Source organism: Giraffa tippelskirchi, chromosome 9 (genome assembly GCF_054371585.1).
Source record: "Giraffa tippelskirchi isolate mGirTip1 chromosome 9, T2T-mGirTip1v1.2.pri, whole genome shotgun sequence".
In the NCBI taxonomy this organism is placed as follows: Eukaryota; Metazoa; Chordata; class Mammalia; order Artiodactyla; family Giraffidae; genus Giraffa; species Giraffa tippelskirchi.
Window position 1 is genome coordinate 138999919 of NC_137283.1, and position 65677 is coordinate 139065595.

Genomic DNA, 65677 nt, shown 5'->3' on the forward strand with positions numbered 1-65677 from the left:
AGCCTTGCTTGGAAAATTTTGAGCATTACTTCTCTAGCATGTGAGATGAGTGCAGTTGCACAATAGTTTGAACATTCTTTGGCATTGCCCTTCTTTGGGATTGGAATGAAAACTGACCTTTTGCAGTCCTATGTTATAGCTCAGTGAGTTACAAAGTGAAAGCATTGATAAGCATCACTCAGTTCAGGAAATGGAACAGTTCTAACCTGATAGAAACTCCTCTCCTACCCTTTCTCTTCTTCCCCAAATCAGTTCAGTTGCTCAGTCGTGTCCGACTCTTTGCGACCCCATGAATTGCAGCACGCCAGGCCTCTCTGTCCATCACCAACTCCCGGAGTCTACCCAAACCCATGTCCATCGAGTCGGTTATGCCATCCAACCATTTCATCCTCTGTCGTCCCCTTCTCCTCCCGCCCCCAATCCCACCCAGCATTAGGGTCTTTTCCAATGAGTCAACCCTTCGCATGAGGTGCCCAAAGTATTGGAGTTTCAGCTTCAACATCAGACCTTCCAATGAACACCCAGGATTGATCTCTTTTAGGACGGATTGATTGGATCTCCTTGCAGTCCAATGGACTCTCAAGAATCTTCTCCAACACCACAGCTCAAAAGCATCAATTCTTTGGCGCTCAGCTTTCTTCACCGTCCAACTCTCACATCCATACATGACCACTGGAAAAACCATAGCCTTGACTAGACGGACTTTTGTTGGCAAAGTAATGTCTCTGCTTTTAAATATGCTATCTAGGTTGGCCATAACCTTCCTTCCAAGGAGTAAGCGTCTTTTAATTTCATGGCTGCAGTCACCATCTGCAGTGATTCTGGAGCCCAAAAAAATAAAGTCTGACACTGTTTCCACTGTTTCCCCATCTATTTCCCATGGAGTGATGGGACCAGATGCCATGATCTTAGTTTTCTGAACGTTGAGCTTTAAGCCAACTTTTTCACTCTCCTCTTTCACCTTCATCAAGAGGCTCTTTAGTTCTTCTTCACTTTCTGCCATAAGGGTGGTGTCATCCGCATATCTGAGGTTATTGATGTTTCTCCTGGCAATCTTGATTCCAGCTTGTGTTTCTTCCAGCCCAGTGTTTCTCATGATGTACTCTGTATATAAGTTAAATAAGCAGGGTGACAATATACAGCCTTGACGTACTCCTTTTCCTATTTGGAACCAGTCTGTTGTTCCATGTCCAGTTCTAACTGTTGCTTCCTGACCTGCATACAGGTTTCTCAAGAGACAGGTCAGATGGTCTGGTATTCCCATCTCTTTCAGAATTTTCCACAGTTTATTGTGATCCACACAGTCAAAGGCTTTGGCATAGTCAATAAAGCAGAAATAGATGTTTTTCTGGAACTCTCTTGCTTTTTCGATGATCTAGTGGATATTGGCAATTTGATCTCTGGTTCCTCTGCCTTTTCTAAAACCAGCTTGAACATCTGGAAGTTCACGTTCCAATCCCAAAGAAAGGCAATGCCAAAGAATGCTCAAACTACCGCACAATTGCACTCATCTCACATGCTAGTAAAGTAATGCTCAAAATTCTCCAAGCCAGGCTTCAGCAATACATGAACCGTGAACTTCCAGATGTTCCCCAAATTACACAGGATTTATTCTGTCTTCTCTCACTCAGCACTAGGCTATGAGAGTTATCTGTGTTACTGCCTGTAGCTGTACTGTCATGCTGAGAAGTTATTTATTGGATGACTATGCCATGATTTATTTATTCATTCTATTTTGATGGCATTTAGATTGTTTCTGGTTCAGGACTATTAGCAATAGTACTGTTTTGAACATTCTTGTATGTGTCTCTTGCTTGGGTGCACATATTTCTGCCAAATACATACCCAGAAGTGTAATTGCTGGATAAGACAGACCTAACAACTTCTGTAACTTAAGTAACTTACTGCCAAAATTGATTTCTGAAGTAGTTGAAGAATTTACACAATTCATACCCCCATCAGGATAATGAGAGTCCTTTTTCCACATTCTTTCTCATATTTGATATTTTCAGGCTTCATAATTTTTGCCATTTTATAAGATGTGTAGAGTTATGTGATTGTGGTTTTCATCTCCATTTTTCTGATGATTAATGATGTTAAGAACTTTTTGGCAAGTTTATTAGCCACTTGGATAATAGATACTAGTTCTTGTGTCATGGATCTGCTTAAGTTCTTTTCAATTTTTTTTTCTGTTAAATTGTGTCTTTTAAATTTGTTTTTAATTGTTTTGAAGGAATTTGTTACATCTTCTAAATATGACACCTTTTGCTGTTATATATGTTGCAATTATTTTCTCTCCTGTTGTGGCTTGCCTTTTCACTCTTGAGAGTAACAAAATAAATTCTTAAAGATAATCAAATCTAATTTACCAATTCATTCTTTTATGGTTATTGTTTTTGTCCTGTCCTCTTTAAAAACTGTTATGCAAGGTCATGACAATATTCTTCTAAGTTATCTCCTGAAATCTTTTTTTGTTTAATTTTTCACATTTCAAATTATTATCCACCTGGAATTGATTTTTATATATGATATGAAGTAAGAATTCAAGTTAATTGTTTAAGAGTCCAGCTGACCCAGCACTATTTACTGAAAAATCATCCTTTTCTTAGAACTCTTCATAAACTGTGGTCTATGAATGGGTTTGTTTATAGACCATACTCTTGTTCTATTAGTCTATTTGTCTGTTACTGTGCTAATTCCACACTATTTTAATTATCTTTTTGCTAGTAAAGCAAGTCCTTCTATTTTGTTCTTATTCAAGTACCCTGGGTATTTTTTTTTTCCTTTGGATTTCCAAATAAATTTTAGAATCACTTTCCAACTCCACAAAACAATCGGTAGAGACTTTTTAAAAAAACTTTTTTTTATTAAGTCATAACATATGCAAAATAAGGTGCAAAAAATTCACCTAAATTGTTCATGGATACACAACTATATTACCAAGTACAGATCAAGTTAGAATATTTCTAGCACTCGAGAAAATTCCCACATGCTCTTCTCACATCCCTCTAACATAGTCACTATTGTGACTTCCATTACTATTTTATTAGGTTTAAAAAAATTATTTGGTTGGATGCATTGAGTCTTAGTTGTGGCACACAAGATCGTCATTGTGGAGTGCAGGCTCTGGAGAGCGGTGCATGGGCTTAGTTGCCCTGAGGTACATGGGATCTTAGTTCCCTGACCAGGGATTGGACCCTTGTCCCCCACATTGAATGCAGATTCTTAACCACTGGACCACCAGGGAAGTCCCAACATTTGATTAGTTTTTACTCTTCTTGCCCTTCCTATTAATGGAACCAGATAGTATGCACTTTTTTTGCATATGTCTTTTGTTCCACATAATGTCTTTGAGGTTCATTCATGTTATAACATGTATCTGTAATTGTAATCCTTTTTTTTTTAGCCAGGAAGTATTCCATGATAAACTTTTAATATCTGCATTTGTTCGTTTCTGTGCCAAAAGTGAAAGGTTTCTAGGGCAGAGATCAGAATTACTATTACTGTTGTTTGTCATTTAGTTGCTAAGTCGTGTCCAACTCTTTGTCGACCCCATGGTCTGTAGCCTGCCAGACTCCTCTGTCCATGGGATTTCTCAGGTAAGAATACTGGAGTGGGTTGCTGTTTCCTTCTCCAGGGGATCTTCCTGACCCAGGGATCGAACCTGTGTCTCCTGCACTGGCAGGCAGATTCTTCACCGCTGAGCCACCAGGGATCCATGCTCTATTCTTCTCTCTCTTCTGAGGTGGTGTGATGAGAGCCAGGTAGATATCCTATGCATGAGCAAGAGGAGAGGTAGTCCTAGATTATGAGTCTGGAGGTTCAAATAGATTATACATGGCTTAATGACTTCGCTTTCACTAACTGCTGCCTACCTTTCTGAAAAAGGAAAAAAAAAAAACCTTATCTTCCCAATGTGAACTAACACTTGGGAAAGTAAACAAATTGTCTCAGGAAGGTAAAGGGGGAAAGTCCCTACTCTGGCCTGCAATCATTTGGCTCTGGGGGAAATAAGTTTTATTATCCTTTGAATGGGAACATATGGCTCCAGGTCTAACACTCTTGTAATGTGAGGAGCACTGTGAGTCTGGGGAAGAAGAAATGTTCTATGGTGCGCCAATTTCGTTTGAAGACAAACTGTCCAGAAATGTGAAAATATTCATGGGGCATTGTTTCCCTGACATTCCATTGTATGAATACTTCATCTGATTTATCCATCCTCCTGTTGATGGACATTTGGGTTATGTCTTATTATGGAATTGTAGGAGTTTTTAATGTATTCTGGATATAAGCTCTTTGTCAGGCATATTTGTTGCAAATATTTTCTTCCAGTTCATGAAACCTTTTAATTTTTAAAATGATGTCTGCAAGAGCAAAAGTTTCAAATTTTGTTAGTCTAGTTTTTCATTTTTTTTCTCTTTATCATTGTGTTTTGGTGTTTTATCTAAGAAATTTTTGTGTATTTAAACAAAGATTTTGTAATTAAATACATTGTAAGTTATTTTTTTGTGCTTAATATGAGGAAAAACTAGAGATTAATTCTTTTCCCCATAAGATGTTCTGTTTTGCTAGAAAGATTTTCAGTGCACACTGAACTGTTTTAGCCATTTTCCTGAAAATCTATTGACCATATATGTATTGGTCTATTTCTGAATCTCTATTCTCCCCGTTGATATTTGTCAATTTTTTTCACCAATACTACATTAAAAAAGCAAAATAATTAACCTTTTTAGGGGCTTCTCTGGTGGCTCAGTGGTAAAGAATCCACCTGCTAATGTAGGAGATACGGACTTGATCCCTTATCTTGCAAGATTCCACATGATGCAAAGCAACTGAGCTCGCATGTGGCACAGCTACTGAAGCCTGAGCCCTCTAGAGCCCACCAGGCTCCTTTGTCCATGGAATTTTCCAGGTAAGAATACTGCATTAGGTAACCATGCCCTTTTCCAAGGGATCTTCCTACCCCAGGGACTGAACCTGGATCTCCTGTGTTACAGGCAAACTCTTTACCATCTGGCCATGAGGGAGGCTATGTACATACCTTTAAAAAAATACTTAATTGCTGAAAAATGCTAACCACCATGTGAGTCTTCAGTGAGTCATAATCCTTTTGCTGGTAGAAGGTCTTTTCTCAGTCTTGATGGCTGTTGACTGATCAGGGTGGTGGTTGTTGAAGGTTGGGGTGGTTGTGACAATTTCTTAAAATAAGACCACAGTGAAGTTTGCTGCATTGATTGACTTTTCCTTTCATGAATGATTTCTCTGTTGCATACAATGCTGTTTGGTCGCATTTTACCCTTAGTAGAACGATGGTTGGTGGAGCAGTCAGAATACATATGTTTATCGATTAAATTTTATATGGGTGCAACTCGTGGCTCCCCAAAACAATTACAGTGATAATATCAAATATCACTGATCACAGATCACCATAACAAATATAATAACGATGAGCCAGTTTGATATTGTTAGAATTACCAAAATTTGACACAGAGACAAGAAGTGAGCAAATGGAATTGAAAAAATGGCTTGCTCAAAGCAAGGTTGCCACACAGCTTCAATTTGTAAAAATGCAATATTTTCAAAGCACGATAAAGTGAAGCTTAGTAAAACAAGGTATAGAGTCCAGCATTTATAGACATTTGATATATGACGAAGGGGATATATATTCTTTTTCATATTCTTTTCCATTATAGTTTATTACAAGACAGTTCCCTATGCCATATATACAGTAGGGGCTTGTTGTTCATCTATTTTATATGTAACAGTTTGATAGTGTGTATCTACTAATCCCAGTCTCCTAATTTATCCCTCCCCCATCCTCTTTCTCCTTTTGTAATCATAAGTTTGTTTTCTATGTCTGTGAGTCTGTTTTCACTTTGTAAATAAGTTCATTTGTATCATATTTTATACTCTACCTATATGTGATACCATATGATATTTGTCTCAAAGAACAGTTTTAACTAAAGGATTTATAATATTTTTGGGGTCATCTTTTCTATTTTGAGGTTGAAAAAAGGTTGGAAACCGCACTCTTAATAGAAACAATGACTTCTGGAAGGGTTTATAAAAAAGCCACAGAAGTTACTTCAGTCAGTCCCATAAAGAATGGTGGTAATAAAGAAGATGAAAATCCTTGCAAATGTCGAATGACCTTTCATTCATGATCATCAAAAAAGTTCTCAGTGCAACAACTGTTGGTATAATAATTCAGCTGGTAGTTGCATCTGCCAGGCATGCTAATTAGCCAGACTATGCAAAACGAAACTAAAGATTCTTTTCTGGTATGGAAAGTCAAAAGCACAAACCTCTATCCTCCAAATCAAGATTTAGACTGGCTTTTCTTGGTTGTAGTATAGTACCCTCTGCTGGGTAGTTTAAGGAATTTAAATCTGAAGACTTGAAAATTCTAGATTAGCACAGAGGTCATTTCAGAGTTTTTATTTCAAAAGGGCCTAGAATAGTCAAGATAATCTTGAAGAAGAACAAAACTGAACAACTTACACAAAGATATTGTGACTTATGATAAAAAAAAAACACCAATAAGAGAACGAAACAGTAAGTACAGGGCAGAAGATACTAGCAGTAAATACATACATCAAAAGAATGCAGAAAATATTAATAACACCTGCAGATGACTGCGAAAAAGACAGACAGTCCACTGTAAAGTGGGCAAAAGTTTTAACAGGTTCTTCACAAAAGTGAAAGTGAAAGTTGCTCAGTTGTGTCAGACTCTTTGTGACCCCAGGGACTATACAGTCCATGGAATTCTCCAGGCCAGAATACTGGAGTGGGTAGCCTTTCCCTTCTCTAGGGGATCTTCCCAACCCAGGGATCGAACCTAGGTCTCCCATATTGCAGGCAGATTCTTTACCAGGTGAACACAAGGGAAACCCAAGAATACTAGAGTGGGTAGCCTATCCCTTCTCCAGCAGATCCAGGAATCGAACCGGTGTGTCCTGCATTGCAGACAGATTCTTTACCAACTGAGCTATCAGGGAAGCCAAAAGAAGATATCAAAATAAATAATAGACTTCTCAGCATCACAGGTCATCAGGGAAAGGCATGAGATTCTTCTAGGAGCTCAAACCCCACTGTGAACTGAGCTTGCGAGGGATCTTGGTTGCAAGCTCCTTTTGAGGATCATACCCAAATCATCCCCCACCCCCAGTTTGTGGGAAAATTGTCTTTCAGGAATCAATCCCTGATGCCAAAAAGGTTGGGGACCTCTGCTGTTGTGCATGCTCCTGAGCAGGGAGGGAAGTGCAGTTTGTGTGTCTGTGCTGTTTCTTGGTACCCCTGTCAAGGAGAGCACTCACCATGCCTATGACCACAGTATTCTTGTGGAGCCCCAGTGCCTGGGAGTTTAATGAAGCTCAAAGGAATACACGGTAAGTGGGGGATGCTGACAGTCCTGAGAAGCCCCAGTTCTGCTAGAACCAGATCTTGCATTGAAAAGAAAGAACACAATGCTGTTTTAAGAAACATAGAAACAAAGAATTCTATCATATTCTTAATTACTCATGTTATTTTTACAAATGTCAAAACTCAAACATGTAAAAATTAAGCAAGCTGTACCCTTTAAGATAAGTGTAAGTGAAATGAAAGTCTCTCAGTTGTGTCCGACTTTTTGCAACCCATGAACTATACAGTCCATGGAATTTTCCAGGCCAAAATACCGGAGTGGGTAGCCGTTCCCTTGCCCAGGAGATCTTCCCAACCCAGAGATCAAACCCAGGTCTCCTGCATTGCAGGAGGATTCTTTACCAGCTGAGCCACCAGGGAAGCCCAGATAAGTGTAAATTATACCTCAAAAAGAGGAAATAAAAAGAAAAAATTATCTTTCCCGAAGTATCTTTATCATACTTTGTCAAATACTATAATGAACATAAAATGCTTTCTCCACTCTGTGTGTGTGTGTGTGTGTGTGTGTGTGTGTGTGTGTATGTGTGTGTAAAACACCCTTAGCTACCGCTGGGAGCCCTCGGAGGTCTGAGTTATATTGTGCCTGTTAAATGCACTTTAAGTGGGAGACTGAATGAAGCATGTGACTCTCCACTTTGCTGACTCTTTGCCTCTTCCTTGAAATAATGATTTTAAATAGTGGCATTTGTTATTATATGACAGTGTTTTACTTTGGGTCTGAATTGGCTTTGAATTAGGATTCAAAGATTGACAGTAATTAACTTTTGTACTCTCCTGTATAAAATACAAAAGTTGAGCTTAGGCTCAGAGGTTCTTTTCATCTTTAAAAATAGAATTAAAATTATTTCATATATAATTACTTTTATCAACACTGACACCATTTTTAATTTTCTCTGTGGATAGATTTTGCACAATGGCTCCTTTTTATTATTTGCCTTTTTCTATGTTTGGACTGTACTTCCCTTGATATATACATGATCTGACCCTTCAATTTATGCTTCAGCTAAAACATCCTCAGAGAGACCTTGTATGACCACAATGCAAAAATAGCAGCAATTCTTCTGTCAAAATCTATGTGCTTATCTTGTTTCATTTTTCTTTTCAGCATTTACCATGACCAGACATTATGGGATCACCATACGTGTGTGTGTATATGTTTGTGTACATTACTGTCTGTCTTCTCCAAGAGGGAGAGGATTCCTCTTGTACTCATGGCTTGGCAAATAGTAGGTGCACAAAAAAAATTTGTTGAATGAATGACAAAGCTTATTTATTTTCAAAATAAAGAAAAAAAATGTAATCTTAGAATTTTACATTTCCTCAAGGGTTGAACATTTATTCATTTTTATGATGCAGTTTAAGACATTGCAACTGTAGGGAGAGATGAGTGCTGATTCTGAAAGTAAAAAAACCTAGAATATGTGGGAGGATAAATATTATTGGTTAGAACCTGGTTGGTCTGAAATCATAACCTTTTTGGAATCTCAGAGTGTTGGGAGGCTTGGAAAGACAAAAGCAGAAGTCAGCCTCTGGAGTAAAGAGTGAACCCCATCTTTCACACTCAGTCTGGACCGCACATCGGATATTCAGCCGGCCAGCCACTGGATGTCGCTGTTTCCCACGCGCTTGAGTCTGCGTGGCACGCTGGTCTTTGTGTATGAATATGCAATGTCCTAGTTTATGACCCTGACAGAGGGCGCGGACTCACCTGTACAGGCCTCCTCAATATGGGATCACTTACTGCTCCTACATAAAATTTATTTTCGGTTCTGAGCAGCACAGAAATGTTTAGAAGAGATGAGTGATCTCAAGTGCCCCTCTCAGCTGTAGTCTCAGCCTCAATACAGTGCTTGGAGAAGGACCACAGCTGCCATTTATGTTTCAGTCAAGAGTCAGGACTCCTCCAGGGGCCCAAGTTTGAAAACAAGGCCTGGAAATCATTTGGGTTTCATAGCTGGTTTACATTCCAGTCAAAGATAGCACCAATATTGTCCCACTGAAAAAATTAAGAAATTAAAAACAAGGCTTAGTGATCAGTTTGGTGCTTCCCTGGTGGCTCAGCAGTAAAGAATCTCTTTGCAATGCAGGAGATGCAGGTTTTATCCCTGGGTGGGGAAGCTCCCATGGACAGAGGAGCCTGGTGGCCTATGGTTCATGGGGTTGCAAAGAATTGGACACAATTGAAGCAACTGAGCATGCACGCACAACCGGTTTATGTCAAAACAAGACAATTGCTTTCATTCTGAAAATACTTAACAGTATAAGGTTACGGTTTGAGTCAGAAGTACATCTTTAGTCAGTCCCAATCAGATTTTCATTCCAGAGGCATTACTTGTTTGCCTCCCACACTTACTGATCCATTCAAGTAGAATAAAGAAGGCAAGTTGTTGTGGGCTCTTTACTCATTGCTTCTCTCCCACTCCCTTTGAGCCTATGCTCAAGTTTATCATTCATGTCATGGTATGAATATAGGAACTCCCATTAGGAGTATTTCCTCTGAAGCATTTATTCAACTATTTAACCCATATTTATTGAGTGCCACCTTCTAAGTACTGAGCACTGTTTTAGGAGCTGGAGACACAGCAGTGACACAACAAGGAAAGTCCCTGTTATAGTAGAGCCCACATTCTAGTGTTCAAATGGAGATTAAAATCTTCATCCAAAAGGAAATCACCTGACTGTTTCTACAGACATCAACCAAACAAGTGGAGGTGCATCTTCCTTCTCATCACTGAGAAGGTGGTTTGATAGCTCACTGAGTAACCAAGGTTCTAGTGAGAGCCACTACATCCCCATGGATCATTCCAACAGCCTTTGAAAGCCTACTTGAACTCCAGTCACTTCTGCAGTGAAGTCAGTCCCCCTGGAAAGGGCTCTGAAATAGAGATTTATGGGCAGTGTTTAATTGGTAAGAGCTTCAAGGATCAATACTGGTCAGGGAGCTAGGGAAACACTGTTGGTGCAGTGAGGTTAAACTGTGATGTAGTATTTGCAACAGGGGCTTCAGCCAATCTAGTGAGGGGCCTTGGAGCTGAGAGGAGTTGTCCTAATCGAAAGAAGAGACTGTTGGGTCTTGTAAGTAAATCACTGTGGATGGTAACTGCAGTTATGAAATTAAAAGACTCTTGCTCTTTGGAAGGAAAGCTATGACAAACCTAGACAGTGTATTAAAAAGCAGAAACATCACTTTGCCAACAAAGGTCCATATAGTCAATGCTATGGTTTTTCCAGTAGTCATGTGCAGATGTGAGAGTTGTACCATAAAGAAGGCTGAGTGCTGAAGAACTGATGCCTTCGAACTTTGGTTTGAAGAAGGCTCTTAAGAGTCCCTTGACATCAAGAAGATTAAACCAGTTAATCCAAAAGGAAATCAACCCTGAATATTCATTGGGAGGACTGAAGCTGAAGCTCAACACTTTGGCCACCTGATGCAAAGAACCAACTCATTAGAAAAGACCATGATACTGGGAAGGATTGAAGACAGGAGGAGAGGGGGACGACAGAGGATGAGATGGTTGAATAACATCACCAACTCAATGGACAAGAATTGAGCAAACTCCAGGAGACAGTGGAGGACAGAGAAGCCTGGGGTGCTACAGTCCATGGGGTCACAAAGAACTGCACATGACTTAGTGACTGAAAAACAACAAGTGATCATGTGTGTATTAATTGCAGTAATAAAATGAAAACTAAACAAAGACCCCCTGAAAAAAAATATTTTCAAGGTAGTATTTCTATTATGAATTACTTTACTATTTTTAAAGTTGCTAAACTATTTTACGTTAACTTTGAAAAACAAGAACTTAATAACTGTCTTGCAAGTTTATGTGTATATTATCTGTAGGTTTCTGCAAACAGTAATTGCAAACAAGAATAGATTTTTTAAATGAATCATTTCACAGCTCTCACAATCCTCCTTAATCCTATATTATGTGCTCCATACTTAAAAAAAAATTTTTTTTAATCCATTTTTGGCTGTGCTGGGTCTTTGTTGCTGTGTGTGGGCTTTCTCTAGTAGTAGCAAGTGGGGGCTACTCTTTGTTGTGGTGCACAGACCTCTTGCTCTGGTGGCCTCTCTGGTTGCAGAGCACCGGCATTAGGTGCTCGGGCTTCAGTAGTTTCAGGACACAGTTGTGACTTGCTGGCCCTAGAGTGTGTAGGTTTCAGTAGTTGTGATGCACGGGCTTAGTTGCTCCAAGGCATGTGGAATCTTCCTGGCCCAGGGATCGAACCTGTCTTGCCTGTGTGGACAGGCAGATTTTTAACCACTGGGCCACCAGGAAGTCTTATAATTCTTAATGAGGTATTATTTATTTCTGGTCTCCTGTAGACTGAACCATATTAGTAAAACATGAAACAAATGTCACCTAGGTAGCCATGATATTCTTTTGTCTATTTGTCTAATAACCTCTAAAAACCTTAGATTATTATATTTTGGTCTTAGAATCTGTTCACTGTTTTGACCTTTTTCCTCATATGATTTCAGCTATTCCAATATTCATTCTAGAGTGATTAGTACAGGACTAGAAGTAAAATAACCTGCATTCTAGAATGAGCTTGTTTTCTCATATGTGAAACAAAATTAATGCTTATATCATAATTTGCTGAGATGGATTAAGGAAAGCTATGGAGAAGTGCACTGAAAACCATAATATAATTTAAAAATATTATTACTAAAAAGAGAAAAATATAAGAAGAAAGAAACATGGAAGACATTCATTGGCTGTGCACTGTGTTCCAGGTGCTTAACACAGGTTACTTCACAACTGTGCTGAGGTAGGTATTTTTATCCCTGTTTTGGAGATCAGGAAACTGAGGCAGAGAGAGGTTAAATAACTGTTTAACGTCGTTGACTCGTAAGTGTCTGAGTCATGATTCACACCAGCATTTTGGACTCTAGACTATGCCTTGATTTCACTGCACCAAAGCTGACTCTCAATTAATTTTGTATAATCCACAGGGATCAGTTTACTACAGTCAACCCTCAGTATCCATGAGGGGATTGGTCAGGACCCTCCTGGATATTGAAATCATGATGCTCAAGGGACTTCCCTGGCAGTCCAGTGGTTAAGAATCTGGGCTTCCACTGCAGGGGCTCAAGTTTGATCTTTGGTCAGGGAACTAAGATCCTGCATGCCTCAAAGTATAGCCAAAAATAAACAAACAGATTATGATGCTCAATTGCCTTATATAAAATGGCATGGTATTTACATGTAAGCTATGCACACCTCCTGAATATTTTAAATCATTTCTAGATTACTATGATACCTAATACAAAATATATGCTATGCAAAATGTTGCCAGTGTGGCAAACTCAAGTATTGCTTTTTGGAATTTCTAGACTTTTTTCCCAAATATTTTCCATCAGCAGTTGGTTAAATTCTGTGGATTCAGAAACTGTGGTCAATCATATTGTGAATTTTCCCAGTTACTCCCCATCCTATCTCTTTCCTGGTCATCTCTGGTAGTGTCCCCTAGCATCTTAGGGAGGCATGCCAGCTTAGTCGCTCAGTCTGACTCTTTGAGACCCTTTGGACTATAGCCTGCCAGGCTCCTCTGTCCATGGGATTTTTCAGGCAAGAATACTGGAGTGGGTTGACGTTTTCCCCCTCCAGGGGATCTTCCCGACCCAGGGATGGAATCTGCACCTCCTGTGTTTCATCAGTTGCAGGCAGATACTTTACCAGCTGAGCCATCGGGGAAGCCCTCTTAAGGAGGCAATGGATTATAATCAAAACTTCTTGTTTTTGGCAGTTCAGTTTACCTTATTTCCCATGTTTGTTTTAGATTAAGAAATCTGAACATCATGAGGATGCATGCTATCATGGCAACTTACAAATCTAACACAAATCTAAACATCCTAAAAATGCATGCTATCATAGCAACTTATGCATAGTTTTATATATCTAATGTCAGTTCTTAAAAGGAAGAAATTACTCTGAGGATGCATCTCACAGGTCAGTTCCAGAAGGTCAGGAGGTGCAAATGAGCTGAGCTGTTGATTCAGTTGAGGCGGTTTTGATGAGCACATGCTTGCATGTGGGTCTATAATGTGGTTCATCTCCATAAAATTCCAAGCTTTATGGGTCTGAAAGCATTAACTCATGTCTTAGGAACATCCCACATAGATTATTATAATTCTTGGTGTGTTGCCTGACCATCTGCTTACCTACAGGAATTACAATCAGATGGAATGGCTCCATTCAAATCTAGCTCGGAAAAGAAATATGAGAATACCTGAGTCCTTTTTTGCTGTGTTGAAGCAGCACTATTTTTTTATACTCTGCCCAGCATAATAATAAAAGTATGTTAATTTGTGATTTTTCTTGCTTCAAATTGATCCGAGCAGGAAAACAGTTATAGTTTCCCTGCTCTGTGGTTCTGTGAGAATATGTCAGTGATCTCACGTAGCAAGCCTGTGGGTTAATGATACTTAAATGCTTGCTGCCTTGTATCCTGTCAGGACATTTCCTCAATTTCAGTTTGCAGATTTAGCTAAATCACAGGAAAAATACATTGTAGCTCTGTTGGGTCACCTAGTTATGGTTTGAATGAAAGAGAGGGAAAGTGACCAGATTCCCTTTATTTTTCCTTCTCCCCTGATAATCAGATATTAATTTTTAAATCACCTTGTTAACTGAAAGCTAACTGATAGGAAACACCCAGTGTGGTCCAGTAAAGAGCTTGTATGTCCTTAAGAATGTCATGATTATTAAGACCATAATGTGGTTTCTGTGAAAATCATAATGTCAAATATTAATTTCTTAATTGCCTATGAACAACACAAAAATACCAGATTTCAACTTTGCTCATCTCATTTCTCTCTTCATATAACCTCATATGACCACGTGACTCTATCCAGGTATAAAATCCAGAAGGAGTCCATTGCATATAAGAACTGCATATTTTTCCTTCTCTGAAAATATGAGTGTATGATTGTAAAGACTGATTAGAATACAGTACACACAGAAATAGTGTCACTATATAACTCCTATGTGGGTTAATGATCTCCTAATTATCTTCTATTTCATGACCACACATTACATCCTAAACCTATGGGGCCACTAGAAGACAAGGCATCCACAGTCACTCTGGGAAAACAGCCGAACCTCAGAAAGATCCCTCCTTTCTTTCTCTCTTCCCTTCCTCCCTCCACTCTTCCCCTCCTTCCCTCCTTGCTTCCTCTCCCAACTTCCACACATATTTTATTGCTTCATTCTAAGTGCTGGCACTGTACTGGTCTGAGGACACACAGATGAGCATAGACATTGCACTTTCCCCTAGGAAGATCCCATTCTAGTGAATGAGATGAACATTAAACATAATTTCACCATGAACTTGGGGATTGCTCTCTTGGTAAGTCCTGTGTCTAAAAATTCCTGGATGCTGTGGGGGAAAATATGGAAGTACAACTTTTTATTAGTATTTTTCTTTCTTTTTTTTCAATTGAAATACAAGTGACATGGAACATTGTAGTTTCAGGTATGTAATGTAATGAGTCGATATTTGTACATATTGCAAAAGGACCACAATAAGACTAGATAACAGTCATACCATGCACAGTGTTTTCTGAAGTGAGATTATCCCCATTGCTGTTTTGCTGTCAGCAAGAAGCATTTGGCAACTCAACAGGTCAAATTTTTTCTACTCTCCTTTCTGCTTCTTGATCAGTTTCAACAACGGCCTTTTGGTATCTTGAGTGAATGCAGTTTTACAGGAAAATAGTTATAGTTCTAATGCCTCTGCTTAGTCAAAAACCATTATATTCCCTGCCACCCAAAATGACATTAAAAAAATCACTTTTTAGGTTTTTATTCTAGTTCTCTCAGACATATTCCTATAGTGTCCTGCTTAGGTGCATGTAATTTTTCAAGTGCAGCTAACTTCCAACTAAAGACAGAGGACTGATTTTTATGGAAGCCCAAAGAACTTTGAAGAGTTTTGTCCTTAAAACAATGGTGACAGGTGACCAGGGTGGGCTGCAGGGAGAACTGGAGAAGAGAATCATGGTGCTCATAAAAGGTCCAAAAAAGTAGGGAATGAGTTGAACAAACGTCAAGGCCCAGACTTGTGTGTGATTCTGTTACTCTATAAAGTTTGGCTTTGAAGTGTAGCTATAGAATTTATTATCAATTAGTTTATCTCCCGCTTGTTTTGTTTATAGAAGTTTTCCCAAAATGTGTCTGTGAATACTTATTCCATGGAGTGTTAACAAATGTTACATGGAAAAAAGCCACAAAATACACAAAATTATCCATGGTCAAAAAAGGTTCTTTACTGCGAGACTTCTCAGAAATTTAAAAATCTAAGGCACATTGTGAATCACCAAGAGAGGAATAATAAGCAATATATATTCAACTTTATTTGATAATGAAACTCTTTTTTTTTATAGAACATCTTATAACTATTGCTTGGAATGAAGTTTGGGAAACACAGGATTAGAATTACTTTCTAAATTAATTAATCCTCTTAAGGATAACAATGAATGGTGAGGAAAATGTTTCATCATGTAAAAAAAATCAGAGAATAAAATGACTCTGGGATTAAAGTATTCCTATGACAATTCACAAAATGGCTAATTCATATGGGCAAAATAATTGAGAATTGACAGTTACTACAATATTATTTAATTTCACAATAGAATATGAAAATGAACACCAGTGTAGTTTACATATATATGTGAAATTTGGCAATAACAATCTGTTCCTAGGTACTTTAAAGTCAATTATGTAGAGCTTCCCAGGTGGTTCGATGTGTAAAGAATCTGCCTGCAATGCAGGAGATGCAGGTTTGATCCCTGGGTTGGGAAGATCCCCTGGAAGAGGGCATGGAGAATTGCTTGGACAGAGGAGTCTGGAGGGCTACAGTCCATGGGGTCACAAAGAGTTGGAAACGACTGAAGCACTTGAGCACACACTCATGTAGAGTTAGAATAATTTTTATTTCATTTCTTTTAGTCTACCAGAGTTGATTTTTCAAGTTTCACCCATTTGATGTAAACATCAATAATTTGTAGCATTTCCATCCTTATTTTACTAGAAATGAAATTTCTGGTTAGGATATGGCTTCACTGGAGATAAATAAAAGTGAAATCTAACTGAATGCTGCATGATTTCATAACTCTGTAAAAACATATCGACCGCTTTGAATTGCTCTATGAGGATCACTTCCTGTTTGTTTCAATATCAGTTTTCCTAATTACTCTAGCTCCTGTGTTCAGTGGGACCTTGTGGTGTCTCTTTGGGATTCTAACACATGTTGTATAACTCAATGCCCGATTCCATTTCCTGATTTCTTGATAGAAGTAAAAATTACAGCTATGCTTTTTGTTCCTCTGGCATCTGAAAAAGAAATTTGCTCTCTTTTCTGAAATTAGATTGTTTAATCTATATTTTTCTTTGAAAATCATCCTTTATGTTATTGGCCATATAGCAAACTATTTTACTTAACAGGTAAAGTAGAAACATATTTCAGATGGGTGGGACTGTCTTTATTTGAAATTAAAAAGGGGGAGGGTTGTCGAGAACAAGATGGCGGAGGAGTAGGTGTACATGGCATACATCTCTCTCCACAGATACATAAGGAACACACCTTCAGACACAGAAGTGCATGCAGAACACCAGCTGAGAGTGGACAGGAGTACCTTACCAGTGGAAAAGAATGTATAGAACCACGCAAAACTCGGTGTGATGAAGGAAGTAGGGGGAAAAACAGGAGTGTTAGTAGGACTAGACCTGCCCTTGGCGGGTGGGGGAACTGAAGCAGGGGTCCAATCCCCACATTGGGACAATTGTCTGAATCAGAGTTGAAACATTTAAAGTTGAGAGTGAAACAGCTGACCTGTGGCAGTCTCAATGGAATGAAAATCAGACAGTCCTTGCCACAGCCATACATACCCTGGACAGGAACGCTGGTCCCCTGGAAGGCACAATGGTTGGAAGCTGGAGTTTAGGGAACAATGCCAGGGTGAGGGCTGCTGTTGACTGTGGAGAGACGGATTGAGGGGATGTGAGGGAGGAGATCGTGCTGGGAAATGCTGATGGAGGAAACCCAAGCAGCCACGGAAGCAAGGCAATACTGCAGAGTCACATGTAGCATGTGGAGCCATCACCATAGCCTCTCTCTTCCACATGTCAGCATCAGCAGCTGAACAATAGAGAGGCTGGCCCGTCAAACGCCTGATGCACTGAACTACAGAGTAGGACCCCACCCAGGGGGGTCCCCTCTATGTGCCTGATGCACTGAACAACAGAGAAGGACCCCAGGCCAGGGAGCCTCTAAGTGCCTGAACGGATATAGCTACAGAGAAAGACTGGCCAAAGAGGCCTTCTGATCGCCAGGTACAAGAGGCCTGAGAAAAGACTCTGATAGGGCCATAACTCCTGCTGTGGAGGCAGTCCGTGTCCCTGCATGCTTAGCACTGCCAGGGTCCCTGCAAACCAAGCAGCTGTGCAACCTTCATGCTCACTCTCAGTGGGGCAGAGCTGCCACAGGCAAAAAAAGTCTTGCCTCTAAGCACACAGGGTCGCTTCAGTCATGTATGACTCTTTGCGACCCTGTAGACTGTGGCCTGCCATGCTTCTCTGTCAGGGAGGGGGGTTCTTCAGGCAAGAATACTGGAATGTATTAGCCAATACTGGTTACCATACCCTTCTAGAGCATTATATTTCCTGCTGCCCTAGCCGCCAACCCCTGAGTACCTGGTGCTGCCAGAACCCCTGTGATCCAAGCAGCTGCACCACCTCCACACCTGGTCCTCACAGAGGCAGACCCAAGTCCTCCAGGGCAGCCTCAGGAGCAAACCCCAGTGGACGACCCACATGTAGAGGTGGAAATAAAACCACAATTGAAACCCAAGGGAAGTGTGACTAAGGAAGAAGACACAAAACTTTCCTATCAGCTGTACAAGCTACAGATAAAATCCACACAATCAACTAGGCAGACTTTGTGTCTATGGAATATATAAAAGGCCATTGAGATCTCCCACAAAAGAAAATGCACTAGTTCTGACAGCTGTGAACATTGGAGGCAAGAACACACAGGAGTAGGACCAGATTAGAATCTGAGCTGTCCCCACAGCAGGTCCAGAGATCAGCACAGTGTTGGAGGGCATCCTAGGGAGGTGAGGTGGACTCTGATTCCCAGTGAGGGAAAGGCCTCTGAAAGCAGTGATTCAAGAAAATCATTTATTATTCGTATTTTTTTACTTGTTCTGTAGATTCTTTTGTATTTTTTTTCTTTTTCTCTTCCCTCCCCCCACCCCCATTGTAGTTGTCAATTTTATTGACACTAAGAAATCCAATTAAGCTTTTGAGCTTTTTATTTCTCAGTCACATTTTTTATTGTTGTTATAAACCTGTGCCTCTACATTGGACTTCTGCAGTTCTGTGGAGTTTTCCTTTTTTCTTTTTATGTTTTTTTTTCTTTTCTTTTTTTTATAATTTTAATTTTTTAAATCTATTATATTTTTTCTACATTTATTCCTTTGTTTGCCTTTCCTACTGTTCTTTTCCCCTTGCAGTTAATCTTTATATAAATCTTCTTCATCTACCTCTATTTAACTGCATATCTGTTCTTTCTTTTCTTTCTTTCCTTTCCTCTCAACATATTTGTTAGTTATGTTTTTATTGCTTTATTCCCTACTTTGCACCTTGCTTTAGTTTTGCTTTCCAGTTTTGTTTTTTTGTGCTTTAGTTAGCTTTGCTCTTAACTGGTAAATATAATTTTTTATTTCCTTTGTTTGCTGGGTCAATCTACTGTGCTTTATTTTTGTTGCACTGTTTTGACTTTGTTCATGGGTGTGTATAAATATGTGTGTGTGTGTGTGTGTGTGTGTATTCCATTATTTTAATTATTATTTGCCTGATTTTGTAACTGCCATTTGTTTAGGGTTCATCTTTGGTTTCTTGCTTTTGGATATTTGTTTTAATCTCACTTAATGCCATAACAAATCACTTGTGGAATCTTCATTCATGACCAGGGATCAAGCCCTGAGCCTTTGGAGTGGGAGCTCTGACTCCAAGACCCTAGACTACCACAGAACTAATCCTAGGGATTATCAAATAGTGAGAACTCACACAAAGGAAGTCACTTGAATACAAGACCTGGCAACATCCAACCACCTGTAGCACCCTGTGCAAACAAATAAACAAAACAAAAACTCAGCACAAATTTCAGCCTATACAAAGCTTATGCAAACCACTGGACCAACCTTAGGAGAGCAGAAACTAAAAGAAAGAAAGAATTCAACCTTCTTCAAGGAAAGAATTCAACTTTTCCTGAAGCCTGGGAAAAGGAGACCTTAAACACAATAAGTTAAAAAAAATAATGAAAAGGCAGAGAAATAATACACAAATGAAGGAACAAACTAGAAACACAGAAGTCCAAATAAAATAAGAGGAACTAGGCAATATACCTGAAAAAAGAATTCATAATAATGATAGTAAACAAACAAAGTAAAAAAACAAAATGAAGAAAATGCAAGAATCAATCAACAAAGACTTAGAAGAATTAAAGAATAAACATACAGAGACAAACAACACAATTACTGAAATTAAAAATACTCTAGAAGAAATCAATAGCATATTATCTGAAGCAGAAGAATGAATCAGTGAGCTGAAAGATAAAGTGGTGGAAATAATTTATGAAGAGCAGAATAAAGCAAAAAGAATGAAAAGAATTGAGGACAATCTCGGAGACCTCTGGGACAATATCAAATTCACCAACATTAGAATTATAGGGGTCCCAGAAGAAGAGAAAAAGATAGAGTATGAGAAAATTTTTGAAGAGATTATAGTTGAAAATTTCCCCAATATGGAAAAGGAAATAGTCAATCAAGTCCAAGAGGCACAAAGAGTCCCATACAGGATAAACCCAAGAAGAAACATGCCAAGACACATACTAATCAAACTAACAAAGACTAAACACAAAGAAAGAATATTAAAAGCAGCAAGGGAGAAGCAACAAGTAACATACAAGGGAAACCCTGTATGCTTAACAGCTGGTCTTTCAGCAGGAACTCTGCAGGCCAGGAGGGAATGGCAGGATATATTTAAAGTACTGAAAGGGAAAAATCTACTACCAAGATTACCATACCCAGCAAGGATCTCATTCAGAATTGATGGAGAAATGAACAGCTTTTCAGACAAGCAGAAGTTAAGAGAATTCAGTACCACCAAATCAGCTTTTCAACAAATGTTAAAGAGACTTATATAGTCAAGAAATACAAGAGCAGAAAAAAGATCTATGAATTCAACCCCAAACAATTAAGAAAATGGCAATAGGAACAAATATATCAATAATTACTTTAAATGCAAATGGACTAAATGCTCCAACCAAAAGACACAGACTGGCTGAATGGATCAAAAACAAGACCCATATATATGCTCTCTACAAAAAACCCATTTCAGATCTAAAGACACATATAGACTGAAAGTGAGAGAATGGAAAATATATTACTTGCAAAAGGGAAGCAAAAGAAAGCTGGAGTAGCAATCCTCATATCAGACAAAATAGACCTTAAAATAAAGATTACAAGAGATAAGGAAGAACACTCCATAATGATCAAAGGATCAATCCAAGAGGAAGACATAACAATTGTACCTATCTGTGCACCCAACATAGGAGCACCTCAATACATAAGACAAACACCAACAGACATAAAAGCAGAAATTGACAGTAACACAAAAATAGTAGGAGACTTCAACACCCCACTCACACCAATGGACAGATCATCAAAACAGAAAATTAATAAGGAAACACAAGTCTTACATGATACATTAGATGAGAAGGATCTCATTGATACCTTAAGAACATTCCATAAAAATGCAGAAGAATACATCTTCTTCTCAAGTGCACATGGAACATTCTCCAGGAGAGACCACGTCATGCATCACAAATCAAACCTCAGTAAATTAAAAAACAATTGAAATAGTATCAAGCATCTTCTCTGACCACAATTCTATGAGACTAGATATCAATTACAAGGAAAAAACTGTAAAAACACAAACACATGGAGACTAAAAATACATTTCTAAATAACCAACAGGTTACTGAAGAAATCAAAAGGGAAATAAAAAAATTTCTAGAAACAAATGACAATGAAAATACAACAACTCAAAATCTATGGGATGCAGCAAAAGCAGTTCTAAGAGGGAAGTTTAGAGCAATACAACACTACCACAAGAAACAAGAAAAATATAGAATAGACAACCTAACTTTACACCTAAAGCAACTGGAAAAAGAAGAAGAAAAAAAAACCCAAAATTAGTAGAAGGAAAGAAATCATAAAGATCCGAGCAGAAATAAATGAAAAAGCAATGAAAGAAACAATAGTAAAGATTAATAAAACTAAAAGCTGGTTTTTTGAGAAGACACAATCGACAAACCTTTAGCCAGACTCATCAAGAAAAAAAAGAGAGAAGAATCAACTCAACAAAATTAGAAACGAAAAAGGAGAAGTTACAATGGACAATGCAGAAATACAAAGGATTATAAGAGACTATTATGAACAACTACATGGCAATAAAATGGATAACCTGGAAGAAATGGACAGATTCTTAGAAAAGTTCAGTCTTCCAAGAATGAATGATGACGAAATAGAAATTAGGAACAACCCAATTACAAGCACTGAAATTGAAGCTGTGATCAAAAATCTTCCAAATAAAACCAGAAGCTCAGGACCAGATGGCTTCACAGGAGAATTCTATCAAACATTCAGAGAAGAACTAATGCCTATCCCTCTAAAACTCTTTCAAAAATAGCACAAGAAAGAACACTTCCAAACTCATTCTATGAGGCCACCATCTCCCTGATACCAAACCCAGACAAAGACAACACAAAAAAAGAAAACTATAGACCAATATCACTGATGAACATAGATGCAAAGAATCCGCAAAGAAATTTTAGCAAACAGAATTCAGCAACACATCAAAAAGCTCATACATACACTATGATCAAGTTGGGTTTATTCCAGGGGTGCAAGGATTCTTCAATATATGCAAAACAATCAATGTAATGCACCATATTAACAAATTAAAAGATAAGAAACATGATAATCTCAATAGATACAGAAAAAGCTTTTGACAAAATTCAGCACCCATTTATGATTAGAATTCTTCAAAAAATGGGCATAGAAGGAACCTACCTCAATATAGTAAAGGCCATATATGATAAGCCTACAGCAAACATTATTCTCAATGGTGAAAAACTGAAAGCACTCCGCTTAAGATCAAGAACAAAACAAGGGTGTCCACTTTCACCACTATTATTCAACATAGTTCTGGAAGTCCTAGCTACAGTAATCAGAGAAGAAAAAGAAATAAAAGGAATCCAGATCAGAAAAGAAGAAGTAAAACTCTCACTGCTTGCAGACGGCATGATACTGTAAATGGAAAACCATGAAGGTAGTATCAGAAAATTACTAGACCTAATCAGTGAATTTAGCAAAGTTGCAGGATACAAAATCAATACACAGAAATCACTTGCATTTCTATATACTAACAATGAAAAATAAGAAAAAGAAATTAAGAAATCAATCCCATTCACCACTGCAACAAAAAGAATTCAATATCTAGGAACAAACTTACCTATGGAGACAAAAGAACTATACACTGAAAATTATAAGACACTGATGAAAGCAATCCAAGATGACATAAACAGATGGAGAGATATTCCATGTTCCTGGGTTGGAAGAATCAATATTGTGAAAGTGACTATTCTGCCAAATGCAATCTACAGATTCAATGCAATCCCTATCAAATTGCCAGTGGCATTTTCCACACAACTAGAAGAAAAAATTTGACAATTCATATGGAAACACAAAAGAGCCTGAATAGCCAAAGCAATCTTGAGAAAGAAGAATGAAGCTGGAGGAATCAACTTTCCTGGCTTCAGATTGTACTACAAAGCTGCAGTCATCAAGACAGTATGGTGCTGGCACAAAAACAGAAATATAGACCAATGGAACAAGATAGAAAGCCCAGAAATAAACCCATGCACCTATGGGTACCTTATTTTTGACAAAGGAGGCAAGAATATACAGTAGGGCAAAGACAGCCTCTTCAATAAATGGTGCTGGGAAAACTGGACAGCTACATGTAAAAGAATGAAATTAGAACACTTTCTATCACCATAAACAAAGATAAACTCAAAATGGATTAAAGACCTAAATGTGAGACCAGAAACTATAAAACTTTCAGAGGAAAACATAGGCAGAACAGTCGATGACACAAATCAAAGCAAGATCCTCTATGACCCACCTCCTAGGGTGATGGAAATAAGAACAAAAGTGAACAAGTGGGACCTGATTCAACTTAAAAGCTTTTGCACAGCAAAGGAAACTATAAGCAAGGTGAAAAGACAACCCTCAGAATGGGAGAAAATACTGGCAAATGAAACAACTGACAAAGGATTCATTTCCAAAATATACAAGCAGCTCATACAACTCAAGACCAGAAAAACAAACAACCCAATCAAAAAGTGGGAAAAAGACTTAAACAGACATTTCTCCAAAGAAGACATACAGATGGCTAACAAACACATGAAAAAGATGCTCAACATCTCTCATTAGTAGAGAAATGTAAATCAAAACTGCAATGGGATATCACCTCATACTCGTCAGAATGGCCATCATCAAAAAGTCTAGAAACAATAAATGCTGGAGAGGATGTAGAGAAAAGGGAATGCTCTTGCACTGTTGGTGGGAATGTAAATTGATACACCCACTATGGAAGATGGTATGGAGAAAAAACTAGGAATAAGACCACGGTATGACCCAGTAATCCCACCCCCAGGCATATAGCCTGAGGAAATCAAAATTGAAAGAGACACATGTATGCCATTGTTCTTTGTAGCACTATTTACAATAGCATGAAAATAACCTAGATTTCCATCAACAGATGAATGGATAAAGAAGTTGTGGTATATACACAATGGAATATTACTCAGCCACAAAAAAGAAATGCATTTAAGTCCATTCTAATGAGGTGGATGAACCTACAATCTATTATACAGAGTGAAGTAAGTCAGAAAGAGAAAGATAAATGTCATATTCTAATGCATATATACAGAATCTAGAAAAATAGTACTTAATAATTCATTTACAGGGCAACAATGGAGAAACAGACATAGAGAATAGACTTATGGACATGGGGGAAGGGAGGAGAGGATGAGATGTATGGAAAGAGTAACATGGAAACTTACATTACCATATAAAGAGATAGCCAACGGGAATTTGCTATATGGCTCAGGAAACTCAAACAGGGGTCTGTATCAACCTAGAGGGGTGGGATGGGGGAGGGAGATGGGAGGGAGGTTCAGAAGAGAGGGGATATAAGGGGATATATGTATACCTATGGCCAATTCATGTTGAGGTTTGACAGAAAACAGCAAAATTCTGTAAAGCAATTATCCTTCAATAAAAATAAGTAAATTAAAAACAAGGGGGAGGGGAATGCTCCCAGCTCATACTCTAGAGTAAAGGTTGGATTTTTCTAAGGCAGTAGAATTGAGGGTAATGGGTTTTGATTTAGATATCTCAATTTAAATTTATACAACATGTGTTTAAATAGAAATCTTGTTTTTTAAATTAAAATGCCATCCATTGCTGCCCTGCACATAAATTCATCAGCACCATCTGTCTAGATTCCATATATGTGTTTGTATACAATATTTATCTCCCTCTTTCTGACTTGCTTCACTCTGTATAATAAGCTCTAGGTTCATCCAGCTCATTAGAACTGATTCAAATGCATTCCTTTTTATGGCTGAGTAATATTCTATTATATATTTGTACCACAGCTTCTGTAAAGCTATTATCCTTCAATTAAAAACAGAAAAATTAAAATGTCCTAAAATCTTGGTCATAAAGTACTCCAGAATAGTAAGTTGTTAAAAAGCATTTGCAAAGAATGCAGCATTGTCTCAACATTAAATAATGATGGAAGCCAAGTGGATTTTATGATTACCTTTGTTCTAGGATGTCCTTAGATATGATAATCTGATTGTTAATCAACACTTCCTCCTTGTCAGATTGGATTTCACAGTCAGTTTGAAAGTGGGATTTCATCTTTTAATCTATTTATTTAAAAAATTGTCTATTATTTATTATTTATTTAAAAAATTGTCTATAGCTCAGTTGGTAAAGAATCCACCTGCAATGCAGGAGATCCTGGTTCGATTCCTGGGTCGGGAAGATCCCCTGGAGAAGGGATAGGCTACCCACTCCAGTATTCTTGGGCTTCCCTTGTGGCCCAGCTAGTAAAGAATCTTCCTACAATGCGGGAGATCTGGGTTTGATCCCTGGGTTGGGAAGATCCCCTGGAGAAGGGAAAGGCTATGCATTCCAGTATTCTGGCCTGGAGAATTCCATGGACTGTATAGTCCATGGGATCACAAAGAGTCAGACACAACTGAGCGACTTTCACATACACATTATTAGAGTATAATAATGATTATAATATACTGAATTTTAAGATGTAAAGAAAGTCAGGCATTTATTCAACAATTATGGATCATTATATATCTTACATACCATATTCTATGCATGGATCCGCATGCTGTCTAGAGACTTAGTATAATTAATTCACTGCAAAAAAAAATTTGGAAAAATCAACAATAATTCAAAAACTTGTTAAAATTCTTGTATCAAATTCATAAAACCAAAGCAGTTTGGACTTAAGAGGATAATGAATCCAAACTTAAAACTGGGTCATACATGGCCTTGGACCTGTAAAGTGTGAGAACCAGCTCGCAAGAGTTGATTGTCCTCATCTCTTCCCAGCTCCTAGTTTAGTAATGTCAACTTGAAATAGGCCATTACAAAAATAATTACACCATACAAATTGGGAAGATCTACAAATTGGGGACTTTTGTCCCCAGAAAACTGGTCTTGAGACATTTACCCATACACCACTGAATGTATGTTACTTGGTATCTGAAGTAATTTATAACCAGATCTGTACTTATTCTAGTAAAAAAAACAGAAGAGGATAAAGTTAGAAATCAATAGCAGAAGTAAAAGTGGTAAATTCCAAAAATTGTGGAAATTAAAAAACATGCTCTTAAACAAGCAATGGGTTAAAGAAGTAATCACAAAGGAAATTATAAAATACTTAGAGATGAATAAAAATGAAAATACAACATACCAAAACTTATGAAACACAGCAAAAGCTATGAGTGCTAAGGAGAAATCTTACAGCTATGATTGCTGACATTAAAAAACAAGAAAGATCTCAATTCAACAACATAACTTTACAACTTAAAGAGCTAGAAAAAGAAGAGCAAACTAGAACACATCCCAGTACAATGACAACCACTTTCCCAACGATGAAACAGAAGCACGGGATATATGTTACTCAGGGACCTCTCCTGCAGTTGCTGTTTGAGACCTGAGAAGCTGGGTTTAAGTTGAAGAGGGCACTTTGAAATATGGCCACAGGAGGTCAGTAGTGTGCTGTGGGTCCACCAAGTAGCAAAAAAAAAAAAAAAAAAAAATTGAGCCCTCTCTGCTCTCTTTAATCCATAAATTCCTTACTCTAAACTAGGAGTATCTATTCCTTTCATACTTTCAGATAGATTGATAGATTAGCTTTAAGAAATAATGTTTTCAGCTTATAAAATAGCATAGGCACTAACATCTTCTTAAAGATTCATGTACTGTGATACCAGTGTGTTTGAAGAAATGGTGTTTCATTAAACCTGTGTTTGATTAAGGGTGTTACCACCTATGTCACATTTAGATCACCACTTTTCAAGGAAAATACACGCTGTATATGTATAACCTAATCACTCTCCTGTACACCTGAAACTAACACAACATTGTAAATCAATTATAGTCCAATAAAAAAATACACTCAAATACATTTATCATTAGAATTAGAGTATGCATAATTTCAGATTTCTTTGATATTTGGGACAGCAGTTCAGTACCTTGGATCTCATCCTTATGGATAACTGATCTTATCTGAGCCTCAACTTCTTTTAAAATGGGGATAATACAGTTACTGTCATAGCTGAATGAGACTATGTAGGAGAAGTACCCATCATTAAGCCCTAAGATTTGTGGTTTTGAATACCCAGAGCCGTTTATGTTTGGGGAGAATGCAAAGGTGGATGCAAGACAGGGCTTGCCCTACCCCAGTGGAAGCTACAGGGAGGCAGATCTATTTTCTACTCTTGATTCCTGACTGTTAGTGCATGGGAGGTGGCCAAAGGGTGGCCGTGAGGCTGGGGGCATGGCAGCAAAGACCCAGGATGAGCAGAGTTCAGAAGGATGTGGGCTGGGCTTTGCTGACCTTGTGTATGTGTGTGCTCAGCAGTGTCTGACTCTTTGTGACCCCATGCACTGTAGCCCTCCAGGCTCCTCTGTCTATGGGATTCTCTAGGCAAGAATACTGGGATGGGTTCCATTTTCTCCTCCAGGGGATCTTCCTGACTCAGGGATCGAACCTGTGTCTCCTGCATCTCCTATATTGGCAGGTGGATTCTTTACCACTAAACCACCTGGGAAGCCCTTAGTTTCTGCCTAAACACAGTTCTCCCAACAGTTTTGGGAACTAATTTATATCCTTGGAACAATATCCTGTTTACTTCAAATTAGTCAGAAAATCTGCTGCTGTTTGCAACCAAAAGCACTGAATAGTGTTAGTTTCAACTTTAATTTGAGAGTAAATATGCAAAATTACTAGTTAAAGAAGGATTCTGATTGGTGGATTGTTGAGTTTTTCCTGAGTTTTATTCCACAAAATAATTGATAATTTTGAAAGAAAAGCTAAATAACTCAAAAGACGCCTGTTTTTTTGATATTACAATATAAAATATATTTTCTAGCCACAGAAAGCAGAGTTTCAGCCATGCTGTAGTTGTCAGCCAAGAAGATTGTCTAAGAAATAGAGTCACAGATGTAGAAAACAAACATTTGTTTGCCAAGGGGAAAGGTTGGAGGGCGGTGGGGGGAGAGGGATAAATTGGGAAATTGGGATTGACATATACACACTACTGTGTCTAAAATAGATAACTGATAAGGACCTACAATATAGCACGGTGAACTCTACACAGTTTCTGTAATGGCATATATGGGAAAAGAATATAAAAAACGAGTGGATATGTTTATTATATAACTGATTCACTTTGCCACACGCTTGAAACTAATATGACATTGTAAATCAATTATATGCCAATAAAAATTGATTAGGTAGAAAAAAATAAAAAAGAAGATTGTCTGGGGATGGCTGCAGATGCTTATCATCCTGGGCTGCCTGGATGAGTTAGCTGGGTCCTGGGTAGCTTATCTTTCTTCCAGCTCAAGATGGTGTACCCCAGCTCTGTTTCCCAGGGAATCAGCAACTTCCTCTCATTTCCCCTACCCCCACTAGACCTTGAAGAGACTGAATGGAAATACCTCTGAAATCCATTAATAAGAGGGCAACAGAAACATTGTGTACACTTGTGTGTAGTAGACGCGCCTCAGTATTAAAACACAGATTCCTGGGCATAAGTCACATAAGGATACAGAAAGGCCACTAGCCATTGTACCGGAAGGTGTTTTCCCTTCAAATGAAGCTGAGGGTCGTTTGTTCAGTTTTTGAAGTTAAACGTCATGTAGTTTTGAAATTTTCATTGTGATTTGAAGCCAGTAACCAAAAACAAGTCAACAAAACAAAATAAACCCCAAACTACTACTCTTTATCTGCCCAAACAGTTCTTATTCTCTCACATCACACTTACCAGGACAGTTTTCTTGACAGGAGAACTTCTGTTTCCTTTCTTTCTTCCTTCCTCTCTCTCTTTCTTTCCTTCTTTCTGGTGACAATATATGATGTTTCATTTTAAAGCACTCTTTAAAGAAGAGAGGTGAAATTTTCCCTCTCTGTCCTTGGCTGCCCACCCCCTCCATGCTTGTCTTGGGAATGAAGAGGTCAGAGAGAATGATCTCATAAATGTCTGATGATTTTAAAATAGGTTTGCTCTCCCTTAAGAGGGGAAGACATTTGTATCACCTGTATTCTAGGTTGATGATAAAACTATCTTATAAAATGGTTACTTATGCTGGGTTTCAACTGTTTACTATGCTGGAAACAAGGGCTTGCAGGGAGGTCCAAGGGGAAGAAATTGGTGATGAAGAAGGCCTTGACTTACAGCTTTTATTAGCAGTAAAATCTGAAGCCTTGAAAAATCTCAATAGTGCCCAATTACATAAAACCAAGTTAATATTTCTGGCATCATCAATATTTAAAAGCCACTTGGTGGACCATGTTGGGACACCTATGTTTTGAAGTTTGTAAGGAAACAACTGTGGTCACATTTATAGTATTCCATTGGATAATGTGCTTCCAATTCAAGATGTCCAATTTCTCAGTGGTTATGTTTACAGATGTGTTTGCATCCAGTTCAGTTCAGTTCAGTTGCTCAGTCATGTCTGCCTCTCTGCAACCCCATGGACTGCAGCATGCTAGGCTTCCCTGTCCATCACCAATTCCTGGAGCTTGCTCAAACTCATGTCCATTGATACAGTACATCCAGAGTGCCCCCTAAAAGTTAAAATGAAATGAAATCTTGGAAGAAAGGAGGCAACTGATTTTCCTCACCTCCTTCTCTTTTTAAAAACCTTCTCTTTGAATTTAATGTTTTCGCATGATGAATATTTCCCTCTAATACTTAAATATTTTCAAAATTACTTTGAAGTCTTCAGTAACTCCTTTCTGTATCAGAGACACACTTTGCAGCAGCCCCTTCTCTTACTCACTGTAATGTTCTAACCTCCATACTGACATACATCTCAAATATGATCAGAGGGATGCTATCTTTCAAAAATAAACCAAAGAGAAATGTAGTTAGCAAAATCTAATTAAGAGAATGCATTTAACATTGTGATATAGTAGAAACAAACAAATTTCTTTTTCTTGCCTCACTGATATTTCCAAGTTACTTGAAGCCATTTTCAGACACCTCTGTTTGCTGCAAGCATAGGTCCATTCCATAATATACTTCAGAGTCCAGGTTTAGGATTTCAGATCTGTAATTTATAGGCATATGTGCCTCCAGATACCAGAAAACTTTGAAGTTAGATACAATCATAAAAAAGAAGGCGTATCATTCTACCACAAATTTTTTTGGTTTTTTTTTTGAACTCTTTTTTTTTTTTTTTTGCAAGTCAAGTATTACTGTTAGTATGATGGCTCTTTTTTATATTGCCTTAATTTTGAATACTCCTAAGATCTTAAACCATTCTCCTTCCTACAAGAGACATTCTTAGCAATTTCTTTCCATACCTACCCCATAGTACAAAAATGCAACACTGAAAACAATTGAAAACAAATTTTTTTTGAAAACAACTTTTAATATGGAATACTGTTGAATTTTATGATGAGTCTTATTGAATTCCAGTTTTTGAGCAGAATGTGTTGGGAAAAGCATGGTCTATGGATTCTGACCCATCTTTGTTCAAACTGTAGTTCAGTTAGATACCCCTGCACTTGACCTCAGTGAGCCTTGCTTTACTCTTTCATGAAGTGGGTAAAACAATGCCAACTTTACAGAGTTCTTTCAAGGATTAAATGAGAATGACTATAATAGCTAATATTCATAAAGGAATTTCTGCATGCTAAAAACAGTGGGGGAGGAAAACCTTTTCTTCTGTCCTCTTAGGTTCTGTGTCTGGGCACCTGTGAATGTAACTGAGACAGACAGATTAACAAGAGAGAAGGAATTCACTTTTATTAATATTTTACGTGTACAGGAATTCACAGGAAAGAAGTGAAACTCAAAGGAGGGGTTAGACTTGGGAGATTATGTAACATTTTGACAAACAAAAGAGGGTTTGGATTTCAAGGGACTGTAAATTGTGGGGAAGATCAGTCCTGGGTGTTCATTGGAAGGACTGATGTTGAAGCTGAAACTCCAATACTTTGGCCACCTCACGCGATGAGTTGACTCATTGGAAAAGACCCTAATGCTGGGTAGGATTGGGGGCAGGAGGAGAAGGGGACGACAGAGGATGAGATGGCTGGATGGCATCACCGACTCGATGGACATGGGTTTGGGTAGACTCAGGGAGTTGGTGATGGACAGGGAGGCCTGGCGTGCTGCGATTCATGGGGTCGCAAAGAGTCGGACATGACTGAGCGACTGAACTGAACTGAACTGAACTGAACTAGGAAATATATGGGGGAACTAGTGGAAGACACAGGTTATTTTAGTAACGTTTGTTTATGCAGAGTCATCTTGGTGTTGACTGCCTCTCATAATAAAGGTCACTTTCCTCATTTTGGAATAGGAGGGTGGGGAGAACTTAAGCTACCTTCACAAAGGGAAATTTATGCCTGCATGCAGGCAAGTAAAGGGAAGGCAGAGAAGTCTTCCTTCTTCTGTTGAGTCTTAATTTCCTTTAGCTCAAAATAATGTTTATGCCAAATTGGCATATTTGTGGATGACATATCCTGATTCCTTTCAGCACTGTGCAGAGAGTTTGATGCAGATCAAATGTCCATGGAAAAGGTGCCACATTAATTAGGGCAGAGAAATATGAGTATCCCTTCCTATGTCATTACAAATTCTCCTGAGAGTGACTTGATTAGAACATAATAGTCTAAAGGACGTGTCCTAATGTACTTTGCCATTTCCCTATTGTTGAAGAGCATTCAGATGGTTTCCACTCTTTGTTTTGCTATTAAACACTGCAGTGATTATCATCACTGTGCCTGACTTTGTATCTGCATTTTGAAGTTTTCACCGTTAGTATGAGGCCCCAAAATAAAATTAATGCGTCAAAGGATTTGAACGCTTTGAAGCCAGTTTGCTTTCCAGATTGATTGCCCTATTTATTGATCTCATTCCATCCTTGCTACTATAATTTAATCTTTTTCTAATGCTCTTTCCAATTTTCTTTTTCTAGTTGACAGAGTGCGGAATGGTACTTTGTTTCAACTGAAGTTTTTAACATTACTAATGAATTGAGCAATAAAACCTGTGTTTTCTCTGTTGAGAACTGTTTATTTATGTCTTTTTCCTATGTATCTATTGTTTTGGTGTTTTAGTCATTGATCCCAGGACTTCTTCACATGTTAAAATTATTAACTCTTCATTATCTGTTACAAAAAAAAAAAATCACACCATGCTGTTTGACTTTTAATTCAATTTGTGCTAAATTTGATGATTGAGAAAATTTAAAGTTTCATGGGGTAAAATCTATCAATCTGTTTCTATTGTAACTTATTCCCTTGTTTTTATGATCTAAAAGTCTTTACCTTCCAGAGATCAGAAAAAAATAGTTAAAGTGTATTCTTTTAAGTTTACTTTTGGTTTAAGTTTTTTCCATTTAATTCTTTGGTCAGTCTAGAATTTGTTTTGATGCATGGTATAAGGGGAAGATCAGAGTATTCTTTGGTCTATACCATAAGACGAGAATCCCAGGGACGGTGGAGCCTGTTGGGCTGCCGTCTGTGGGGTCGCACAGAGTCGGATACGACTGAAGCGACTTAGCAGCAGCATACCATAAGACTGGGCCCACAGAACTTGGGTCGCATTAAAAATAAATGAACAAGACATCTAAAATAAGACACGCAAAGCCAAGTAATCAATTAATGGATTTTTTTCTTGGAAAAACACTGTCTTTACAAAAGAAAGAAACTTAGAAAATTTTTTGTAACCTTAGGTTTAACTTAAGATTTAAAAGCACAAGAAAGTCTCTTTTTTTTAATCTTAATTATTGGAGGCATGCAAAACATTGTGCTACATAGCTTTAGTCATGTTCGAGTCTTGGCGAGCCTAGAGCCTGCCAGGCTCTTCTGTCCATTGGATTCTCCAGGCAAGAACACTGGGGTGGGTTGCTAGTTTCTTCTCCAGCAAAACATTACTTTTACCTTTTTCCTTTTACCTTGTTCAAAATCCATTTGAAAAAACTCAAGGAGATAGTGAAGGACAGGGGAGCCTGGCATGCGGCTGTCCATGGGGTCACAAAGAGTTGGATACGACTTAGCAAATGAACAACAACAAAGAAAATCTGTGTCTTGGTATGTAAAAACTCTGAAACTTCCATATCTATATCTATATCTAGTCTTTATTATCCACAGACATGCATACATTCCTCGTTTGGCCACTACTCACCTTCTAAGGACTTGCTGGGTTAATTCTCTGCTGCCACACTGTAAGTTAGGACCTCAGGAGGGTATCCTGATTGAGATTGAAGCATATACATAAATAAATCCCCAGCCACTGCTTGATTTGAATAGATATATGGGAGTTGGGGATGGAATTGACCAGATGCTGGACCATATGATAAACACAGAGGGTCATGGTGTGGTATAAAAACTGGGCATTTATATGGTACAGCTGGCTGTGCATAATCTTCTACTAATTTATAAGGCAGGAGCATCTGGTCTCTAGCTGCTGCTCTTTCCAATTTTCTAACGGCCTTCTCCTTGAGTCTCTTGTTTAATTGAGCAGCTCCCCCCGCCCAACAAACAAGCTGCAGGAAAGAAGGGGGGCGGTCACACCAGGGAAAAACAACGTGGTCCTGAATCTGCCTTTCAGAGAAGAAAGCCAGAAATAACTCCAGGAAGATTCTTGGTCTCATTCTATATAAAACTTCTTTCTTGGATAGTAGCATTTTGAACATGGTCTTTTACATGGAGCATCTTGGTTGCTATCATTGGGCAGGGTCTTCCACTATAAGGAGAAGTTTCTCTTTGTCCCTTAACCTATTAGAGAAGAATTTAGGTCAAGTTAAAGCCTCACATTGCTTTCAACCAGAATTAGTATTAGTTTCTGTTTAATTTGAATCGACTAGCATTACTGGGGACCCTGCAGGCAAAATTGGGAAGCAGGATCTATAACTCACTCCTCGCCCTACCCCTTTCCTCAAAACATACCTCTGAGGGAATCTGCCTCCCTACTCACTGTTCTTTCCTCTGTTATCATTTTTTCTTCCTACCTCCTGCCAGGATGAGGTGGGGTTATGGAGGTGGCATATGCTTTATTACCTACTAGACGGATCAGCATTCTACTCCCTATCTACCTAACCTCACTCATGTATTAGGCGATAAAGGTTTAGAATATTTTTATTTTAAAAGGGACTTCCATCACTGATTTCAAAACATTCAAAAAATGAGCATCTTCATGATGAAATTTTGTTTCTTGCGATGCATGGATCATATAGTTTAAAGAAACGAAACTCTTTAACTTTAAATAATGCTATTTTGGAAGAAACCCACTGGTCTTGGCTTGAGAAGAACTTTAGTCCTGATTTTTCCACTCATAGTATTGTGATGTTGGTTGTGTCACTTAGCTTCTCTGTGTCTCTGTTTCCAGAATGTTATGGTGGGGATAATAAGACCATCAACTCTTTTTACAAGACTATCTTTTAAGGTGCAAGACATTAAGCGAATATAAGTGACTATGGTTAGATCCATGGACATAAAGAGTATTAGAGCTATATATAATTTATTTAACTGTGTCCTTGACAATTCCTTCGCACACCCTCCTTCAGCTTAAGCCATTTCTTCTGGGGGTGTGTGCTGTCCTTGATGGCCTGTGATCTTCCCACCATGCCCTACTCCAACCTAACACCACCTTCACCACTGGCACCCTGAGTTTTTATGTAGTGAACATTTTTAGCTCCTCTGATCTTAAGAATCACTTGGGGTGCTCTCCTGGTGATTCTGAGCCAGAAGGTTTGCAGAGGAATCTGCTGATCTGTATATTTAACCAAAGTCCCAGGTGATTTTTATGATCACTTGAGTCTGAGATACATGAATTCAATAAATATGAAAGTAGAAAGATGTCCTCAAGATCATTTAAGCCAGTGGTACTCAGAGAATGTCTTTCCAACCAGGAGCATCAGTATCACCTGGGACTTGTTAGAAGTGTCAGTTATTGACCCTCTGTTGAGTAGGAACTCTGGAGGGGAATCTACTTACTTGTGTTGTAACAAGCCCTCCAGAGATTCTCATACAGGCTAAAGTTCCAGACCACCGGCTTAGACCACCCCTTTCCTGTTGTCCTCAATTTTACAGAAGAGAAATGTTGATACTCTCTTCTCTCACTTTGGGACCTTGAGTGTTGATGGAAGGACAGTACTACAACCCCTAGATGATTGTGAACAGGGTGGGATGACAGATGGTAGGGAGCCACTGAAGATGGAGCATCAGTGAGTGTGATCCTTAACTCTCTCTCTGTACCTCTAGAGTGAGGGGTCTTGCCTGTGCAGATAAAGAATCATGTTTACCAAGGAGACTGCTGAAGGACACAAGCTTCTGGAGAGCCATGTCCCTGTGGTAAACCAGAGCCTGCTGTTACCAATGAGAAATCCCCTGAGAACCCAGAAACCAAGGAGCCCCAGTTCCCTCCAGAGAAAGACATGTTTCACCTTTGGAGAAGTTTCAGCTCTGCTTTCGGTGGTTAGTCTCTGCTCATTCTCAGGGTGGTTGATGAATGAATTCTAATTAGTGCTGCCTAAGAGTCATCTGAAATTGTAACCTATGGGCGGACACTAATGTGGTTAGATCACATCTTCTTACATCACAGTGGTGAGGAAGGGTGAGTGCTCAGCAGCCAGTTCACACATCCTTGGTAAGTTCAAAACCAGTGTTCCTGAACTGTAGTCATTGACTACACTTTTCACAGTGTTTTCAATATTCAAGTACAATATGTTCTATTATTTAATACTTTTTATTTACTGAACTTTAGAAGCTCTTTAAAAATAGTTTTGCATTTATAAAAAATTTATGAAGACAGTACAGAGGTTTCCCATATACCTACACCTAATTTCCCTTATGATTATCTGATGTTGGTAATATATACTTGTCATAATGAATGAACTGATCATGATACATTATTATTAACTAAAGTCCATGCTTTATTCAGAAATCCTTAATTTTAACTTAACGCCCTTTTTTTCCTGTTTCTTGATCCCATTTAGGATATCACATCAAATTTAGTTGTCATGTTGTATTTGTGTCCTAACCCAGACCTATTGAACAGTGAACTGATGCAAAGATGATACTCTGTGTCATGCTACTGCCATGAGTGTTAAAGCGCTTTGTCTCTGACCCAGGAGTCTCATGTCTGCTGTCAGCATTGAAAAAATATTGACAGGTTAATTTGTTACCTTCTAATTGGAGTAAACTATCAGACCTCTTACAATGCTTGAAAACTTTGTGTTATACAATTGAGGTATTCAAAAGAATATGGAATATATTGAATTTATAGATATCTAGAATAATTCACTCAAATTGTAAAAGCCCTCTTAAAAGTGATTGTTAAAGGTTGCCAGATTTATAAACAGAGTAATAAGATTTATGAGCTGAACTTAGAAACAAAGAATAATAAGAGATTTGAATTTGTCATTCTCAGAAATCAAGTATTAATTGAAAACCATCCCAATATCCTCTGAATAATTTTTTTCTGGCAAAAAAGCCATTGCTAAGGGTGTCATAAAACTCATGTGTGAGCTCAGTCACTCAGTCATGTCCGACTCTGAGGCCCCATGGACTGTAGCCTGCCAGGCTTCCCTGTCCATGAAATTTTCCAGGCAAGAATACTGGAGTGGATTGCTGTTTCTTACTCTAGGGGATCTTCCGGACTCAAGGATCAAACCAGTGTCTCCTGCGTCTCCTGCATTGACAGGCGGATTCTTTACCACTAATGCCACCTGGGAAGCTCCATAGAACTCATACAAATAATCCCAAACTTGATCTTGGGTTGCTGTCCTATGAGAACCCATCCTAGAAATGAATTTATGTCATGAACTCTTACCTCAACCCTATTTTGACAACACTCTCTAAAATTCCTCCTCATCAAAGTGGGCATGCCCTTTTCACATTTCCAATGTCACTCCCTCTATCCTTTAAAAGAAAATCTGGGATGGGACTTCTGGGCTTGACCACTATGCAAGGAGAACAAACAATGCCTAGGAAAAGACACTCACTTGGAAGAAGAAACAATTATTCTAGGAGCGCTCTCTGCTCAGAGCTGCCCATAAGCTGTTCTCTGCTTATCTCCATCATTGCAACTCTGTAAAGAATGGCTTACTCTCTCACACTAACTTATGGAGAAGGATAGGCAGCAGTTTGTACAAAATGATAAGAAAAACTCCCCCTCCTGTCCTCCTCACCACTTCTCCCATGATCTCAGTGGTTTTCTACTCTTGTTTCATTAAATTATCTGACAAATATGAATTGAACATCTGCCGTGCATTGGTTCTGTTCTAGAGAATGAAGAGACAACTGTGGGAACAAAACCAAACCAAACAAAATGACAGCCCTAGTGGAGGAGGGAAAGACAAACAATTAACAAGATAAATAAGTAAACTGCAGTGCATCAAGTGGTTTAAATGCTGTGGGGGAAAATGAGGAGTAGCGAGAATTATAATGGGTAGTTTGCAACTTTGGATTGAATGGTGGGGGAAACCTGACTGGTAAGGCAACCTTCCAGTAAATACTTGCTAGAGGTGAGGGCATGAGCCTATGGATTTCTAGCACAGCTCTCCAGGAAGCAGCTGGTATAGAGGCCCTGGAGCCAGAGCATTTTCATTAGAGGGCCAAGCAGCGGAGTCAGTGTGCTGGAGCAGAGTGAGAATAGCCGAAATAAGGAAATGAGGTCTGAGAGATTATGAGCAAAGGAATTAGATCATCCAGGGTCTTGGGGGCCATGAGAAGAACTTTGGTTGTTTTTTTTTTTTTTTTTACCTTTATGAGATGGGTAGGCACTGGAGGATTAGGAGCCGAAGAATGACATGATCTGATTTACGTTCCGGCTGAGACCAGATGAGAGCAAGGCAAGAGCAAAGAGGAAGACTAGCCAGGTGGCTCTAGAAATCATCCAGATGAGAAAGGATGTTGGCCTGGAATAAGGTAGTTGTGAGAAATGTTGTATTTTGGAGTTTAGATCCAAGAGAATTTACTGACAGATTGAATATGGGATGTGACTGAAACGGGAGAAACAAAGATGGCCCCAGAGTTTTTGGCCTGAGAACCTGTAAGTATGGAATTGCCATTTGATCATAGGGCAAGATCAGTGATGAGCTTCCCTAGTGGCTCAGATGATAAAGAATCTGCCTCCAATGCAGGAGACTGGGATTCGATCCTGGGTTGGAGATCCCCTGGAGAAGGAAATGGCAACCCACTCCAATATTCTTGTCTGGAGAATTCCATGGACAGAGGAGCCTGGCGGGCTACAGTGCATGGGTTTGCAAAGAGTCGGACACGACTGAGCAACTAACACTTTCACTTTTCTTTTTCAAGATCAATGAAAGCCTCAAGTCCTGTTCAACTCTGTTTGCCCCGTTCTGGCTGGAACTTAGTGTGGGTCTAACAAGTCTAATTAGGATTTCATTGGACAGACTTCACAAGTCTATCCTTCAAAAACACAAATAACAGATATTTCAAAATGCAAAGCAAAAAAATTAAAAGATTTATTGAAAGGGACATATGTGTATATATATAGTTGACTCATTTTGCTATAAGTAGAAATTAACACAACTTGGTAAAGTAACTATACTCCAATAGAAATTAATTTAAAAAATAGATTCATTGAGCCCTGGAGTCTACAGGCTCTATGGTGGGATTGTTGGCGATCTCTGGGAGGGCTCATTCCCAGGGGCACCTCCCAGGTCTGCTGCTGCTGGTGCCACTGTCCCCAAGATGAGTCACTGCTGACCCATGCCTCCACCGGAGACCCTCCAACATAACAGGGACTGGTTAAGTATGCTGAGCCCACTGATTGCTCCTCCCAGTCAACAGCCAGCAGAGCAGCATCAGGATTCTTCTGGAAGCTTGAGTGCTCAACGTAAAGAAGACGTGAGTGTGGAAGAGGATGAGGAAGTGCTGACTCTACTGTATGATGGGTGTCTGAACTGTTACTTTGATCCCTAGACTGGGGAATGCTACAAGCTGGTGTAATGCCTCCTTCCAGGGCAAAGAATGGCCACCCCAGGTGGAGGAGGATAGCAGTTCTGACTCTGCTAAGTTGGCATCACGATGAGTGTCTTGGGCAGGCCAATGGAATTAAAAGGAAGGTGGCTCAGTGGTAAAGAATCCGCCTGCCAGTGCAGAAGACTTACAAGCCATGTGGGTTCAATCCCTGGGTCAGGAAGACCCCCCCTGGAGCAGGAAATGGCAACTCACTCCAGTATTCTTGCCTGGAAAATTCCATGGACAGAGGAGTCTGGGGGGCTACAGTCCAGGGGGGTCACAAAGAATCAGACATGATTGAGCAACTGATCACTGAGCAAGAGAAATGAAGTTAGTTTGTGCATAATGTTCAATGTTAAGACTACCTACATTCTTTTTGTGTATGGTTGTGTTTTTTTATAACTGTGAAGGAATTAATGCAGAGACAAGATTATAAAAAAGTTTATTGATTGAAATAGGATGACAATATATTCCTAATACAATGAAGAATATAATACTTATCATTTGTTACAAGGTATTTTATAGTTGCTTAAGCATGTCCAAGTCATATGCCTAAGCATGAAAGCAAAAACAAAGTATAGCAAACACCAAACAAAACTTGATTCTACCTAATAACTTTCATGAGGCAATCATAACTTTTTAAAGCCAGACATCAGGATTATTGAATTTCAAAAACTTAAATGCTGTTGGCCATGTATAATCCTTACTCCCAACCCATCCCATTGCTGTTAATTGCCCTTCAAAAGGACAGTAAGCCCCAAAAAAAGCATAATTGAAAAACATAGATTAAAGTAACTTTTGTTTTGAGATGTATCCTCAAATTCACTTTTTATAACTTTATAGAAAAGCAATGAGGCTAATTCTCTAGCTCTTTCTCTCTTACTATCTCCCTCCTTGCATTTTTGAATACTTTTTAATGTTTATTATTGTCTAGGTGGCTCAGTGGTAAAGACTCTGCCTGCCAATGTAGGAGATGCAGGAGACACAGGTTCGATCCCTGGATTGGGAAGATCCCCTGGAGTAGGAAATGGCAACCCACTCCAGTATTCTTGCCTGGAAAATTCCATGGACAGAGGAGTCTGGTGGGCTACAGTCCAGGGGGGTTGCAAAGAGTTGGACACAACTGAGCATGCACACATACATGTAACTGTGTAAAACCAGAAACGCTATACTTTTGTCACATTTTGAACAATGTTTATGAGAAGTTGTATAAAGGTTCTCCAATTCATATTGCTTCACAAGAAAGACAACCTTAAACACATATGCAAGGCTGAGCCCAAAGTGAGGAAGGCCACTTGAGTCCAAGGTCATAGACCTTTACTCACTGGGGACATGGAGCTGTTAGAAGGTTGTCGGGGGGCTTTATGGCCCTACAATCTCTATCAGCACCAGCTCCTTTTCCCGATAAACCCACCACCCATGCTATGCTTTCAGCTGCAAGCCAACTTCTCTACCTGGTCCCCAACCATCCCCCATGTGCCCAATCAAACTGTCATTCAAAAGATCCTTGTATGCAGAGATTATGAAGATCCCACTGGCAGGAGACCATTTACTGGAAGGGCTGGGGAATGAGTGTGGTATAAATTAGAGTTAGGCATTCTTTTTTAACTTGTTGCTAAAAATTATTATACCTGAGTTTGAGAATAAGGATATAGTCTTCTCAGGCAGTATTAAAAATCAAAACAAAAACAGAAAAAAAAATATTAATGTGAGTATGTGCTAAATGAGGGAAGTTGTATTGAGTAGGCATTCTTTGGTATTTAGATGTTATTGTTGATAAACTATTTAGATGTTAATCTAGAGATTATGAGAAGCTTTTTAAAAATACCATTCTTATTTACATAAGGTAGAACTTACAATAAAATACTGGTGCATTAAATAGGAATATTATATAATGGAAAATGAATGCCTTTGAAGTATATTCATATAAAATAGAAACATATGGGAAAATACTTCTTCACATAAAAATTCCACTTATGTGAATGTTAAATTACCTATGTCAAGTTAACTGTCAATAGAGACTGAAAAAGGATTATATCTGGATCACTTGTTTGTAAAACTATTTTTAAAAAATTATTCAACAACGTTTAAAAAAAAATGCCTACTGCTCCTTTGTTCTTTAGTTTTTATTTAGCAGACTTGGAAGAATGGAGATTATGTTAGAGATGTTAGAGACAGAAGCAAAGTTCTGTGTTTCAGAGAGCCCTTTGTATTCTGATTCTTTAAATTCTGATGATTTTGGGGGTGGGGTGGGGAGAGGTGCTGCTTAAATTTAATTTACAAATAAAATATAAAAGAAGAAAGAACTATTAAATAAAGAAGTCCCTGAAGTATAATGATGAACACTGTGTTAAGAAAATATAAGAACTAACATTGTAACATTGTAAATCACCTATACTTTGATGAAAAAAAAGAAAATATAAGAATGGCTTTCAATAAGATTCTTCAGAACAAGTCGTCCCATTCTCAGAGAGCTTTGAATTGCACTCTGCAGAGTTCTTCAAGGACTTTCCACACATCTCTCTCGGCTTCTCTGACTTTTTCTGTCTAACATGGGCTGGTATATCTCAGCCACTACACAGTAACTAGTGTGAGGTGAGAGAACTTTAATTTCAACAACTCTGTGAGCTCCTTCATACACCTTTCGCTCCTGCACACAAGGGGGAAAAATGAGATGATAAGCAGTTTTCAGTAAGTCATTGACTTGCTCTATTTCTGATAAGACTAAGTTGTTCATGACCACAGTAGTAGTGGGCTGTAGAGCTTCCTCCCAGACACATCCTCTGTCTCCCGAGTCCTAGTGCACAGATTGGGAAAGGGACAGGTCACGTGGCTGTGGAGGAACCACATGACTCCTTCCTGAGTGATGTCCATGGATTGCCCCGGTGGTCAGAGTCTCTTTTTTAAGAATTTGAACTGTGCAGTGAGGAGAATGGAGTAGACTTGGAGACAAGTGTAAACATGTGACTTACTTCTCCAGTTCTCCTTCCCAGTCATTGTAAAGCCTGGCAGCACTTTATTTCTTGTTTCTGGCTGCCTTAACATTGATCTTTACCTCCTAGTAAAAATCCTCCTCTCCCCTCCACTTTTCTATTTGAACCAGTTTGAATGGGTTTCTGTTGTTTTTATAGCCAAAGGAATCCTGTCTTGGATACCAAAAAGGGGAACATTCAGTTAACTACCAGACCAAAATAAAGGCACCAATGGGAGATTATAATATCAGCAAAATTGGCACAAATATGTAATGCTCTGATCCAAAAGCCACTTTAAAAGGTGTGTAAAGATTCCATAAAAATGAATATTTGTGACCATCAAATGGAATTGAATATTGTTAATATCAATCTTTAGATATACAGGGAAGATCAAATGGAAACCAACTGAGAGAGTAAAAAGGTGCAATCATGCACATAATTCTGATGGTGATGGTAACCATCAGTTGCTTATCAATGAGGGTGAAAGGGAGAAGGAACTAAAAAAAGATAAGGAAAAATGAGAGGGGGTAGAGTAGCAAAAGACAGGACTTCTTTCATGGCTAGAATGTTACTTAAACAGAAGAAAAAATACCAAATTTATCTATCTGAACTTACCTTTTCCAGTGAATTGTTTATTATGAAGACTCGATATACTAGCTCATAGTATTCCATCGATACATTTTCCCCTTTTTGGTCTCTGTATGGTAAGTTGGGAGCATGGAGATTTACCAACAAAGATCCATTAACTTGGGTTATATTCATGACTGGAGGATCTATTTTTGCTGAAAGAATAGGAAATTTTGACAAATCATTCAAAATGTAATATTTCACATGAACACATAATAACAAATTATTATTAAATTCAAAGATAGGCAAAAGTGATCACGGAGGGATACTGGTGACACTCAAAATATAAATATCTGAGAAGTTTCTTTGAAGATGATTTTTTATTTGCAAAGGCTGATGTATTCTGAATCAGCTTTAAGAGGACATTTATCAATCATTTCCACAGCCTGCAGTGATTGTTTCAGAAAATGAACTATAAAAAATTATTTGGGTGAATATCTTAGCATAAGGCAAATATTTTGTAGGTCCTTAAAGAGGTAAAATTTCAAAGCAGCATTAAGATCATTTGAAGACTTGTTCATATAAGATTATTTCAATGAAAAAACTATGTTATATACATGGAGTAGCTGGAGAAGGATTGAGGAAGAATTTTGTTTCTTGAATTTTGGTGTCAATAACCAGATGAACATTAACTAGGAAAGAAAACCAAATAAACTGTCACTTTGATTTCCCCCAGATTAACTATTTGGGGGCAGGGTTTAAGGTCAGTTTAATTTAGCAACTTAAATTCATTTAGTAATTCTAAATGAATTAATTCATTAATTGATTTTGTTGCTGTTTTCGTGTTTGGCATCCATTATGTGTTTTTAGTTTGTAGATTTCTATCTTTTATGATTCTTGAAAATAAGCTATGATCAATAGATTTATAGATAGATAAATTGATATAGAGATTGGGATACATAAGCTTTTATTCTAGAATTTCAGTTCAACATCTGTCACTATTTCTTATTTGATTTTTCCATGTCTTAATTTCTTTTTTATTTTTTCATCTTTTTTTATCAGTATTTTGAATGGTTTCTTCAGAGCTGTCTTCTAGGCCATTGATTTAAGAGTTGGAGACCAGTTAGTGACTGAACAACAACAACATGCCTAATTGATCTTTGCGTGTGTGCACGCTAAGTCGCTTCAGTCAAGTCTGACTCTCTGTGACCCTGTACACTGTAGCCCACCAGGCTCCTCTCTCCATGGGATTCTCCAGGCAAGAATACTGGAGTGGGTTGCCATCTCCTTCTCCAAAACTGATCTTTAACTCCTCCTAAAATCGAATTGTTAATTTCATTGATTATATATTTTTATTTCTATGAGTTCTATTTGAGTACTTTCCAGTCTATTTGGTCTTAGTAATATTTTGTCTTTTGATTATGTTTTTATTCTCCTCTATTATTTCTTTAAACTTATTTATTTTATTATCTTCAAACTTATCTATTTTATTTGTATTCAATAATACAAATCCTTAAAGCATTGGTCCAGCCAAGTGCTTGTTTCTTACAAACTTGCTCGTGTTGATCTGCTTTGTTGATCTGCTTCCTTGTGTTTTTATTGTGAACACGTGTTGAAAGTTGGTACTCATTTTTGTTGCTTTGGTTTGAAGTTTTAAACTTCAAATAAACTTTTTATCAACCTATAAGATAGATGCAGACAAATAAATCATGACAATATGGCTAAACAAATCTTTACAAATAAACACCCCTGTACAGCTACCACTCAGACAAGAACGAGGACATTACCAGCACCCCGGAAAACTCTTCCATGTTTTCTCCAATTACTTAACCCCAGAGAATAACCACAATTGTCCTAGCTTTTATTGCCATGTACATTTGTTTGTGAAATCATGCAATACACACTTTTTTGTCCATCTGGCTTATTTCACTCTTTCACTTTTATTTGTATGTATATAATTATGGGCTGAATTATGCCCCACCTCAGACTCATAGGTCAAAGTCCTAACCCCTAGCACCTCGGGATATGACTGTATTTGCAGACAGGATCTTAAAAAAAAACACACAGTTAAGATAAAATGAAGTCATATGGGTGATCCCTAATCCAGTATGACTGGAATCCTTAGAAGATTGAATTACAGAGGGATGACCATGCAAGGACTCAGTGGGTGAGGTGTTCAAGGAGAATGGCCTCAGAAGAAACCAAACCTGTGGATACCTTGATCTTGAATGTCTAGCTTCCAGAACTGTAGGAAAATAAACTTCTGTTGTTTGAGCCCCCTAGTCTGTGGTACTTGGCTATGGAGGCCCTGGCAGTCTAACACATACATATCCATCCATGATGCATATATCAAGAATGTTTTTTTGATTGCTGTGTGGTATTTAACTGTATGAATAACAGTTCATCCATTGTGTTATTCACAGACTCTTAGTCTGTTTTTAGTTTTTGGATATTCTGAGTAAAGTTACATGAACATTCTTTTGTATGTCATTTGGGAAACAAGCATTTTGTTGGGACTATAACTAAGGGTGAAGTTTCTGGGTGATAGAGTTTATATATGTTTAACATCTATAAATACTTACATTTTCCCCACAGTAAAGACACCATTTTTATTCCCATCAGCAGTATATGAAAATTTCTGTTTTTCACTTGACATTATTATTTTTTTAAAAAGTTTAATTTTGGTCATTCTAGTAAGTGTGTCAGCATTTCCCTGCTGACTAGTGGAATTTCATGTCTATTGGCCATTTGAATGTTCCCTTTTGTGAAAAAGCTGTTCAAGTCTTTTGTCCTTATTATTGATATGTAAGACTTCTTTGTACATTCTGGACATAGTCCTTTTTCAAAAACATGCGTTGTGAATATTTTCTCTCTGTGGTTTGCATTTTCATCATTTTAATGTTATATTTTGATAATCAGAAGTTCATAATTTTAGTGTAGTCCAATTTATTAGTGATTTCCTTCTTCATTAGTACTTTTGGGGGTCAACCTATCCCCAAATCATAAAAATATTCTTCCATGTTATTTTACAGTGGTGGTTTAGTTGCTAAAGTTGTGTCCAGCTCTTGCAACCCCATGGACTGTAGCCCACCAGGCTCCTCTGTCCATGGAATTTCCCCTGAGCCATCAGGGATTCCCATGTTATTTTATAAAGTCAGCAAAACTCCTGTATAAAGGGCCAGATAATACTTAGGCTTTGTGGGCCATATATAGGGCTTCCCAGCTGCCTCAGTAGGTAAAGAACCTGCCTGCCAAGGCAGGAGACATAAGAAATGTGGGTTCAACCTCTGGATTGGGAAGATCCCCTGGAGGAGGGCTTGGCAACCCACTCCAGTATTCTTGCCTCGAGAAACCTATAGACAGAGGAGTCTGACGAGATACAGTCCACAAGGTCCCAAAGAGTCAGACATGACCAAAATGGTTGGACACGAACACGCATACATGAACCATACATGTCTCTGTTGTAACTGCCTGACTTTACCATTGTAGAGTGAAAGCAGTTACAAACAAAGTGTAAATGAATGGGGGTGACTTTGCTCCAATAAAATGTGATTTTATAGAAACAAAAACAGGTCAAGTCTGGCCCACAGTCTGTAGTTGCCAAGTTTTACTATTTTCATTTCGCCAGACTTCGTTTTGAAAATGAGGGATGTAGGGGACCAAGATTTCTTATTTTTCCAATTGATCCAGTCTAGTTCATTAAAAAGACAATGGTTATTGTACTGAGCGGCACCATGGACATGGATCACATGACCTCATCTGTGTAGTGCTGCTTCTGAACTTGGGTTTGAGCATTTGCTTCTGCAAGGTATCCCATGGCACTATCAGCCTGGTACAGCCTCAAAGTGGTGTTTTCTGGAACATGAAGGTTGTATGTATTTGAATCTCAAAACTTTCTGAATTTAGGAAACAGTTGATTCCTAGCAGTCAAGACTGAAACATACACATTTCTTTGTTTCTCTAAAGGGCTTTTTCCTAGTCTGCACTTCTATTGAGAGTGTAGCCCTATGTGGGTGCAAGATTTTCTGGGACTACACTCCCCACGTTGTGCTGGCTTATGACATTGTCTTCGGTTCCCGGAATGGCTGTTGCCCCTCCCAGGGTCTAGTTACTACTAGTTACTAAATTGGGCAAATGTCCTCAGGGCAGTGTGACTTCACTTTGTTTCTTCTCTGGTTTCTAGCTGCTTTGTTGTGGCACCTGGGGATTTCCTTCCTTTTCTTTCATGTTCTTCTACAGTGTTAAGAGAATGTGGTATATTATGTTGAGAATTTCTAAGCCTCTTAGAAAAGGGGGATTCATTGTAATTTGTAACCAAAAAAATGTTAATTCACTTTTCAACTATGTTGGAAACTTTGCCCAATTGCTTGAAGAAGGAATTGTTTGTTTACATTTTAATCATGCAAAGTGGTTGATATTTAATTCTGTTTATGGTTTTCATACTCCAAATTCTGGTGACCATAGATCTCCTGCGTATCACTTGAAAGGTGAAAAGCATGAGTCAGTTTTGCAGGCCAGTATGATATGTATAGGGCTTCCTGGTAGCTCAGCTGGTAAAGAATCTGCCTGCAATTCAGGAGATCCAAGTTCGATTCCTGGGTTGGGAAGATCCCCTGGAGAAGGGATAGACTACCCACTCCGGTATTCATGGGCTTCCCTGGTGGCTCAGACTGTAAAGAATCTACCTGCAATGTGGGAGATCTGGGCTTGATCCTTATTTGGGAAGATCCCCTAGAGGAGGGCATGGCAACCCACTCCAATATTCTTGCCTAGAGAATCCCCATGGCAGAGGAGCCTGGTGGGCTACAGTACATGTGGTCACAAAGAGTCAGACATGACTGAACAACTAAGCACAGCACAGCACAATATGCATAACTGATTTTCTCCTAGTAATATTTGTTCTTTCTGGCCCAAGTTATGCCTGTTGAAGAATTTTACTTGAATGATGTGCATACAGACCTTGTCCTTTGAATGTATCGACTCATTATTTTAGATTCTGGTTATTTAATGTGTTATTTGATCCTAAATACAGATGAAGCACCTAATTTCAAGCACTGGCCTAGGAACACCAGTGAACCTGACTTACAGACTTCATAAGGGCTCCTGATCTGTGATCTGTGATGGAGGACTTTGTGACTCAGAGACCATTATCAGCTCTTTCACTAGACTGCGATTGTGTTACAATGGCCAATTTAAGATTGCTTGACCTCATGGCACTGTTTTATTCATTGCCTTCTCTCTCCTTGAGATATTCACAGATAAAGCAGTTCCCTGATTTCCTCCTATGTCTTTGGCTGTTTCTTTTCAGTCTCCTTTTAAGATTTATCCTCCCTACCCAGGCATCTTTTGTTGGGATTCTCTCACTACCTGGTCTTACTCAACACGCTGTCTCAGTCAGTATCCTCTCCCTAGGCAATTCTATCAGGTTTCCCCAATGGCTCAGCAAGTAAAGAATCCGCCTGCAATTCAGGAGATTCCAGTTCTTTACCTGGGTCAGGAAGGTCCCCTGGAGGAGGAAATAGCAACCCATTCCAGTATTCTTGCCTGGAAAATCCCATGGACAGAGGAGCCTGGCAGGCTATAGTACAAAGGATCGCAAAGAATCTGACATGACTAAACATGCATGCAGGGAAATTCTATCAATACCCATTGTATCTTAGGCAAATGACTCACAAATGTGTGTCTCTAACAGAGTCCTGGATCTGTATAGATATTATCCTTGGGGGTCTGAAAAATATCTTTAACTCAATACATTAAAAATTGAACTCAACAATCATAACTACTCTGAACCCCCATTAAACTGGTCTCTTTCCATCAAATCCCATCAAAAACATCTCAGTGATTCATCTAATTATGCCAACCAGAAACTTAGAAGTCTTCTTTCACATGTCCTTCTCCCTTAACATTATATCCAGTCTATCACCAAGCCCTGCCAATTTTTTCCTATCAAATGTCCCTCCAACAATAAATTTTCTGTAGCCCTTTTCATTACCTTAATTCAAACCAAACTCTATGTCTTATATTTCAGGAATCTACCTCACTTACCTGTATCCTGTTTTTTTTTTGTTTTCTGATCTGTAACCTTCTAATATACCCAAAGTGATCTTTTCAGCACACAAGTCTGCTCATGTGACCCCTTAATTTAAATTATATTTTTCTGGAGGAAATGATCACTCAACAGAAATATCTCATTTATGGCCTACTGCTCCAGTCCTGCCTCATTTCCTGCTCCCTTCTGCCTGTTTGTCTTAACCATATGTTTGTTTTTCAGTCTCTTGTATTTGCCATGCTTCTTCCTGCAAAAAGGGCATTTGCCAACCCCTGGGATGCACTATCCTCTTTGCAGTTGTTGTTGTTCAGTAGCTAAGTTGTGTCTGACTCTGCGATCCATAGATGGCAGCACACCAGGCTCCTCTGTCCTCTACTACCCTTGGAGTTTGCTCATATTCACGTGCATCTTCAGCTATCAGCTCAAGTGTTGTTTCCTCAGAGATGCTTTCCCTGACACCCCTGATCAGGTCCCTCCTTAACCAGGCTCTCACAGCACTGTGCATCTGTTTGGTATTTGCTGTTGTTCAGTCGCTCAGTTGTGTCTGAATCTTTGCAACCCCATGGACTGCAGCATGCCAGGTTTCCCTGTGCTTCACGATCTCCCAGAGTTTGCTCTAACTCATGTCCACTGAGTCAGTGATGCCATCCAACTATCTCATCTTCTGTTGCTCCCTTCTCCTCCCACCCTCAATCTTTCCCAGCATCAGGTCTTTCCCAATGAGTTGGTTCTTTGCAACAGGTGACCAAAGTATTGGGGCTTCAGCCTCAGCATCAGTCCTTCCAATGAATATTCAGGACATTTCTTTAGGACTGACTGGTTTGATCTCCTTGCAGTCCAAGGGACTCTCAAGATTCTTCTCCAACACCACAGTTTAAAAGCATCAATTCTTCAGCTCTCAACCTTCTTTATGATCCAACGCTCACATCCATAATGACTAATGTAAAAACCATAGCTTTGACTATACGGACCTTTGTAGGCAAAGTAATGTCTCTGCTTTTCAATATGCTGTCTAGGTTGGTCATAGCTTCTTCCAAGGAGCTAGTGTCTTTTCATTTCATGGCTGCAGTTGCTATCTGCAGTGATTTTGGAGCCCAAGAAAATAAAGTCTGTCACTATTTCCATTGTTTCCCCATCTATTTGCCATGAAGTGATGGGACTGGGTGCCATGATCTTAGTTTTTCAAATGTTTAAGTTTTGAGCCAGCTTTTTCACTCTCCTCTTTCACCTTCATCAAGGGACTCTTTAGTTCCTCTTCGCTTTCTGCCATAGGGTGGTATCATCTGCATATCTGAGGTTATTGATATTTCTCCCGTCAATCTTGATTCTGGCTTGTGCTTCATCTAGCCCAGCATTTTGCATGATGTACTCTGCATATAAGTTAAATAAGCAGGGTGACAATATACAGCCTGGAGGTACTCCTTTCCCAATTTTGAACAAGTCTGTTGTTCCATGTCCAGTTCTAGCTGTTGCTTCTCAACCTGCATATATGTTTCTCAGGAGGCACGTTAGGTGGTCTGATATACCCATTTCCTTAAGAATTTTCCACAGTTTGTTGTGATCCACACAGTCAAAGGCTTTAGCATAGTCAATGAAGCAGAAAGAGATGTTTTTCTGGAACTCACTTGCTTTTTCTATGATCCAACAGATCATAGACATACTGGTTGATGATTCTGAGTTGATGGCAATCCTTGGGGACTCAGAATACTACTGTGTCAATACAGAATGGATCAAAGATTTAAATGTAAGAGCTAAACTATAAAACTCTTAGAAGAAAACTTAGGATAAATCTTCATAGCCTTAGATTTGGCAAAGGATTCTAAGATATAATGCCAAAAGCATGAGCAGCAAGAGAAAAAATAGGTGGACTGGACTTCATCAGAGTTAAATACTTGGAGCTTCAAATTATATCATCTAGAAAGCTCAAAGACAAAACACATAATGGAAGAAGATAGTTGAAAATCACATATCTGATAAGATATTGTGTCCATAATACATAAAAAAAGCTCAAACTCAGTGATTAAAAACAAAGCATTCAATTTCAAAATGGGCAAAGGGTCTGAATAGACAGTTCTCCAAGAGAGATATGCCAAGGGCCAATAAGCACATGAAAGATGCTCAATATCACTAATCATCAGGGAAATGCAAATCAAAATCACATGAGAGACCACTTCATATTCACTAGGACTGCTGTTATCAAAGAGTCAGATAGTGGTGCTGAGGATGTGGAGAAATAGGAACCCTCATACTCTGCTGATGGGAATGGAAAATGGTGCATCTGCTTTGGAAGACAACGCAGCATTTTCTCAAATGATTAAACATAGAGTTATAAGGTGACCAAGTGATTCCACTTCTAGGTATATACCCAAGAGAATTAAAACATGTCAACCCAAAAACTTGTATATGAGTGTTCGCAGGTTCTCTATTCATAGTAGTGTAAAGGTGGAAATAACTCAAACAAACATGCATCAACTGAGGAAAGTATAAACAAAATACAGTGTATTCAGGTACTGCAATGTTTTTCAGCAGCAAGAAGGAATGAAGTACTGATATACATGACAACATTAATGAATCTTAAAAACATTAAATGCTAAATGAAAAAAGTCAGTCACAAAAGATCACATATTATGTGATTCTATTCATATGAAATATGACCAATAAATGGTGCTATTTCTTCCATGGACAGAATTCACTGGTCTAGGATACAGGAAGTAAAAGATGGAGGGGCAGTTCTCACTTTTAAACACAGTGAATGATTCATCAAATGGTTTGTTTCCCATACACTTGATCCTTTCCTTTTTCTGGGTTATAACAATAGTTTCCAAGAACTGGAAGTTAAGGCTGCCTCCTGACGGTTGGGAGATTTTTATGCCATTTAATCAACAAGGAGGAAAAGAGTTCCTGTGTTGTCTAGGGTGACTGGTTCCAATTATCAAAGTGAAAGAGAGCTGTTATAAATACACTGGGGTCAAATATGTTAGGTATCCTCAGAGGTGCCTCTTAGAACTCCTATTTTCAGAGATAAAAATTAATGTAGACTATGTTAAACTAATAGAAGAAAGATCAAAAGGACACAAACTTGAAAGGCTGAGGTGCTGGCTGAAAAGAAAGCAAATATTGAGTTAATCGTGAGAGAAGTTATAAATATTAACTGCAGCTTCATGACTAGTTGCACTGTGAGGACTATAATATCTGTATTTTCATTCTTGTTTTGTCATGCATATCTTTGTACATACACTTTAGACACATTTTTCTCATACATTTTGTCTACTATTTTATATGAAGTCTGTTAGTTTTTTAAAAATAATTTTCATCATAAGTTATAACACATTATTCTGAGATTATGACTAAACTAGAAGGAGAACAAACATTATTGAGAAATGGATACAATAGAGCATTTTGGATCTCCTGTTTTGAAGAGGTAAATAAAAGCCTTAATTTTCTCAATAGAAAAATTGTCTAATGTGTATTTTCAAGAACGTAACCCTCGTGCTTAGGAAGGGCAATACGAATCCTTTCTGCTGTATAAAAATACTTTTTTTTTCTAGACGGCAACATCCTGGCAGTAGGCTGGAGTGTCAGCTCCGTAATCAGATGCAGCCCGTTTTGAATCTCAACTTGGCTTATACAGGCTGTGAGACCTGGGCTACTTCCAAAGATTCTGTCCCTTGATTTTCTGGACTGTAAATGAGAACAGTAAAACCCATCTGCTAGAGTTGTTCTGAGAATGAGATCAAATGAAATGATGGTGTGCACCTCGGCAAAGCCCAGGGCCTGGTAGCTAGCTAGCCAGGCTGCGTGAGGGCAATTCAAGGTCAGGGAAAGCAAATTCAGAGAAATACCATGGAACTCACTTTCCCACCATGGAGTGAACCGCTGTGTCATGGTCCAGCCTGAGTGGATCCCAGCCAGAGTTGTCTTTACTCTCCCATAATAAGGTTCCCATATATCTGACGTTTCATTGGTAAGGTCACAGAAGAACTCTCGAATCCCCCAGCAGTTCTCTTTATTTTTCCACTGTCTCTCTCCATACCTAGAGACAGAAAAAGACAAAAATCTGAGTTCCTTTATTTCACTGGAGGAGTCTTCAGTTTTTTTTCAGTCTATTAAGTTTTCAGACTGGTTGGCATTTGTCCTCCAATATCAGCACCCCTGTGAAAGTTGACCGTTGCTCTTAAGTCTCTTCAGAATTTTTCTCTTTTCGTTAATCAAAGTGCTATCTTGTTGAAAGATAAATTCAAGCCTGACAACCTTCTGTATCCCTAGCATAAGCGTTTTTGGATTTTTGGTACTTAGGGAAGTTTTTCTTCTGGTGTCTGAACCAACTTCCATTTTTGACTACGTCCTTCAGGCTCCTGGGGTTTCAGTGTTTTGTGGTTTTCCTCACTTCTCATCAGCTTGCTGTTGAGTAATGCGGGTGGTTCTGAGAAGTTGCTACCACTTGTCATCTCAGGTGATGTTTACCCAACACCTAAGGTCAATCTCTTTTTTGTCAACTGAGCAGGGATGGTAGTGAGGGCTAGCTAAGGAGTTTTGCAATTAGAGGCTGGGAGAGAGGGAGGAGAACCCAAGAAAAGAAGATAATGAGTCAAAGAGCCAGATACAGTGATTCACCCTAACACTCTGGGATGGTGTAACAGCAAAAGGGAAGATTACCAGTCACAGATCAGAGAAAAGGCAATAAGGTGGTGGTGGGAACAGAGGAGGGATTAGATGCTGGGGGGAAAAGCCCCCAAAGTATTTGTTGAAGGACTTGAAATTTATTTCTATAATCATATAAAGAGGAACACTGATGGTATCTGTACTCCACAAACTATATGTTGACAATAGTTTCACTATATCAAAAGATACCATATGAGCAGAACCAATAACATATATTGAACACAATTTAATGTTTTCTAACTCTTATTTATTGATGAGACATTGTCTTTGCTAGCTAAATTTAGCTGTAATGACTGGCTTCTTTTTTGGTGTAATACCCCATTTTTTGTCCTATTCCAAAGGGGATAGATACTGACAGTATATCCATGAGAACTGGATAGAACCAAAGCAAAAAATGTCAAAAATATAAATCTGCATCGTGCTACTGAAAATATCACATAGGTAGGAAGGGATCCAGATATTCTGAATTTTATCCAAGTCTGGGAGCTCTGTTTAAGAAAAAGAACTAGAACTATGAAATTCTTCCATGGGGCCCTAAAGTCTAATCTTCATTAATTTCATGGTAAAACAACTTCTAACCCACTGTTTATATTGAACCACAAATAGGCTCATTTTGAACATGTTTATACTGCCTAAAGGGGAAGAATAAAAAGATCATTGATCCCCACTTCCTATATGCAAGGAGCATTTCCAAAATAGATGCACAAGTCTATTTTAGAAGTGGAGAAATTTTTATCACAAAGATTCATAAAGTTTATAATTGCTCCACAAAACATGTTGAAAAAAGCCACCAAGACTGAGAAACTTTTGGAGCTAGTTCTTCTGAGGTTAGAGAGATTGATTAATGGAAAAATTTGACCTTGAATCTATCCCATGCAAGAGAGACAGGAATGAATTTATGGCATAAAAACTGCTGTTTTGGTCCATAGCTGCATCTGATCTTCTGAATTTCTAATAGAAAACCATAAAAGCTAAACAGTAATATTGCCTGCCTCATGTTCAACTAGCATCTCAATCTATGAAAGAGAAGGAAGAGCCTCAACTCCCACCTTGTACCCCACCTCCCCACCCTGCCCAGAACAAGATGTGTGAAGGGGAAAATCTGCCATCTGCAAATCAGAAACTTCTGTTCCCAGGCCTTGATCTAGGAAAGGAGTATATTATATCTGAGTTTTTGCATTGATCCATCAGAATTAGCCTGAAGATCATGCAGGAGGAACATGCCGTGGTGTGTTCCAATTTGCGTTCATGCTTACAGGAGGCTGCTGCTACTGCTGCTGCTGCTGCTGCTAAGTCGCTTCAGTCGTGTCCGACTCTGTGTGACCCCATAGACGGCAGCTCACCAGGCTCCGCCGTCCCTGGGATTCTCCAGGCAAGAATACTGGAGTGGGTTGCCATTTCCTTCTCCAGTGCATGAAAGGGAAAAGTGAAAGTGAAGTCGCTCAGTCGTGTCCGACTCTTAGCGACCCCATGGACTGTAGCCTACCAGGCTCCTCCGTCCATGGGATTTTCCAGGCAAGAGTACTGGAGTGGGGTGCCATTGCCTTCTCCGTTACAGGAGGCATTCAGTTTTAAAAGGAATTTTCTAAATAGCAAACTCACTCTAAATTTTAAAAGACTTTTAATTGAAAATATACTTTACACACTCACTTCCAATGTGTCCCACAACTTCTTTTCAACTATCAATAGCATCAGTTTAATTGAGATTGAGTACTTATTATACGCTGAACAAGTTGCTTCTAGTACTCAGTGGACAAATGTATAGTAAGAGGCTATTGTGAAGCTGAAGGCTGAGCCTGTGAGGCCTCAGTGTGGTCTCCTAGGGATGAAGTACCTCCCTCCACAGACTGCATGTCATCATGCATTTTGTGTCACCTTCAGGGGAGACACTCTCCTGCCCCCATTTCTGCTTATTCTCAACACTTCTGAAACCAACAAAAGCTCAGGTCCTGACATGCCATAGCATTCTAGGACATGGAATCTCAGCAGCCATCTACTAGCTGGAGGAAACTCAGATTACTTACATTTTATACTGCACGAAATAGATACTGTTGTTCCCAAGACAAGCCTGCCCAGGCTGCCAGTGCAAAATGTTGTGAAAATTTCGGGATTGAAAATGGACTCGTTGAGGTTTCAGAGACTCGTTGGCTGGCTGAGTTTCTAAAATAATAAGAAGAGAGACAAAACTGCACATTGATACATGCACCATTGTCATTACTTTCAGTGTAGTAATATCTCCATTGGGATTCTTTGGAATAGTTGCTATAAGAGCAGGTGGTAGAAGTGGAGCCCAGAAATCAACATTTTGGATCTTTGATGTGATGGATTTTGATGCATGCTCAAGTCTCAAAACAGTTGTGATCTAGACTGTAAAAACATATGTGATAATCTCCCACATAACTCCTAAACTGGAGAGGAAGTAACAGCAGTGAGAAGATACTGTTTTTTGTTCTGTCCCTGGTGGTAATGAAATATAATGACTGAGATGCCCATCTTCCTAGGAGGCCTTGTATTACACTCCTCAAGCTTTCGCCTGGGATCAGTTCTGTCTCCAGGATCTCACCCTAGCACTCATTCCTCCTTTCGCTGGTTCTTCCTCCATCTCCAGGTCCTGCCTCATTGTCCTCTGCCTCTCTAGTTGACCTGGCTTTATTCCATGTAGGTTGGTTCTACTCCTGAGTAGATCCTCTTACCTGCCTGCATCCTGGCTCCAAGTGCCCGAGCATAATTGCTCAGGTGACTGGTCCAGGCTATGGAGGGAGACTGCCCGTGCCAGGAACTTCCCTGAGAGGAGTCTCATCAGGGGTCATGACAGGAATGGGCATAATTTCACACTGGCACAGTTTGTGCTTTCTTGCTCAATTAATGGGGCGTGAGAGCTCAGTCTCACCAGCCTTTAGTCTGCTGGAGATAAAAGATCTTTGACAATTTTTTTTCTGGAGTCTGAAGGAAACCAGAATATATCACTTCCAGAAATGTCTCTTTGACATAAAAATTATTTTGAGCTGAAGGCAATTGAGAAGCAGAAAATGCAGTAAAAGCTCTCTTGATCTGCACCCCTTTTCTGCCTAAATGCTATGCTATGCTGTCACTCAGTCGTGTCCAACTCTTTGTGACCCCTGACTATAGCCTGCCAGGCTCCTTTGTCCATGGAATTCTTCAGGTGAGAATACTGGAGTGGGTTGCTGTGCCCTCTTCCAGGGGATCTTCCCAACCCAGGGATTGAACCCAGGTCTCCTGCATTACAAGTGGATTCTTTACCCTCTGAGCCACCAGGGAAGCCGGCATATAAATTCTTCTTTTACTTTTACTGGAAACAGACTCTTACCAGCCCAAAGAAAACACTACAAGAATCTGCCAATGAAACGTACCCCATTAGTTTCCTCCCGTGTACTTACTTTCCCACAGATTGACACCTTTGGACGCCTAGAATCGCCCTCCTTTGTCCTGTCATGTTTCCACAGGTACCTCACTCTTTGTTGAAGATGCTACAGAAGCTGGGATTTTAAGACGCCATTTTGAGTTCATCTTCATTTAAGTTCCCCACTAGTGATGTGCTATGTACGTATTAATAAACTGTTTTTCTTTTAGTAATCTTTTTGCTAGAGTCCTAGTTGAGTTTTTTACTGAATAAATTTGTCATGTAACATTGTGTAAGCAAAAAAAAAAAAAAAAAAGAGAGAGAGTCCCAGCTGAAAACCTAAAAGAGGCAGAATTATAAGCTTTGCCTTCCTGACAGGCCCAACGTTTCTGCTGAAGGATAGGAGATAGACAGAAGCAGGAGTCAGGAAGCATGTCTCCCCCACCTGTCTTTTCCTCATCTTCTATCCCTTGCCCCCTGGCTTCTCCAGAGTGTCCTCCTTTCTTCTGCTCCACCATACCGGGCGTGGCCCCATCTGCGGTCTCTGTGTTGACCCTTTCCTTTTCCTCGAATACTCTTCTCTGGATTTCCACAAGCCTCATTTCTTCACCCCCTTCAAGTCTTTGCTCAAATGTCATTCAGAGGGAAGAGATTATTCCGATGACTATGATCTCTGCTCTGAACTTTCAAAATTTGTTATTCTCGGGGCTTCCCTGGTGGTCTAGTGGTTAAGAATCTCCCAGCCAATGCAGGGGACACAGGTTTGATCCCTGACCTGGGAAGATCCCACATGCTGTGAGGCAACTAAGCTCGTGCCCCACAACTACTGAGCCCACGTACCCTAGAGCCCATGTTCCACAACAGAAGAAGCCATCACAATGAGAAGCCCACGTACTGCGACTAGACAGCAGCCCTGGCTCACCGCAACTAGAGAAAGCCAGCAAGCAGTGACGAAGACCCAGCACAGCCCAAAATAAATAAAGAAAACATGTGTTATTCTCTAATGAATGAGGCTGTTTCCTTAGGTATTTATTTTTACCAACCAAATAGTGTCAATGCTGTTATTTGGTTTTTGTTTAATTTTTACTTTTTTGGACTTCCTTTAGTCCAAAGTGCAAGAACATATCACTTGGAAAGAGTCAAACGCCATGACTGGTTTTGCGTATGCAAGTCACTATCTTATCAATCATATTTAGCACATAAAAACTTTGAAAGTTTTCAGGAGTTGACAGGAAGTGATAGGCACAGTTACCTAAAGATCCTGCCTACAGTTGATTTGCTATCCTGAAGACAAATGGTCCAGTGTCCTTTATCCCGTCTGTCCTCAGGCTTCTTCTCTCATTTTTGTAACACTGTTGGTAAGCACCATCAAAGAAAATAACAGGCCGTCTGTGCAAAACACCACAGGTCTTTTACCGGCAAGAACTCATTGAATCTGCCCAGCTCACCTATGAAAAAGATAATATTATGGTCTTTCTCTTACAGACCAAAATCCAAGCCTTGGGGAGGTAAAAGATCTGGCAAAGTGACAGACAGTGAGGCTGATTTTATACCAATGCTGTCTTGACTCCAGAGCCTGCCTCTCAGCGGCTAGAGCAAGCCAAGACCAAAGCCTCGGGGGACAGGAGCTAATGGAGGAAGCAGAACAGTGAGAAGTCAAAGATACTCCTCCTTTTTTGCCCTCTTCCTCCTCTTCCTGGCTGGCATTCATATTTAAATATATTTTGAACATTAAACATCTATCAGGCACTGTGCTCAAAGCTTTATCTCTTTTTTCATTCTTACAACCACCCAATAAGGTAGGTACTTTTATTAGTACGTTTTACAGATGGGAAAATTGAGGTCTAAAGAAGTTGTGTGATTTACCTAAGGTCGGTAAGATGCAGCACCAGGGTCATTTTGGTGGCACTTGAGTTCCTGTCATATTCTTTTAATTGAATCCTTGGTATGACCAAAGACCAAAGGCATAGTCTACCCAAATCCACACATTTCTGGGAAATGGAGGCTTGAGCTGTGTTTAAATTATCAGTCACTGGGCAACTGTAGAATGCTGGGAAATTTACTTGAGCCACTTATACTGAAAGGTACACATCTGTTAACTGGGGGCCCTCAGGGTTTTGCTCAGAGGTAAGCTGGGGTGACAAGATGCTCTCTGCTCTTGAAGAATTCTCCATGAATGCCAACAGCAAATTCTCACATGTTGGTTATGATCTATTGTATGCTAGGCACTGTGCTAAACACTTGGCATATATTATTAACTTATTTAATCCTTACAGTGACCGACAATCCCCATTCTACAGATGGAGTAATTGAAGCAGAGGAGGTTTAAGCCAATCAGCCCAGTTTTTCTAGATAATAAAGAGACAGGGTTGAAATCCAGATTCAGGCAGTCTGGTTTAGGAGCACTGCTTGTCCCTTGAAGTTGAAAAAAACGCTAAGCAGACAGAGAAGGGTGTGTGTTTGTCCTGTGTGGAGTTTTTTGAACCCACTAGAGTGCCTCCTCTTTAGTAGCTCCTCATGAAGTCTGCATGTATTTATTCAGGCTATAGAGGGAAACTGTGGCGGTGCTAGTGGCAAAGAACCTGCCTGCCAACGCAGGAGGCGCAAGAGACATGGGTTTGCTCCCTGGGTCAGGAAGATCCCCTGGAGGAGGGTATGGCAACCCACTCCAATATTCTTGCCTGGAGAATCCCCTTGGACAGAGGAGCCTGGGGAGCTACAGTCCATAGGGTCACAAAGAGTCAGACACGACTGAAGCGACTTAGTGCACTGAGAAACTGACCCCATGTCTGTTCTGACCAATTTGTGACAGGACAGAGCTGAAATTTTTACAGAGCCCAGAAAAGCGCCACTGCCATGTCTAACAGTCCCGTGGAGCAGACTCTGATGACAACACTGTGAGAAATTAGGAAGAAAGGAAGCACTTACCTACCACACCAGGCAGGAGGACACTGAGGAGGAAGCCTAGAAAGCAACATTTCGGCGTCATGGTTGCGAGTGTGACTGGTCGGGTGGCCAGTGTTCACCTCAGAGAGACGACAGCTCCGGACAAGAGAGGAAACCAGAATCCTCTCGCTCAAAGATCCCCTTTTGGTTTTAACCATGCTTCTTGAAGTAAATACGATTTCATCCTGTTTGTGTATTATAATTTGAGAGGAATAAGTATTAAGAATCATTTCAAAAATATTGTCAGTTAAGTCACTTTAATGTGGAAGCTTGTTTTTCTTGGGAGCTTTGCTAGCTGAGAAAAGGCAGAACACTGAGGATTGGTGGGCCAGAGGGCAGGCAGGGTGAGGAATTATGCAAGGTTCTCGCAGATGAGTAGAGGAGGCCTAAACGGCATCTGGCAGAGGTGGCAGAGAGGCTGCCAGTGATTCTGAGTAAGGGGCTTGGAGGTTGCAGTGATCAGGGATCCAGGCAGTGGTTCAAGCAGGTGGGGTCTCTGGCTAAGTTTTCCTTTTCCTCCCTTCACGGGAGCTCCTCGAGTAACCTCCCAGGTGTAGACTTCATACCCTCTGCCCGCTTGGCCTCTCTGCAGGGCTCCCTCCCACCCTCTGCGGCCGTCCCAGTCCACAGTGCCCTGGGCCCCACGCAGCTCATGCCTCTTCCTTTTCCATCTGCACTCTCCATTTCCAGCAAAGCAATCTAGCTGATAAAGATTTTGAGCCCAACAAACCAAGTAAATCCTTAAAAGGATGAAGACCAAGGACAATCATTTTGAACTACGTTAAACCTTCGTCATATCTTCTCGGAAATCTAATCAAATTAGGTCATCTGTTCTTTGCCCATGATTCACTACATCAGTTTTCTTACCAAACTTTTATTTTTTTTTACTGCATGTTTTTAGTAACACTAAGATTATACATTAAAGCACAAGAAACTCAAAAGATTTTTTTAAACAGGCTTCTGGGGTAAAAGAAGAAATACATGCTGGTTTCTTTTACCTCTTGGGTAATTGAACTTTCAAGCTCTTGGTAGAATAACCCCTTTAGTCAGGAATAGTGATGGCTGCTGAGCAGTATCCATTGATTAATAATTATTTAAATAATAAGTAAGTAAATAATTAACTCAATAAAATAGTTTCTGCCCTACCATGAGATAGGCATTGTTCTCAGCATCAAGGATGAAGCAGCAAATAACATAGACATTGTCCCAACTTACCCAAAGATGAGTTTTAATGGGGGAAGTAGGCACATTCCCTAAGCAGGATGGGGGGCTTTGTGGAGACAATGCTGGGTTTTCCAGCACTTTCTGGTGGGGTCAGACTTCTGAATCCAAACTCTTTACCTTCTCCAGGTGAAGTTTCCACTGCTTCTAAGTTGACTTAGGCTTTCAAAGAAGAAACAGCAGCCTACCTCAGGCGTCCTTTGTATGAATACTTTCTGAGGGATCTTTGTCCCTTAGCGTTTTCAGCATCATCCTTCATTTCCTTGCTCATGATTCGCCACTGAACGCTAGACTTTTTATTCACCTTCGTTTCAAGTGGGGAATAGTCATTTATGTTTGAACCATTGATGTTCAATATCTTTAATGCCAATAGCCCATGTTTTAGAGCAACCAAATTGCTCCAACTTCCAGTTAAGAAAAAAAAGAAACTAATTCAAGGTTTAATAAATAGAGAAGCAGAGAAGGAAATTGGGGTTTCCACTGTAGTGACTTTTTGTAGGAACAAATAAGGGTAAAATGGGGGGGGGAGAAGGTCAGAAGAGAGCAGAGACTATACTAAGAACCAAATTCTCTCAAATATGTGTGAGTGTCTGTGCTACGTTAAATTTCAGAAACCGAGCTCATCTTGTCACCCTTAGATGAGCTGTCTGATTGTCTGAAATCACAGTCTGCATAAAAGCCAACACTGCCAACCATGCCTCAAGTTAATGAAAAGATACAATTAAAATCCCACCAATTTGAAAGTAGAGGAATTTGTACAGAATTGTTTCAAATCAAATGAGACTGGCTTTGGGAAGTAAGAAACTTACAGACAATAGGAGACCTCTGCTTTACTTGGCTTCAGGCATGAATTGCTGGCTTCAAACTTATTCCCTCCCTTCCTAAATCCCCCGCTCCCAGCCGCCAGCCCCTTAGCAGTAGGAGACCGCCTTGACAGTGAGCATGAATGCCTTTACCATGTTGGATCTGGAGAGAACTTGCCTAAAGCCCTGCCCTGGACAGATCTGATTCTCTTTTCTCCTGTGGCTTCCAGCTGACCAACAATTCATCAAATTAAGGAATCATTATTCATTATTTTTAAGAGTGATATGGGATTTTAGTTATTGTTTTAGAAATACATATTGAAGTATCACAGATGACATGACATAATGTCTGGGATTTGCTTCAAAATAATCCAAGTGGTTGGGGAAGGGAGATGACCAGTGATGAGTTGATAACTATTGAAACTGGGTAGTGGGTACAAGGCGGTTCATTATACTCTGTACTTTTGTATATGTTTGAAATAATTTGTAACAAAAGAAAAAAAATTTTAAGTTTATCTACAAGATGTCATCTCTATAAAATTTCTTATAGTAATTTCAATGCCATTTTGGTGATGATAATGGTATCTAATAACAATGAGGCAGTATGTTGGATCCTTTTTGAACATTACCTTAGTTAATCCTCACAACAAACCCAGGGGTTTGGTGTTATTATCCTGATTTTGCAGATGAGGAGACAGACAGGCAAGAGAAGCTTCTGAGAGGCGAGAGAAGCTGACCAGTAGCATGCAGTAACACAGTGAGCAGTGAAGCCAGGTCTGCCTGCCCTCAGGGTCTGAGGCTTATAGAAATTGGAAGTGGCTTTTTTCTCGTAATGTTGATTCCATAAAGGGATTGAATAATGTCAGAGAAGATTCAGCTATTTATTCCTTTGTTTATTCACTCAAACTGATCTTTACTGGGTATGTGCTGTGTGCCAGGCACCCGACTAGGCATGCAGGACTGAACAAGCCAGCAGAGTCAGTCCACAGGGAGCCAGTGTCATTGTCTTCAGTGCCTCTTGGAAAGGAAGGGCTATATGTTTCTTATTATCTTCAGAAAGGTGTTTAAAAACTGATGTTCTGCACTGTTTCAGTGGGTTTATCCAAGGGGGTCGGATGGATTGGGTTTCTGCCTCATGACCTTTCCCTCATTCTATGACTTGGTAAGCAGCAGGACATCTTTCAAACTTCTATTTTGAATTATATTTTGAACATCACTCTTCTACTCAACCTACAGAGAACCACATGCCTGTAGTACCCTTAACTGGGAAACTATTTGTTCTTTCTTATCTGCTGGGCTCTCGATAACTCCGCTGAGTAATAACCATGACCTTTAAGTACTTCTGCATTCTGGAAATAGCTGGCATGCATTTTAAAATAGTTTATGGACTTGAATTCAGAAAAAAAGGAACTGCATTGTTCAAATACAGGCAATAAGCACAATGACCAATTTGATCAAGTTTAATTTTATTTTTGGACTTTGTACACTAATGGATTATTCTCAATCTCCATTCATAGGATTTAGGGCTTTATTAAGATAACTTTTTCTGCTCTTCTCTCATATTGTTTGGATAAAAGATGCTACTGATTTTGCTTCAATTGTTCTTGACCGAGGTCTTTCACTGACCTCAAAAACTCTATTGGGTGTCATTAATCATGATACTCAAGCGCTAGCATATGCCTCTACCTTGTTTCAATTCTGAAAGGATTTTTGGCATAGCCAGATCACTCCCTTGATTGCAACCACGTAGGTCTCTGCTGCCATCATCTCCTTCCTGGGTTGAGGCTGACTGACTCCTTGCCATTCTCCCTGCCTCTGTCACTGTCCTCTGCATCAGGCAGATTGTTTCTCTGAAATGTCAGGTCAATGCCATTGCTCAGAATCCTCCCATGTCTTCCCATACCTCTCAGAATGAAAATAAAAATTTTGATGGTCACCTCTGAAGCTCTGTGTAATGTGGTCCGGCTAGATTCTAAATTCATCTGCTATAACTCTCCTCCTAACCCCAAGTGCTCCGGCCCTGGTGGCCTTTTCTGCTGTTTGTTGAATACATCAGGCGCATCCTCCACTAGGACTTATTTTTATTAGCTATCCCTTCTGCCTGAATGCTCTTCCTGAGATGTCCAGGCTCACTCCCTCACCTCCTTCATATCTTAACTTGGATATTATCTTATCAGTGAATCCCTCCGTGACCACCCACCATGGCAGCTCTTCATCTGCTTCATTTTTCTCCATCACACTTTCATTTAATGGACTGTGTTATCTTGTTCTTGCTGTCTGTCTCCTCCACTAGAATACAAACTCCATGAGGTCAGGAAAATTGTATGTTTTATTTACTGCTTCCCTTGACAAGGATGCCTGGCACAGAGTAAACACAGAATACATATCTAGTGAATCAGTGAAAGGAAGTGATATAACAGTTTTCATGAATTTGCAAGATTGAAGTTAAAGGAACAAGAAGATGCTTCTCTGTTTTGGGGGGCTTTCCTGGTGGCTCAGACAATAAAGAATCTGCCTGCGATGCAGGAGACCTGGATTCGATCCCTGGGTGGGGAGGTTCCCCTGGAGAAGGGAATGGTAACCCACTCCAGTATTCTTGCCTGAAGAAATCCCATGGACAGAGAAGCCTGGTGGGCTACAGTCCATGGGGTTGCAAAAAGTCAGACACAACTGAGCGACTAACACTTTGCTTTTTATGGTCTGAGTTTTGGAGTCCTGGTGGGAGAGGGCTGAGATTCTCTGATGCCTGGGGCCACTGTAGTTCAGTCAGACACACAGAGGAAACAATGACCTTCACCGTGTTTTGTGGCTATGCAGCTGGACAGATTAATCTATGTGAACTGAGAACTATTTGCTTCTTGAAGGTTGGAGAGATTTCCCTGAGAAATCATCTGGGTGCTTTCCTGGGTGGGACGTGGGGGAACTTGGGGGTGGCATTTCTTTGGCAATTTTATTATAATTCTCTCATGATCATTAGTCTGTTTAGATTTTCTATGTCTCCTAGGTTTAGTTTCTACAAATTGTATTTCTTTAGAACAGTCAGTCTCTACTTCATTCATGCTTTTAAATGTATTTGCAGAGAGTTGAGCCAATTATTTCCTTACGGTGCATGCAATTTCCCCTGTTTCTGCAGCTTCTTTTATAATTTCCTATTCTGAGTAGTGATATTTTCTCCCTTGTTTTCTTATTTTTAGTTAAGTAAGCTAGTTATTTATCTTTACCACTTTTCAAGGAACCAGACTTTGTGATTAGTTATATATACTCTGCTTTTTGAAAATTTCATGTCTCATTCATATTTCCCCTTTTACCTTTTAAAGTTCTTTTCTTCTATATAGCCTGTTCTTTTTAAGAAAAATTCTTCGTGTCAGATGTTTATTTCATTTGTTCTTTATTTGATATCAATACAAATATTTACACTAGGAATTTATTCTGGAATGTATCCCGCAGGCTCTCCCTTTTTTTCTGAAATGTGGTTTTTTTCCCCCTCTATTATTAACAATTCTGTAACTTGGATTACTTTTTCTGATCCAAGTGTTTTTAAAGAGAATTAAAAACAAACTTTCTAAGTGGGAAAATTTTGATTTCAATTCTCATTGCTGTTTTTTCATGATTCCCAGGGAAGAAAAAGATGCTGATTTTGGCAACCATTTGCAACTTGGAAACCCCCTTTATTATTGCTTTGCTTTCTGGGAGGAGTTGAAGAGCAGAGAAACAGATCAGTATTAATTTATTATTCACGAACAAAGATAAAACATGGCCAGACAATC

The 65677-nt window shown here is 39.2% G+C and overlaps 1 protein-coding gene and 1 long non-coding RNA gene across 2 annotated transcripts; both read right to left on the minus strand.

Annotated features, from left to right (window-relative positions):
* Window positions 1-32389: 32389 nt before the first annotated feature.
* On the minus strand, window positions 32390-36177 carry LOC145521059 (uncharacterized). The gene is made up of 3 exons (XR_014065060.1): window positions 35786-36177; window positions 33526-34118; window positions 32390-32507 (listed from the first exon to the last, which is right to left on the minus strand). It is a non-coding gene; the product is annotated as an uncharacterized LOC145521059 (long non-coding RNA).
* Window positions 36178-39755: 3578 nt separating this feature from the next.
* Window positions 39756-60565, minus strand: IL22RA2 (interleukin 22 receptor subunit alpha 2). Its single transcript, XM_081528874.1, has 5 exons — window positions 59869-60565; window positions 55604-55739; window positions 52772-52950; window positions 42917-43083; window positions 39756-41979 (listed from the first exon to the last, which is right to left on the minus strand). Exons 1-5 carry the CDS (start codon window positions 59927-59929, stop codon window positions 41830-41832), a joined length of 693 nt encoding a protein of 230 aa, XP_081385000.1. The 5' UTR covers window positions 59930-60565; the 3' UTR covers window positions 39756-41829.
* Window positions 60566-65677: the final 5112 nt, after the last annotated feature.

Coding starts and splice junctions, on each gene's coding strand:
- IL22RA2 (XM_081528874.1), bottom strand. CDS start 59,929: ATGACGCCGAAATGTTGCTTTCTAGGCTTCCTCCTCAGTGTCCTCCTG. Junction 52,951..55,603: donor TATTTCGTGCAGTATAAAAT/GTAAGTAATCTG, acceptor TTCTGTCTCTAG/GTATGGAGAGAGACAGTGGA. Junction 41,980..42,916: donor TAAACAATTCACTGGAAAAG/GTAAGTTCAGAT, acceptor CCTTGTGTGCAG/GAGCGAAAGGTGTATGAAGG.